This window comes from Nerophis ophidion, linkage group LG12 (genome assembly GCF_033978795.1).
Source record: "Nerophis ophidion isolate RoL-2023_Sa linkage group LG12, RoL_Noph_v1.0, whole genome shotgun sequence".
Lineage (NCBI taxonomy): Eukaryota > Metazoa > Chordata > Actinopteri > Syngnathiformes > Syngnathidae > Nerophis > Nerophis ophidion.
The window spans coordinates 54,164,015-54,230,068 of NC_084622.1; the positions used below are offsets into that span (position 1 = coordinate 54,164,015).

At 38.7% G+C, this 66,054-nt stretch overlaps 1 protein-coding gene and 1 long non-coding RNA gene across 6 annotated transcripts; one reads left to right on the forward strand and one right to left on the reverse strand.

The window, feature by feature from the left end:
• Window positions 1-203: 203 nt before the first annotated feature.
• Window positions 204-32,270, forward strand: nap1l4a (nucleosome assembly protein 1-like 4a). Of its 4 annotated transcripts, XM_061917744.1 has the most exons (15): window positions 204-316; window positions 1,135-1,167; window positions 6,526-6,595; window positions 12,389-12,533; window positions 15,259-15,345; window positions 15,989-16,123; window positions 16,204-16,275; window positions 16,346-16,485; window positions 16,712-16,857; window positions 20,715-20,734; window positions 20,816-20,935; window positions 21,011-21,040; window positions 22,876-22,953; window positions 30,808-30,842; window positions 31,141-32,270. In XM_061917744.1, exons 1-14 carry the CDS (start codon window positions 250-252, stop codon window positions 30,811-30,813), a joined length of 1,149 nt encoding a protein of 382 aa, XP_061773728.1. In that variant the 5' UTR covers window positions 204-249; the 3' UTR covers window positions 30,814-30,842; window positions 31,141-32,270. The 4 variants fall into 4 exon arrangements, with proteins under 4 accessions (XP_061773728.1, XP_061773726.1, XP_061773729.1 ...); XM_061917742.1 differs by lacking the exon at window positions 30,808-30,842; XM_061917745.1 differs by lacking the exon at window positions 21,011-21,040.
• LOC133563568 (uncharacterized) lies at window positions 31,497-52,500 on the reverse strand. 2 transcript variants are annotated; one of them, XR_009809063.1, is made up of 9 exons: window positions 51,690-52,499; window positions 47,988-48,043; window positions 42,376-42,461; window positions 42,235-42,305; window positions 41,364-41,449; window positions 40,812-40,873; window positions 40,608-40,717; window positions 36,013-36,131; window positions 31,497-32,922 (listed from the first exon to the last, which is right to left on the reverse strand). It is a non-coding gene; the product is annotated as an uncharacterized LOC133563568 (long non-coding RNA). The 2 variants fall into 2 exon arrangements; XR_009809064.1 differs by lacking the exon at window positions 40,812-40,873 and having other exon boundaries at window positions 51,690-52,500.
• Between the last annotated feature and the right edge of the window lie 13,554 nt (window positions 52,501-66,054).

Genomic DNA, 66,054 nt, shown 5'->3' on the forward strand with positions numbered 1-66,054 from the left:
AAATATATATTAAAAAATATGTACTGTACTGTACCAATAGACGTTTCAATCAATCAAGAAAATATTTTTTTTGTTTAGATTTTTTTCCTTCTTTTTAGAGAAGAATTATTGTATATTTGTGGGTAACCCCAACCCTCCCCCCCCCGAACTAAAGTACTTTATGTATGGATGTTTTTGTTTATTGACCAAACCCTATATAACATCGACAGAGGGCAGTAGTACACCGGTGTGACATCGGCCCTGAAGTCCATGAAGAAGAACAAGGGACGCTCGAGGGCAGCCACTTCTTCGTGTGTTTACCGCCTAACAAAACGAGGTAGGATTCTCTCGCTAAGTTATCTCAACGAGCATTTTATCTCGAACTCCAAGTCAGCGCATACATTTCGAAAGACCGCAGATGAAATGTCTTAAAGTTACTCTGTCGCCAGTTAAGTGTTTTTTTTCCCCCGAACTGGACAGCTACTAGTAGCTCGCTGCTACTAGCCTAGCTTGTCAATGTTGCTAGCCGCTGTTTTATAATCGGACAATTATCGACATGTCAACACTCGGCACTGTATCGTAAGCATGTCATATTTGGACGATAACCCCCCCGAACCGATATTTTGGAATTGCAGTGTGTTGTTTATATTTACTGGCTGGTATTGTTAGTGATTGGCAGCGCACGTTGCCGCTTACGCGAATGTTCGTCATCCCGCACTTTAGCAGCTGTCAAAGGTGTGGCGCCGCCCATTATCGGCGTCTATTACTTGCTGGGGAAGTCGCTCCTAGTCTGAGGGATGACGTGTGAGGTGTCACTCTGTGACTGTCGCGGTTGACAATCGTGCTGTTACTTTCGAATTAATGCCAACTTTGTTCGTCGTAGCTTAGCCCGGCTGTCAGCAGCGTGTCATGACGTCACCGGCCCCGCGCTTGCACAACACCTTCTATCCGTCACACCTGAGCTCCTTGTTGATGCGTGGACCTCCTTTGTGATTACGTTCGAGTCCTTTTGTCTACAGTCGACACCTAATGAGTCACAGGCGTCGGGGATTGTTAGTGAACGTTGAAGCTTGTCGGAGAGTTGCCTACTTTCTAAAAACAAAAAAAAAAACTGTCTCGACTCATGTTACATTGATCTGTTTTCTTTAATCACAGGAAGGAGCTCTACAGAAATGGACCCCAAATCAGGTAGAAAAAAAACTATGTTGCCATTTGATGTTCTATTATGTTTTAACAAGGGGGGTTTATTAGTAGTGTTTGCAGGGGATGGGAATTTTCCGCCGATTTTGGCGCTGCCAGGGTCATTTATATAATATAATGCCAATGTGTGAAGGCACCAGATTGGTTAGCTCTACTATCAGCTTACAACATCAACCAATGACATTTCCCGTTATAGGCGTCTGCACGCGTCGTTTGCTGACAATATCTAGTCCAGTGGTTCTTAACCTTGTTGGAGGTACCGAACGCCACCTGTTTCATATGTGCATCCACCGAACCCTTCTTTAGTGAATAATAAAATGTCTTGTTTTTTGTTTTTTTTAATTCAAGACAAAGTTATGTTTTTTTTACCGGTGCATGAACATCACCTTGTTCAAAGAACAAAACCAACACTGTGCATGAACTCACAACAAATTACACACCTGCTAATCAGACGGAAAATTAGAGGGAACATTCTTTTGGGGTATCCATAATAACGCTGACAGGGAGAAGTCTTTATTTACACGATGAGTCGGGTGTGTCTTGACCTCCGCGGCGGAGGCTCCGCCGAACCCCTGAGGCCAACTCACCAAACCACTAGGGTTCGATCGAACCCAGGTTAAGAACCTCTGATCCTCAATTAGTGTGAGCATTTCTGAACTCGTATTCTGTTTATATTGGTTGTGTTTACCGGCGACTAATCTGGAAAGAAAACACAGCAGCTCTCAATTAACACGTTTTTTTTTTTTTTAACAAAGCAATTTCAGACATGGTTAAGCTTATTCAAGATAGGAATGCTTCATTAGTGAATTCGCTAATGAAGATAAAGATATCAATAAGGGTGTGAGAAACAAGTGCAACTGGACATGGCTCGATATATCTATCAAACTGAAGGTGAAGATTAACAATATTGTAGAAGTAGACGAACTGACCAGCTATTATTGCAAAGTGCGATGAACCGGGACGTGCTCAGTGCTTATATTGCAAGGACATTGTGAACTATGGATCTCGGGGAAAGGTGGCACTCTTTGACCACTCGAAATCGGCAAGGCATCTAAGTAAAGTGAGTTTACGGAGAAGAATCCTGGTTAATCCATTTGTAGGCCTATTTTTGTCTATAATCCAAAAGTGTGCAATAATTAGATATATGTGTAAACTTACACATAAATTTCATCACATGATACATTTTTATGAAAATATTTGCTAATAAATGTGACATTTTGGTCAGGAGAATATTGTTAGATTTTGACTCAAAATAGCAGGAAATGCATCCTAAGCTAACATATATTTCAAAATGCCCCCAAAATGGGTTCGGTACGTACCTCGGTTTAGAGGTCACTGTTTGGTTCATTTTCGATACAATAAGAAAACAACAAAATACCGAATTTCCTTGAATTGCCGCCAGGGCGCTAATTAATTATAACCTCTTCTCACTCCTTCGCTTACCAAAGGCATGCGGTAAAAGTAAGCATGCGCTAATTATTTTAAAACCTCTTCTCACACCGGCACTTACCAAAGGTATGCAGTAAAACTTTGAGTGCGATGTAAGCTTTTACCCTAAATCCTACTGAATAGCTCTTAATCTTCTTCCCTTTATGCGATTTCAAATTACCGGTATTGAAATCAGCCTCCGGGCTTCACGGTGGAAGAGGGGTTAGTGCGTCTGCCTCACAATACGAAGGTCCTGCAGTCCTGGGTTCAGTCCCAGGCTCGGGATCTTTCTGTGTGGATTTTGCATGTTCTCCCTGTGAATGCGCGGGTCCCCTCCGGGCATTCCGGCTTCCTCCCACCTCCAAAGACATGCACCTGGGGATAGGTTGATTGGCAACACTAAATTGGCCCTAGTGTGTGAATGTGAGTGTGAATGTTTTCTGTCTCTGTGTTGGCCCTGCAATGAGGTGGCAACTTGTCCAGGGTGTACACCGCCTTCCGCCCAACCGCAGCTGAGCTAGTCGCCAGCGCCCCCTGCGACCCTAAAAGGGAATAAGCGGTAGAAAATGGATGGATGGATGGAAATCAGCCTCCTCCATTTTGAAAATGATGACGGGATGTGTCACTCGTGACGTCACTAGCTTGACCAGGCAGTAATGCTAAGCATGCGCGAATTATTTTGGGAAGAGAGTTTGACCTGGCAGTAATTCAAGGAAATATGGTATACATTTTTTGATTATTTGTAAACAATGGCATAACATACATATACACACAAGGTCCATTACCAGGGTTAATAGATATATAACATATATAAAATAAAAACTAAATAAGATAAGGCTCAGAATGGTTTCTTAACAAAACCTTTCTACATATAAAGTGCTTTTTTTGATTGCACAGTACATATTCCGTACAATTGACCACTAAATGCTAACACCCAATAAGTTGTTCATCACCGTCCGCCGTTTTTTGTAGACGTGTTCTATACATATTGATGTTAAAGGGGAACATTATCACAATTTCTGAAGGTTTAAAACCAATAAAAATCAGTTCCCTGTAGCTTATTTTATTTTTCGAACTTTTTCTCCAAATTTTACCCATAACGCAATATCCCGAAATGCGGCAATAATATAATTACAACACTTTATGTACATATTTATATACAGATTTGAACAATAAGTTATTCACTGAAATATATTTATTAATTGTGGTTCTTACAAAAAAGATATAATCGTATGAAATATAAAAGCTAAAATGTCTCTTAAAACCCATTCCAAAAATCTTGAACCTTAACTGCCATCAGTTTTAGTCCCTACACTTAACCATTTGTTTCCTACTGCCTGCAGACTTAGCACCGTTTGTTTTTTCTACTTGCCCGACTTCTCAAATCTACTTGCCCCAATATTTTTAACTGTCCTGTCTAGGTTTTTTTTCTGGCTGTGTAGTGCTCATGGCTTATATCTCACTAAAATCCTTCCCGTTGACTATTTACAACACTACACAGTATTTATTATTATTATTATTATCTATAATTACATTTAAATGGCATTGCATGCATGTGAAATTAAATGCTATTTCACGTTATTTGACCAGTAGCAGTTACACCCATCTGAACAGGTCAGCCACCTGTTTAAAGCCCGATCACAGTTGAAATCTTGAAATGAAGGGCCTTTAATGGCTAAAACATTAACCTGGACAACATTTAATAGCTGGTTGGCTTAGATTTCATTATTTTCATTGCATTCACATGCTGCAGTGGACAGTGCACAATTAAGCTTTTAGCTATTAATGCAGTATCTGAACCACCGTCTCCACGTGTGTTTATTGACAACAGGGTTATAACCTGGACACGTTAGCTCGTCGGTATGTTAACAGGTGACTGTTACTGCATGCGTCTGCCCCGGTCCCGAAAACAAAAATTAAGAAAATCCGAGTCGGTGCTTCACACTGCACCGGTTCGGACCACTTTTGAACTTGTTTGCCAAGACGTCTTACCCTCGTATTTTGATCCGGTCGGTCCGTTATTCCTTTACTTCGTCGTCGTCTTCTTCTGACCCACCAGGTGAATTAAGTGCAATTGGTGGAGTTACAATGCATGGAAGGCTACCGCCACCTACTGCACCGGAGTTGTAACTACAAGCTCCATTCACAGACAGAGTCCCATTGCTTTTATGAGCGGTCGAGCGAGTCAAAAGCCGTCCATCCATTTCCTACCGCTTATTCCTTTTATGTGGTCGCGGGAGGCGCTGGTGCCTATCTCAGCTACAATCGGGCGGAAGGCAGGGTACACCCTGGACAAGTTGCCACCTCATCGCAGGGCCAACACAGATAGACAACATTCACACTCACATTAACACTCTAGGACCAATTTAGTGTTGCCAATCACCCTATCCCCAGGTGCATGTCTTTGGAAGTGGGAGGAAGCCGGAGTACCCGGAGGGAACCCACGCAGTCACTGGGAGGACATGCAAACTCTACACAGAAACATCCCGAACCCGGGATTGAACGTAGGACTAGTCAGGACCTTCGTATTGTGAGGCATACGCACTCACCTCTCTTCTATCGTGCTGCCCCTTGATTACACTTTATAGAGTCAAAATCCGGAATTTCTTTTTTTATTTTTTTTATTTATTTCTTTTTTTATTCCGAGTCAAAAGCCGAAAAATCTATTTGTGGCGGCCGTAATTCTTTCGTGGGGGGCCGCCACAAATAAATAAATGTGTGGAAAAGCCTGGACAGGTGTCAGGTGAGTAGATAGTACTTTATTGATTCCTTCAGGAAAATGAAAATTCTAGCAACAGACTACAAAATTGAGATTGAGTAAGTAAAAAGTAAATAATGGGGGGGGGTATAAATGGAAATAAAATAGATATTACAATAAGAATAAAAATAGATAACAATAAGAATTACAAATATAACAGTAAAAATAAGAATATCACTGGAGAAACTATGCAGTAGTGATGATTTTATAATTGGTTGATTTTATATAGGCTAGTAAGGTAAAGTTTTGTACCTGACAAGGTAGCTGAAAAACTTGTCGGGTACAAAAACTTATGTTACTAGCCTATATAAATCATCCATCCATTTTCTACCGCTTGTCCCGTTCGGGGTCGCGGAGGGTGCTGGAGCTTATCTCAGCGGCATTCGGGCTGAACGCGGTATACACCCTGGACAAGTCGCCACCTCATAAGGCCAACACAGACAAACATTCACACACTAGAGCCAATTTAGTGTTGCCAATCAACCTATCCAGGTGCAAAATCAACCATTTATAAATACACATCGGCTGGCTAAATGAACCTCTTCAACATGACTTCTTCTGCTGGATCTACTCTTTTATGCTGCAGCTGTTACATATGCTCTAATCTTGTACATGGTAATTGTTATAAATTGTGTATATATAACAATAACTGGGGACGGGGTGGTGCGGTTTGGAGAGTGGCCATGCCAGCAACCTGAGGGTTCTTGGTTCAATCACCACCTTCTACTATCCTAGTCACGTCTGTTGTGTCTTTGACCAAGACACTTCACCCTTGCTCCTGATGGGTCCTGGTTAGCGCCTTAAATGGCAGCTCCCGCCGTCAGTGTGTGAATGTGGAAATAGTGTCAAAGCGCTTTGAGTAGCTTAAAGGAAGAAAAGCGCTATACAAGTATAACACATTTACATAAAAATATAATCTATCAGTATATATGATATACTGTATACATAGTATGTAAATATTACATATATTTTATATTGCTACTACGGTACATTTTTAGTCTACTTTATACCTGCATGATCCTTTTCATCCTTTGTAACTCAGCCACTGTGGCTGTAAGTTTGTCTAAGTCTTAACACCATCCATCCATTTTTTTTGCCGCTGTCCCCTAACATATTGTTTTTTTTAATGCAATAGTTTAACTGCTATGCTCATTTTGCAGGTAAAGCGGAGTCGGGGTTGCAAAATCCCGCCGGGCAGATGGACAAACCAAACTTCCAGACTTTGGAAAGGTCAGTCAAGAAAACTATTTTGACAAGGATATTAGACTACCCTGAATATGAGACAATCTCCCTTTTATTGAATGTTTTTTGGAAAATTGCTTTAAAATCAAGTTCAATATTAGTAAGATTAATAAATATAATTTCAATGTGCTTGAGCATTTGACATTTTTTTATTTTTTTTGATGATTGATCTATATATCTAGGCCTGGGCCGATAACAGTTTTTGCTGGAGGATATATTGTCCCACAAATGATTGCCAAAAAACAACGATAGTGTCAGCATTATATTGTGACCAAATCAAGAACTAATATAATAACACTAATGCAAGTACTGTATCTTTCAGTCAATGAGGTGCACTTTAAAATCCTGTAATTTATTTCAAAAATCAGTAGCGTGTACCTTTTTTTTTTTTCTTTTTTTTTTTTTTTTTTATAACAGTGTGCACCAAATGTACGGATTAATTATGGTTGTGCTTACTGACATTGAAGCAATTTTATTTGGTACACGGTGTAATAAATGTGACCAGTACATTGCAGTCACACGAGATACTATAGGCATGTATAGAGAGAGTATGGGCAACTCTGTTTCAAAGTCGGCCTCAATATGGCACCATGTAGTCAAGTGAGGGGATTTTGACCAATCAGAGTATAGCCAGAGGATTTCCTGAATGATTGGTCCAAAGCTCAAGTGACCACACAGGGCAATTTTGAGGCCAACTTTAAAACCGATGACTATACTCCCTCCATACACGGCTCTCAGATGTGTGGACTGCAGGTTTGCGCCCCTTGTTCAATAAATGACGCAAGAAAGTGAAAATATAGAACATAATACACAGCACTCAAAAATCTGTCAGTTTTACTACATCTTCGGTAAGCTAAGAAGCCGCACCGCCTGATGAATCTTTGGCGCGTAACAGCTGCTTTAGTCAGACCTACTGTGATTAACATACGAGTATTATGAGCGTTTAAGGACCCCAAAATGGCAACTATTAGACATTATCTGGCGTTTTGTTTCAGCCTATTATGCAAAACCAACTTTTTTAATCTATTGGTTCCTGCTGTTGTGTATTTGGCTTCCACATAAGTTACAAAAATGTACATGCGTCCGCCATTGTAGCCTGTACCATTTTTTTACTTCTTGTTTTGTGGGGCATTCATCCTCTGCTGTTTTCAATTCTAATACAAAGTACCGTACAGTTCTAACTTGTATCTGTTAGACTCTCTATGGAATCGCTAATAACTACCAATACAACAAAAGATGACAGAAGACCCACCCACAAAATACTGAAGAGACGGTCAGAAAGCAGCTTCAAGATGATCTGTAAAACTTAATCAATGAAACATTTTGACTAAAGAACCACGATTATGTTATGTAGACCACAAGGAAGTGTTATAAATGTAGGAAAAAAATAATAATTTGACCCCTTTATTCTGCCTATAATAATCCGGTGCGCCTTTTGGATGAAAATAACAAGCTCATCGATAGTGCGCCTTATAATTTTTGTTGTTGCCATTATATCATCATTCGTTAGACGCTGAACTATTCACACTACAGCACATTTGGCTTTGTAATGTTATTTTTTTCCTCCCAAATTGTTCCTTTACGTAACTTCTCACGAGCAAGTCGATGTTGGTGAATCTTGTGTGTGCGTGTTAGTGGTCCTGCTCTCTGTCCAAGACAAAGATTGTGGATGACTGAAAAGAGGGCTCACTGTGTTCAGTTAAAGGAACTGCACAATTTCCTCTCCTTTGCTTTTTACTATCATTCACAACCCTAATGAGAAAAAACATATCTTTGCATTTTAATTTCTAAAAATCTGCTTGTTCTTGATGGCTGGCAATGCAGCTAATGGAAACAATCCATTCTGCCGCTAAATCATTTCAATAATGCGTCCAAAGCCAGCCAACAATACCGTTCCATAACTTTTAAACCAAGCTGTAGCGACATTGTTATTGTAAGAGCCAACACAGGAACTCTTTTTTTTTTTTTTTTTTTTTTTTTTTTATTTATTTATTTATTTTTTTTTGTCTAGCACTGTTAGACATCGTCTTGGGATGGCATGCTCTAAAGCATTAGCCATAAGCTAGCTACGAAAAGAAAATCAGTTTTGAGTTTGTAAAACACAACACAACGCGATTAGACACCAATCTGTATAGACCGAAGAACATGAACAATCATTACAGTAGCCACATGTACATCTGCAAGACGTATTTAATTTGATCATAATTTGGATTAGAATGTTTGTGTACATGAAACCTGAAAAATATCTGATTTATGATGTGAATTTTCTTACATCACACCTTAAATTGGAATACTTTGACATGCGCACCATATACTGTAAGAGAAAAGGCTATTTTGTGCTATGAAGCCATCGCTCCCTGCAGGTGCGGAAAAAGCAGTGACTTCTGCTGTAAACAAACAGCTTTGTGCTTGTCACAGTATTTATTATTTTTTTACTTCCGTTCAATACTTTTGTTTTATCTCTTTTTGAAATGGAGCTGTTCTTTGCTATTTATGTTGCGATATGTATTGGTTGCTGCGCGTCTTCACGTTACAACATTCTGTGTACATCCCTGAAGCAAGCAGTTGGGACTTGGAGTAGTTATAAAATCGTGAACCAAAAGCTTGTTGAAGCAACTGGATCACTCCTTTTTATTGATACATCAACACTCAAGAACATACTTTTGTATTTGCTAGTCTCCATTTTAGAGCAAAAATCTTATTAATATAACGCTACTTGTGAACGGGACTAAATGTATTAGTCTCGGAACAAAGCAGTTGTCTTGTTGCAGTCTCCTCCGTTTCAACATGTACAAACCCCGTTTCCATATGAATTGGGAAATTGTGTTAGATGTAAATAAAAACGGCATACAATGATTCGCAAATCATTTTCAACCCATATTCAGTTGAATATGCTACAAAGACAACATATTTGATGTTCAAACTGAAACATTTTTTTTTTTGCAAATAATCATTAACTTCAGAATTTGATGCCAGCAACACGTGACAAAGGAGTTGGGAAAGGTGGCAATAAATACTGATGAAGTTGAGGAATGCGCATCAAACACTTATTTGGAACATCCCACAGGTGTGCAGGCTAACTGGGAACAGATGGGTGCCATGATTGGGTATAAAAAAATGCTCAGTCTTTCACAAAGGATGGGGCGAGGTACACCTCTTTGTCCACAACTGCGTGAGCAAATAGTCAAACGGTTTAAGAACAACGTTTCTCAAAGTGCAATTGCAAGAAATTTAGGGATTTCAACATCTACGGTCCATAATATCATCAAAAGGTTCAGAGAATCTGGAGAAATCACTCCACGTAAGCGGCATGGCCGGAAATTAAAATTGAATGACCGTGACCTTCGATCCCTCAGACGACGGCACTGTATCAAACACCAACATAAATCTCTAAAGGATATAACCACATGGGCTCAGGAACACCTCAGAAAACCACTGTCACTAAATACAATTCATCGCTACATTTGTAGGTGCAAGTTAAAGCTCTACTATGCAAAGCGAAAGCCATTTATCAACAACATCCAGAAACGCCACTGGCTTTTCTGGGCCTGAGATCATCTAAGAAGGACTGATGTAAAGTGGAAAAGTGTTCTGTGGTCTGACGAGTCCACATTTCAAATTTGTTTGGGAAATATTCGACATCCTGTCATCCGGACCAAAGGGGAAGCAAACCATCCAGACTGTTATCAACGCAAAGTTCAAAAGCCAGCATCTGTGATGGTATGGGGGTGCATTAGTGCCCAAGGCATGGGTAACTTACACATCTGTGAAGGCACCATTAATGCTGAAAGGTACATACAGGTTTTGGGAACAACATATGCTGCCATCTAAGCGCCGTCTTTTTCATAGATGCCCCTGCTTATTTCAGCAAGACAATGCCAAGCAACATTCAGCATGTGTTACAACAGCGTGGCTTTGTAAAAAAAGAGTGGGTACTTTCCTGGCCCGCCTGCAGTCCAGACTGTCTCCCATCGAAAATGTGTGGCGCATTATGAAGCGTAAAAAACGACAGTGTAGACCCCGGACTGTTAAACGACTAACTCTACATAAAACAAGAATGGGAAAGAATTCCACTTTCAAAGCTTCAACAATTAGTTTCCTCAGTTCCCAAACGTTTATTGAGTGTTGTTAAAAGAAAAGGTGACATAACACAGTGGTGAACATGTCCTTTCCCAACTACTTTGACACGTGTTGCAACCATGAAATTCTTAGTTAATTGTTATTTGCAAAACAATAGTTTGAGTTTGAACATAAAGTATCTTGTCTTTTGTAGTGCATTCAATTGAGTATGGGTTAAAGGATTTGCAAATCATTGTATTCCGTTTATATTTACATCCAACAAAATTACCCAACTCATATGTAAACGGGGTTTGTACATGTAGAAATGGAGGAGACTGTAACAAGAGAGTTGCTTTGTTCCGAGACTAATAAATGTAGTCCCGGCTCCACCACCAAAAATATAGCTGACGTCAAAGACATGCGTAGTAAGGATGATTTCAATACGAATTTTGGAAGAAGTGTTTTCTTGCGCTCCAATCCAAAATACTATCGGCATAAACGACCCATCTCGGTCGTGATTAAATTTTGATCCAACAATGTGTAATGGCCAAAATATTCCGAATTACATGTTTACATGAAGCATTTTTATTGCGGTAAGGCTTTTATTCCGATTGTGTCCATGTGCCCATAGCTACTATCTGTAAAGTATTAGCCCATATTTCGTTTTTTGTTTGTACACATCTTGCTCAACAGGCATAGTGTGCTGCGTGTATCACGATTGATATTATAGTGACTCACTTGATGGACAGTTGTCCAGCTGGCCGAGGAATTTCTTTCAAGTTGACATTTGGTTAAGCACGCCATATGTCCGCACAGTTCGGCTCCAAGTCCCACATTTGTACCCGGAAGTCAGGCCGACCTCATTTTCTAGGGTTCTGTCAGTTCCAACGTTTCACCCTCTTAGTGTTCACTTATATAACCATTTGTTCATCCTCTGTATATTCAGCTTCAAAAAGAAGGTCGAATCCTTACTTGTTCAAAAATAGTCATCTTCGTTGTCTTTTATCAAGCCATCCATGATTACAACATACTCGTGTATGTTTCCGGAACAAGGAACACACTTTGTCAGAAATGCGCTGCAACGGAAATGGAAAAAAATGCGCAGAGGAAAGAAGTTCCGGCAATGCATAAAATGACCAAAAATACGGTCAATATTGAATGTGATAGTGTTCTAAACAATACTGTTCCCTAACTTGTATACCAAGCTGTAACGACATTGTTATTGTAAGAGCCAACACAGGAATTATATTTTTTTTGTCTAGCATTGTTAGCCATCGTCAGTTTGTATATAGAACGTTGAAGGTTACAAAGGTAACTCCTGTTAGCCACATTTTGCAACCCTTTATCATCTTTAAAATCCCACAAAAAATAAGACGTGTCTTATGTTTGAACAAAAGGTAAAATAAAATAAAAAAAGTGTGTGTTTTTTTTTTTAAACGTGCTGAAGGCGATGCATATAGTGAGACCTCTGTTTGGAGAGATGAAAACACAGACATAGCAAGGTATCGACTTCATTTTCATTTATTTGACATATCGAATATCGGCCCAAGCCTATATAATTTTTTTTTTTTTTTTTAAATAGAGTATTAATAGTCTTAAATTTAGGAATTGATTTGCATTTGACTACTTTCGTAAATAATGACTCAAAATATTTTGGTTTAGTTTACATTAAATAATTCAGTTCTATGCACAAACTACAACACATTTCTTCCTCTGCAATAGCATGCTTCCCAAAGCAGTCAAGAGGCGAGTACATGCCTTGAAAAGGCTTCAGGTGCAGTATGCCAACATTGAAGCCAAATTTTATGAGGAGATCCATGAACTGGAGAGGAAGTATGCTGCCCTTTATCTTCCACTTTATGACAAGGTACTCATCACGTGTTTGTGATGGAATGTTTTTTTTTTCCCCTATTAACATTGTTGTATATGTGATGTTGATACCCATATTTGAACATGTGTGGTATGTGCACTTAGGCTGTGCAAGGCTCTGATGCAGCCTGCTGTCAGTGAGGTCTACTCGTTCTAGTATTCAACGTAGCACCAACTGTTCTTTTGTCGGTCAAGGTTATTTCCAGACTTGGTGACAAGAAGTTGCCATTTTCAGTTGCACTAATGATTGGCAGCTGAGATTTTGCTGCACCTGTGTTAGTACTTTGTGATATGGGCAAAAACGTGTATCCTGATAATGGTTAAAAGAAGGGTCGGGGTTGCTGACATTTTATTTGTAATGAAATAGTATAATAACAAGGATAAAAGTTATACTGAAATGTAAAGACACACCTTTTCTGTCTTCATTATTTGTATCATTTCAAGTTTTCCTCTCTACGTTGCCTTTTTGCTCTTTTTCCATATCTTATGTTTTTCAAGTTTTGTTTATAATTTGCTATGGGTCTATTGTAAAAAGGTGTACCCTTGGCCAACATTTTGAACCTCACCGGTGTACATATTTCACCAAACAGTGTCTCTAAAGTTTGTCTTCAAGTTTTTAGCACTTATGGAAGCGATTGAGGTTGGGTTTCTTCTGTGTTTGATACTTGGAGGAACTACTTTACCCAGAAGTCTTTGTAGTACAGTTTAACCAGAGGTATAGACTAAAGGGCCAGTTGAGATACAAATGAGGACAAGTTTCCTGCAATATTAAAAAAAAAAAAAAAAAGAAGTTAAATACCTACGTTGCCGTAAGCTGTTGTTTTTGCATAATTAAAACAAACGTAAACATTATGCATGCTTTGCATGTGGTTGTTTGAATGCTGTCTAGGCAGTGGAGTAGGTTCTCCGCTCACGCGCCGAATATGTTAACTTTTGTGATCGCTTGTCTTGATTACTGATTTAAAAATGCTCAAGGTCAAAACACTCCTACTTGCTGGATATAACATTAAAAGTCGCAAAATTGGCACCACAGTGCCCTTCTTTGTCTTTGCACTATTTTTTAAATGTTTATTTATTTATTTTTTTGCAGAAATGAGAACCACATGGATTGTAGTGTCATTCTAAATCCGATTACTATTTAAAATCAATTAATTGTGCAGCTGTATGTATGTAGCTAAATTACAAAAACGTGTTTGTGGCAGTGTCTGTGACTGCTTGTCAGTGGTTTGGACAATGACTCTTTCAGGCTTGTTTGGTGTGTTTCTTTTCATCCCTTTGTGGTTTTGAGGTAACGTTAGTACAGAAATACCTTAACTTTTGAGCACAATTCTTTCCATCACTGAGCTCGTTAACACTAATTTCACTCAAAATCGGCCCTGCTCAATGGAAATAAATTTAAAATCAATATAATTTGTGATTGTCCCTCCAAACGCCCCCATTTTAACACGGAGAAGAGGTACACACTTATAAATAAGCAATACTGTTTGAAAACTAATACTATAGAATGTACTTCAAACCGACAGTAGTTTTATGAAACAGTGTTATATTGTACAGAATTTATCTTAGGGAATGGACTATGTGTCGCATTTTGGGTTGCTGCTTTGTCCAGTTTTGCCAAGTATTATTATTATAACGGCTTTGGGCTAGTTTTTAAAGATGGTTGTTTCTTTTGTGAAATCTGACAGCACTTGTCTCCGTCATGTAATAGTATGAACCAGGAAATTGTTGGTTATGTTGTATACGGCCTTCATTGAGTGACAGAATTTGACAGCAACAAATGTCTGGCCAAGACTCAGTGAGCAAAGCTAAGCTCGCTTGTCCAGTTAGTAGAGTCAGGAGAATGAAAACATTTAACTGCATCAGGAAAAAACATTTAGCAGCCTCTCTACATTACCATGTTTTTCTTAATTTGATAGGGATATTGCGCAATAAATTGCACCGAATATAGCTACAGAACAAGCACGTTTTCATGTGTCACCTGTAGACGAATGGTTTTGTTCATTCGGCAGTGAAAATGCTTATAACTTATTATGCTCGCAATTTAAATCCTTGTAAAAAGTAGAGAGACTACTCAAATGACTCGTAAGTTTGAGGTACCGCTGTACTTTGTTGTATTTTAAGTGTCTCTGTATTCTTCATGGCATGTTTAATAGAGAATATTAGATGTGTTTGAGTCAAAAAACGACTTGTTAGTGCCAGGTTTTCCAAATTAACATTTAGTCAGTGTGACTTGTCAAAGCGCAAACTAAAATTTAAGTACTCCTCCCGCTTTTCAGCAGCAATTGCTCTTTAGGTTTTATTTGACATTCCATTGTGTCCTCTGTCTCCCTCCGTCTCTGCTATGTTAACGTCTGTGCTCCTGCTGGCATGGTTGTAACAAAACCGTAGCATCAAGGTGAAGTTCTTTCAGTTGATACTGCAACGCACTAAGGTTGCTGCGGTTACCTTTCAAACAAGCTAACCGCAGCCCACATGATGAAATTACTATACAAACAATATAGGATTACATTTTACGGTTACGATAAGACCTAAATTGCACAGTACTATTCTGTATGTATATGCACCTGTTCGTGTGCACCACACATTCTTGAGGGTTTTTTTTATTCAACTTGACATGCTAACAATGATTTTGTGACTTTTTATTTTTATTTTGCTTGTGCCTGTTCATATTCAGTCCTTTTCAGTTAATCACAAATAATCATTGTCAATTTTGATTGTCACAGCGTCAAGAATTCGTCACTGGCACAGTGGAGCCAACAGAAGAGGAGTGTGAATGGCACAGTGACAAAGATGAGGAAGCCGAGATTTCTGTAAGTAGAGTTGACTTTTTTTCTGAAGAGGGGTAGGAACCTTTTTGGGCATGAATCTTTAATTCAGTTATAAAACAATGTATTTGTAATTAAAAACACAAGTTTAACTGATTACCATTATTATTTATTAAACTACTACAAAGTTACGTTCAGTTAAGAAACAAAGGCGACGGATATAAAAATTTAATGTGTCCATCCTTATACACACAAAAAAATATATAAACAATGCGTGCAGTACAGTACAGTAATAGCAAGACCTGCTAATTGTCGAGAAGAGGATATGTGCTTTCACGTTAGTCCCAAAGTGTCCAATAATGCAAAAAGAGTCAGATTTGTCAGCCTCTTTTTTTTGAAAGAGGCAACAGTTTCCACAAAAAGAATTTGTGACAGTCAGTCGCCTCAAATAACTTATGAAAAATAAATTTCTGCAACATGAAGTTCCTTAAGAACGACACTTCGATGCCTTTTTTGCAAAAACCACACTTGTGTGACATCCATAAAGAATTATACCTACTGCAATGTATGTTTTAATGTTTGTCACATTTTGAGTTATTGTCACCATTAGTTAAGTGTGGCCTCCTGTCCCACTTTTCTTTTTTTCTTAAATGTTTGGGACCTACTGACAATTTGTATCTTTCTGTAGGAGGAAATAAAGGAAAAAATTGCAATTGATGCCACTAAGAAGGAGGATGCTGCACCAGTGGAAGACCCGAAGGGCATCCCAGAATTCTGGCTCACCATATTCAAGAGTGTAGACATGCTTAGCGACATGATCCAAGTAGGTTTCATTGGTACCTAACTGTACATCGCATCTGTAAAGACTGGCGTATAGACCTTACCTAATGTTTTTGTTGTCAGGAACACGATGAGCCCATCCTCAAGCACCTGAGAGATATTAAAGTCAAGTTTTCTGAGCCAGGACAGCCTATGGTAATTTTTAAATTTTTTAAATTAGAATGAAAGTTAACAATCTAATTGTAATATTTTTTTTTTTTTTTAGAGTTTTACATTAGAGTTCCACTTTGAGTCCAATGGCTACTTCAACAATGCAGTCCTCACTAAAGTCTACAAAATGAAGAACGAGCCTGACTCTTCAGATCCTTTCTCTTTTGAAGGCCCAGAGATTATTGACTGTGAGGGGTAAGACAAAGCACTAACCAGCAGACAGGCTTACAATGTGTTTGCATTAAAATATGCACACTCAATTTTGCAACCTGGCAACAACCGGTTGATTGCACCGTTAAAAATTGTTAAGAAAGAAATCAGAGTTTGGTGTCTGACATTTGAACAGTTTGCACCAAATATGCAAGTTTATAAAGGAAGGAATCAGTTTAATAAGTAAATAGTATCTTTCTTATCTTTCTAGGTGTCAGATAGATTGGCACAAGGGGAAGGATGTGACAGTAAAAACTATAAAGAAAAAACAGAAGCACAAAGGCCGCGGTACTGTCCGTACAGTCACTAAACAAGTTCCCAACGATTCTTTTTTCAACTTCTTCAACCCTGTCAAAGGTGAGTGCAGAGCAGATTTATGTGCATGTTCATCACATATATATTTGTATTCATTTCAATGCTCCACTGCTATAGTGGAATGCTTGGTTTAGTTGTGCAATCTGTCCCCGATGGCTGCCCATTGCTTTAAGCTAAACAGAACAGCAGAGGTCGCCAGATTCTTACTTTTTATTATGTTGCAGCCGAAGTTGAACTTTAGTGCAAATGATGATACATGCAAATATATCTACTTTATTTTCCAAGACATAATTCCCATTGTAGTTTGCCAATGTAGATGTGTGCTATACAGTCGTTATCTGGGGTAAAATCTTGAATTCATGTTTTTTTTATACATATAGTTTTCCTGGTCTTTGTCATCACTTAAAAGGGTCATGATTACAAAATTAGGTACACCAGTGCACTCAGATTGATACTGAGCTGATTTTTGTCGAATTAATCTTTTTATGTAGTCGTTCATATTACAAAAAAAATATTTTTAATGTCAATGCAATGTGACCTGAATGCGCACTAGGGTTGTCCCGATACCAATATTTTGGTAACATACTGGTACTAAAATGTGTTTTGATACTTTTCAAATTAAAGGGGACCACAAACAAATGTCATTATTGGCTTAATTCAGCAGAAAATCTTATGATGCAATAAACATGTCTCCTATTGCTCTCAAAACAATATTAGAAGATTAAAAGTGGTTAAACACACCGGGCTTTTCTTATTGCACTCGTATAAAACTGTAAATTGTTCTTACTACATATAGGTAAGAATGGATTGAAAGCTTTATTGACATTGTATTACATTTTTCATGGTGTGTTTGCCACTCTTGCTCTGTGCTTTAAGAGAAAACATAACTAAATACTAAAACCACAAAATATCCAGCTAAGACATGTAACAGATAAAACACATTGTTAAAGATAACTCTCAAATTGTTGGAATTTGTAACTAAATTCAGTCATTTCACTTGCATTGGTGTATGCTACGTGGGCGGTTTTGACTGTTAATTGGCAACAAGCCAAACAGCTGTGTGCGTTCTATGTATCTATGTGCACAGCAGGGGAACTGGTTAACTGCACTACCTTTCAAACTCGTGTACAGGTCTGGATCATTTTTATATAAATGTTTACCTAAGCATGAAGCAACGATTGTAATACTTTATTGCCACCTTTTGACGATACAAGTTTTAAAGCAGCGCTTGCACGGCTTGGGGAGTGGTACTTCTGTCACCCTTATCGGTACCTTTGAAGCCCAAATACCTCCTATTGTGCTTTATGCACCCTTTTAATTAACCAATAGAAATGCCGTTTTTGCCGTTCTTCCTCTTCATGCTATTCCTGCATGTATGCCGACACACATCATGCGCCTCGATCGGTCACAGCTGCATGGCAGCATGTAGATGACATAAAAAGTATCGTATTTTTCAAAGGCAGTATAGTATCATTTTGAATTAATTAGTACCATTGTACTTTGAGTACTGGTGTACCGGACAACCCTAATGCAGACTTGACGTCACATGCACTGCAGTGTTTACGGAAGTAAATGGCTTCAACTCTGGTCGGTCTCATTACTATCGCATTTGTGGCAATTTCAAGTATTTTGTCCAATCAAAGAACAATTTCTGAACCCATTTATTGCACAAAGAGTATTAAGAAGGCCGAGGACAAGTACTTTCAATAATCACCAATACACTGTTCGAGTTGACATGAAAAAATCTGACACAGGTCGCATATGTTAAAAAAAAATCAGAATTGACCTGCAGTGTGAACAATCGCTGTATGTCGCACATGGGGGTTGTGCACGCGCCAAGATTAGATGAAAATATTTAATCCTACCTCTCCTATTGACCAAGTAGAAGTCTATGTTCGCGCTGCAGCGTCAATTCAGATCCATCCATCCATTTTCTACCACTTGTCCTAGATATTTTTGTCAAATTTGATCTTTTTATTTAGATGTTCACATTACAAAAAAAAAGTGATGTCTAATGTAAATGCAAGTTGACCTATATGTAAACATGTCACGAGTGCTACAGTGTTTACAGAAGTAAATTACTTCAATTCTAGTCGTCTCAACCCTGATGCATTTGTGGCAATTTCAAGGATTTTGTGCAATCAAAGTCAATATTTTCTGATCTGAATTATTGTACATTGATGTTTGAGAAGGTAGAGTGCAAGTATTTTTGGCTGTGGCAGTTTGCAGGATACTTTACTTCCATGTAAGCTCCGAATAGCGTGTGGACTAGCAATTTGAGGCAAGAGTGGTGAAACATTGAAGTTGGATCCTAAAATACTGTATTTCCTTGAATTGCTGCAGGGCATATAGTATGTGCCTGCCTTGAATTACTGCCGGGTCAAACTCACCTCGCAAAATATTTAGCGCATGCTTTGTATTACCGCCTGGTCAAACTCGTGACGTCACGTGTGACACTTCCCCTGTCATCATTTTCAAAATGAAGGAGGCTGATTTCAATACCGGTAATTTAGAATTGCATAAAGGGAAGAAGATTAAGAGCTTTTCCGTAGGATTTAAAGTCCAAGCGTACATCACACTCAAATATTTACTGCATGCCTTTGGTAAGCGCCGAAGTGAGAAGAGGTTTTAAAATAATTAGCGCATGCTTACTTTTACCGCATGCCTTTGTTAGGCGCAGGAGTGAGAAGAGGTTTTAATTTAATTAGCGCCCCGGCGGCATTTCATGGAAATACGGTATATTATTTTCACATGTTTTCTGATTGTTTGTCAACAATTTCTTAACAGTCTATTATGGCAGATCATTTTGACACTTATCGCTTTTTAATGACGTTCTGCTCAGATGAATGCAACTCGAAGTGAAGGTGCGTTCACACTGAAGTCTCATCACATACAAATGTGAAATAGGCCTGTGTTGAATATGAAAAATTTGGAGTTGCACTGTTCACATTGACATGAAAAAATCTAATGCATGTCGCATATAGGCAAAAAAATCGTAATTGGCCTGCAGTGTTGTGTACGTGGCTGAAATGTCACAATGGTGTTGTCTTTCCTGGCGGTGTTTAGGGGTAATCCAATTTCCTGTATTAATGAACGGTGAAGCTGTAGATGTTCCCTGGTGTTGCCATTGAGCAACCGTTACCTATCTTGTGGAAATCCAGGTTAATCGTTTTGTGGGCAGCTCTGGTTGTTTTTAAATATAAACTAATATTTGCATCCATTCTTGTCTTCAGTCACACAAGCTGATGTAGCAAGCGCTTGATTCTTTTTGCTGGCATCTCTGTGCCTTTTGTGTTGTTTTAAAGACAGAACAGTCAACTGTTTTCTAGTGTTAAGTGATGTGCAGTCCGCTACCACCCTCGATTAATCTAAAAATTTACAGTTTCAATTCAATTGAGGTGGCTGCTACTGATGCAGCCAAATCGCTAACTCGTCAAACCAAATCTGGTCACATCAGTTTATCTTCCGCAACCCGACAAAATAAATGGTCGCAAAAACAGTTTACAAATTCACAGACAAAAGGCTAAAAGTTTTAGAACTTTCGTCAATGATCCACCACTCCTGGGTCTCCAACTGCTCGCCGGTGCAAATTCCCCTCAAATTGCGATATTCTAAATTCTTTACCTTTTTCTTTCTTAATCTCCTATGCCAAATAATTCAGTTGATAAATGTTGACGCAGTTCGTGGCAATGTCAAGAATTGTTTGAAAGTGCTAGAACTGAGACAAACTAGAATTGGAGCCCTGATTATTAAAAACACAAATCTGATTAGACGTGATACACTACTATCTGTTTGAGCAAAGCATAAGTGACTGTTTGGATTCCAGCTCTTAACTGTACATAAATATTCATACCTTGAGCTGCTTTTGACTTGAATGTTTTTGTTTTTTTCCCCCACAGCATTGCCCGAAGGTGAAATGGTGAGTTAATGAGCTTCATGAAATCTCTGAATAGTTTTCTCGGCATGTGTTACACTGGCGGGGTTTTGATTTGTTTTCTAGGACGAAGACTCTGAGATCACCCTCAACACTGACTTTGAAATTGGCCACTTCTTCCGTGAGAGAATAGTTCCCAGAGCAGTGCTGTATTTTACTGGAGAGGCACTGGAAGACGATGACAGTGTGAGTGTAAGCTTCAGGATGTGATGTCTGACGTGCGCTTGATGTGTCATCATGATGGTTTCTTTTTTCATACAGTTTGATGAAGAGCTTGAAGAAGGCGATGAGGTTTGTTCTTTTACTCCCAATGTTAAGTCACTTAATTCAGTTAAGTTATATTTATACAGCGCCAATTCACAAAATAATCTCAGGGCGCTTATCACATTGAGCAGGTCTATCTAGAACCATACTCATTAAAGAGAACCAACTGAACCCCACATGAGCAAAATACTTTGCCAAAGTCTTCCTTCTCAGCCAGTTGGGTTGCGAGAGTAGGAGGTAGAGAGGATAGGAAGAGGTGGTTTACTTCTGGCCCTTCATCATTCTGAGTGTTTCATACAATCATATTGCGTATAATGTTACTGTTCCCTCATATTGCAACCAAGCCGCCGTATTGTCCCATAAACAATTGGGGATGAGCATTGACTAGACATTGAACATTGCTATATATTTTTTTTTTAAAGCATAGGCACAACAGTCTTAAGAATAGGTGACAACAGTAATGATCTGCTTCCTTATCACCGACATCAGCTTTTCCACCAATGAAAACAAGTAGAAACAGTGAAGGGGCAGTAGTGCTATTGCTGGCATCTAATTGACCAAGGCAGCAAATTAAGAGGTTTCAGGACATTCCCAAATTAGCCGCGGCTCTAAGCAAAATTGTGATTTGAGTTAATTGTTCAATAAGGCGAGGGTGTCCTCGTCAGGAAGAAGGGTTGACAAAAAAATTGCCTAATAGATTAAGGCTCATTTAAAAAAAAAAAAAAAAAATCTTAACCACAATTAAATGTTGTTCTGCTAGGTTAATAAGGCATCAAGTGCTGCTTAAGGTACAATCCAATTCTAAATGTTAGTCTATCCAGTAAAGCTACTACTTCAGCTTGCACTGTTCTGGTTAAAACTTGCAGAGCAGCATTTGGGACTAACTGAACAGACTTTTCCAAACATTAAGAGAAGTATTCATAAACTGTTTGCTGGGTTGAGGCAGATGCACTGTAAACAGTTGCAATAGTTTAATAGATGCCTCACCATTTCAAAGCAACGTAAGACTGATGTAGCTACGCGAAAACAATTGATGTGTTTGGGATTTCATTAGATGTTTTTGTCATTCCAGCTCTGGAAATTTTTTTGAAGTTTCTTTTTGATGTTTTTTTTTTTTCCCCCAGTTTTGGGATTTTTCTTGGTTTAGATGTCACTATTGTACAGGTTCAACTAATACATGTTCATACACACACCATACAAAACAATATTTATGAATAAAATATCAAGAAAATTTCAAAACATGTTTTGGTTAAAAAGTTAACACAAGTAAACTCTAATTCCCTCCTGTCGACAAGGTGCCAGCTGTTCTTTGTTTCAAATATACACTGTAGTTTGAATGAAGACTTCCCATTCAAATGAAAGCTTTCCTTAACCACTTCATCATGCCCTTGTCTATACATGGTACCTTGTGTGTAAATGATCACATCAGTCAGGCTCATTCTTCATCTTTTGTATACCCTCAACAAACAAGCATTTTTTGTGATGGGCTTGGGGTAAATGTTGCAGTGTGCAGTTCTACATTTCACTACACCATTTCACTCACATGTTCAACACCATAGCTAACATATTATTGCTTTTAAATATTTGTTTTGTGGCGAGCACGCATATCAGCGTGTGGCAGCCGTGTTAACAGCAAGGAACACATACATTTTGTACAGCTAACTTTGTGTCAAATATTGACATTTGTTAAATATGTTCTCTTCCACAGTTAAGTCGTTGGTGGTGGTCTTGTTTCTTGCTTTAAAAATGTTTTAATTTGGAAGTGATGACACAGCAAATGTTTACCAGTGATCTTAAATAACTTGATTACAGTTCCACAACCAAACTTTATACTTACTTGTGTAATTTATTTTGTCTGTCAGGAGCAAGATGGTGAAGGTGATGACTACAGTGATGACGACGACGATGATGACGACGACGAGGAAGACTTTGACCCTCGGGTCTGTATGAATATATAATCTGATCATATTAAGCAATAATTACAGAGAGGACTAAATGTCCTGAATGAGTGGAGGATTTTGACTTTGGAACAATTTAAATTGGTTGAGAAATGTGAGTGTTCCTCATTCTTTATTACACCAAAATCATACATTGGAATTGCAATTCTACTTCCCGTATGTCACCTCAATTCAAAATCATGGAATTGTAATTTAGATGTTATCAGTTCAGTTCAGAATTCTGCACTCATTTGTAAATTCATTTCACCCGCCATGACAGATAATGCTAAAGTGGCTACCCGCACGCTACATATATGCAGCACTTTTGGTGTCTTTTTAAGTTGGCAATAGGTTAATACGAGCGTCATACTCTGTGCTTCAATCAGGAAGTAACATTACTTAAGTCGTTACTTGCACAGTATCACTGCAGTATCGTTCAAGCACTTGTTGCAGGTTGCTAAGTCTACGTTAACTTAGCACCGCATTTTTTTCCCGTCTGGCTACCATTGATATTAGCATGGGTGCCATTATGGATGAGTTTCTGTAGTTATCCCTATGTAGGGCTGTGCAATGAATGAAATGTTAGTTTTGACTATGAAAATATAATCAAAATGAAATTAATAATCGGCCATGCAACGTGCATGCAAATTCTAAAGCTTGTGACCTTGAAACAGGTGGAGCCAATGAGTGAAAAAACAGAGCAGGTCTACTAGAAATTTGGGATGTCACTATAGTTGCTACTTTTTTTGACACAATGCTGGTATGCCTAATCAATGAACTCTGTTTAAAAAAAAAAAAAAAAAAAAAGAGGGCATATGATTTCCGTGTTAATGTGACCGACGGAGTCTCATAATTAGCCAATAAAACGGAATCCGCTGTTAATGCAAAATATTAGAATTTGAAATAAATGTGACAGATTCATTGTGAGGAGAAATTTGTTCGGGAAAATATATCCGGTAGCACTCATTTATCAGTGAAACACTCCCTCAGCCTTGTGTTGGACTAAACAAAATCGAGGCAGTCGTTTGCAGGCAGTCACAGCGACTAAACTAATGAAGCTAAAGCTAGCAAGAACAATCCATGCACCCACAAGACATCTCATCTGCCTGGGTTGTTGTGAACGACCCCATCGATGTTACAATAATGTACAAAGAGCACTTGCAACTTGAGAGGCTCTCTTTTTAACAGCCTCATGAGAGTTTTCCTCTTTTCTGACGAGCGCGGTGCACCACAGCACCAACAAAATAAAGGTACTTTGCACAAGCATAATGTACTGAAAGCAATGTTATGTTTGACCTAAAATACTGGTCAAAATTGTCCAGAAATGTATGTTAACTTATTTTACACAAAAGCACACTAAAATGGTGGTAAAATAACTGTAAAAGGTCAACAAAAAAACTTAAAAATCCAATTAAAATGGGAAAAACTTTTGAGTTTTTATATTGCTATTATTTAAATGTATTGTAATTACTATTTTGTTTTTGCTTGTAATTTGTTACTATTTTATATACAGCTTTTTTAAAACAATATTAATTTGGGTTTTGGTGGTATCAAAAATACTTACGGTTGAATAATTGTGCAATTAATCATGATTACAATATCAAAAAGATTTTATTTTTGCCATAATGGTTCAGCCTATCCCTACTTGTTTGCCCTTGTTGATAAACACAATCAAATGGGTCTGTCTGTGAAAGTACCTTCACATAAAAAAATCTTTACAGTAGATGACAGTTAAACTTTGCTTTAAAACACTTCATATGCACCTGGTCTGCCAGAGAATAAGACTTAGCAGGATGGATCAATGTTGTCACTGTTTCCCTCTATTAAGCAAGGGGTTCAGACTCTTCTTTCAAAGAAAGCGTGTAGTGACAAATAAGGGCCAAGAGATTTCAATGTTAACGCCCTATCGCAATAATGCACGTTAATACTTTCTAGGGGTGTCACGCACAATGGAGAGTGACTGGCTACAACAAACATCGTCAAAGCAATCTTCATTCTGACAGAAGTGCTGGCATGACATAGCAAAATTTCAACATCAGAAATAATAAAGTGCTGCTGAGCGATTTTTCCGAAAATTTTTTGTCACACAGAATTGTTTGACAAGTGGTGAGTCCCACTTACCCACTGTCTCAGTGTGGGTTAGGAACCTATAGAATGTTTTGCTTCAAATACTAGCAGAATACCCCATTTTAACTTCTTTCAAAGTAAATGTTATAAAATGGCAAAGGACAAACCAGAAGTTTTGCCACCTGTAACCTTCAAACAAAGTGAAAGGTTATGTATAGAGGAAGTAGAAAACATGCAAGAGATAGCAGAAGACAAGAAACTACTAACCGCTAAACTAGCTGGAACGTAAAGAAGCAGAAGTGCTTTACAGTTCACACAAAAATTCAGTGCAGAGTAACAAGCTATTAACAGAAAATTAGCAAGTAAATTATTAAGAGCTAATCGAGAATAATACAACTCACAAAGCAAGGAGTCTGATTGTAAACATCTGTAAACTGCCATATTTGGAGACCAAATTAACCACTGATGTACTAATGGTAGTACACCCATTCAAATGCAACTAATTTGTATTTCTTGTATAGTTTATCATAACTGACTTGTAACTTTACATATCCAGGGATGAGAATATTCCGCCGATTTTAGCTCCGCCAGGGTCATTTATATAATATAATATATAATATAATGCCAATGTGTGAAGGCACCAGATTGGCTAGCTCTGTCAGCTGACATCGACCAATGACATTGCCCGTTACAGGCGTCTGCACGCGTCGTTTCCCGACTATCTAGTCCCTGATCCTCAATTATTTTGAGCGTTTCTAAACTCGTATTCTGTTTATATTGGTTGTGTTTATCGGTGACTAATCCGGAAAGAATGCAGTAGCTCTCAATTAACACGTTTCTTTATTGACGAAACAGTTTCAGACATGGTTAAGCTTATTCAAGATAGGAATGCTTCATTAGCGAAATATATCGATAAGGGCGTGAGAAACAAGTGGAACTGGGCATGGCTCGATATATCTATCAAACAAGGTGAAGATTAACAACAATATCATAGAAGTAGACGAACTGATCAGCGATTTCATTGCAAAGTGCGATGAACCAGGACGTGCTTATATTGCAAGGACATTGTGAACTATGGATCTCGGGGAAAGGTGGCACTCTTTGACTACGCGAAATCGGCAAGGCATCTAAGTAAAGTGAGTTCACGGAGAAGGATTCTGGTTAATCCATTTGTAGGCCTATTTTTGTCTATAATCCAAAAGTGTGCAATAATTTGATGTATGTGTAAATGTGTATACATAAATTTCATCACGATACATTTTTATGAAAATATTTGCTAATAAATGTGAAATTCTGGTCAGGAGAATATTGTTAGATTTTGACTCAAAATAGCAGGAAATGCATCCTAAGCTAACATACATTTCAAAATTTTTCGGGGAGGGCATGCTCCAGACCACCCTAGCAGGCGAGTGCATTGAGTGCAATCTGGTGCGGCCGTAGTGCGGCCTTCCGCAAAGTGGTGATTTAGGATTAAAACTTTTTCAGCGGATTTTGTAAATCTTCATTCCAATCCCTGCATATCAAAGTTAAATATAACAAATAATAAAAATAAAATATACTTGTCAGAAAAATGTTCTACATTATAAAAATCCCCACTAAAAGCAATATAAGTTCTGTTTCTGTTAGGGAGGGGTATGGTGACCCTCAAAAATGCCGATCAAAAAATTAAAGGGGCAGTTTGCAACCTTTTTTATGCAGATGGCTAAAGGGCGCCAACTTTCCAATGTATTTTACACAGTATATCTCACCCTCTCACTGCTTATTGTACGTATTTACATCATTACAAAACACATGCATTAGCTTTAGGTGTTTGCTAATGATAGCAAAATTTGGATCGCTGTCATTTAATGTATTTTCTATCATAACAAGACTTCACTAAAATTGTTTGCTTCTCTTGGGCTGCTTTTGTACATGGACTCGGTCCCTGCGCATGCGTGGTGACCAGACCGGGTGAGTGACTGCTGTTAACACCATAATATTTTATTACATAAACTTTGTAATTGTTAAAAATATAGACAAATGTGTTCTGCACTAATGGTAACATAATCTCGCCGGTAGTGTTTGCTTTGAAAATGTTGTGTGAAAAAGTTGCAAATAGCACCTTTAAATAAAATGGGCAAGTAGTTATTGTGACAAATTCAGTTATCATTATCGCATGATTGTTGAATCTGGTCAAAAAATACTTTTACACATACACTATACTTAATATACTTAAAATATTTTATTATCTACTTTTTTTGAGTAGATACACTATACTTTCTTGGCTGAAAAAACATTAAATGTTACAGCTTCATCAGCCATACGGGATTTACCTTTGTTGAACGTACCTGTTTCAAAGCGACACTGGCATTTATATAATGGTTGTTGAGACAATAATAAGTAAGTAAATATTATTTATAAAGCGCTTTTCACAGATAAAATCACAACGTGCTGTACAAAACATAGGTGAAGTACATCAATTCAATTTAAAACAGGTTAATATCAAAAGGATACACAGTGGATTAAAAATGATAAATGGTGCATTAACTAAAAGCTTTACTAAAAAGAGAAGTCTTCCAATACAATACAAATGTCATACCCAATCTAACTTGAATAACACACTGTGTTATACAAGTTAGATTGGGTATGACATTTGGTCAGTGAATGATCCATATAGTAGAGATTTACTCAAAAGTGCTTTGCGCGAGTCCACCATTTTAGTCAATAAGCTCTTTTTTTCTCTGTCCTCTTGCTGTGGGGCAGACTTGCTCGTACATGCACATGCGTCCTCCGCTGTTACCATTTCTGATACAAAGTAGCATAAAGTTCTAATGTGTAGACTCTACATGGAAATGTTATAAACTACAACATGGATGTCGGGAAGAAGACGCAGTTGAAGTGGAGGGTCATAAATAAGAGCCTAAAAAAAACGGTGCATCCTGACGAGACGGTTAGAAAGCAGGTTGCAGATGGTCTGTAAAATGTATTGTGCAGAATTCTGACCAAATAACTACCAATACATGTTATGTAGACCACAAGGAAGGATTTTAAATGTAGAAATCATAATATGATCACACTTTAATTATGCAAGCGAGTCACCTGTGATTTAACCAATGTACAAATTATGATTAATTTAATTTAAAGAAATCATTTGTCAACCCAGTATGTATTTTCCCCCGGATTTCGGATGTGTACAATCTGAGTACTTGCTTTGTAAATAAACTAAATTAGAATTCTTAAGTATCAAATGTCATCAAGTATTATAAACGTGTTACCCACTGAGCGAAAGCAGGAGCAGGCATTTTAATAAAAAGTTGGCTGCTATGTTAGTTTGGAACACCAAGAAATAAGTGCTCAGAAGTGTAGGTTGAAGTGTGTTACAACAGAAAGTTATTAACAGGAAATTAACAAATCTATTATCCTCTCTCTTGGCTCGTATTCTAACAACCGGTGGTCAACATTGTTGGTCGGTACACATGTAAAAGGGCAGATTGATCAAAAAATTGGTGGTGCCAATTGGTATCAGTTTATGATCAATACTGGAATGATTAGGTCTATTTTTTTCATATTTTTATTTTCTCAAACATTTTGTTCCTTACATCCATCTTTTTCCGCTCATTTGATGTCGGAGAGCAGTAGAGAACCCCAGACTTCCCTTTCCAAAGCTACTTCGTCCAGCTCCTTCTGGGGGATCTCGAGGTGTTCCCAGGCAAGCCGGCAGACATTTTTTCCCGTCCGGGGGGCATCTTGACCAGATGCCCAAACCACCTCATCTGGCTCCTCTTGATATGGAGGAGCAGTGGCTTTACTTTGAGCTCCTCCCAAATGATGAGCTTCTTACCCTACCTCTAAGGGAGAGCCCTGCCAACCCACGGAGAAAACTGCCTATACTCGTGATCTTGTTCAGTCATTAGGATTGGAATGAAGATCGACCAGTAAATTGAGAGCTTTGCCTTCCCACTAAGCTGCTTTACTGTAACTGATCTGTACAGGGTCTGCATCACTGCAGACACCGCACAGATCTGCTTGTCAATCTCATGATCCACTCTTTCCTAAGCACTCCACCTTTTTCCGGGTGAGAACCTTGGACATGGACTTGGAGGTGCTGATTTTCATCCCAGTCGATAAAAATTTGGCTGCGAACCGATCCCATGAGACCTGAAGATCCTGGCCAGACGAAGCCATCAGGACCACATCATCTGCAAAAAGCAGAAACTTAATCCTGCAGCCACCAATTCTATTCATAAAAGTTGAAAACATAATTGGTGACAAAGGGCAGCCCTGGCGGAGTCCAACACTCTCTGGTTAACTGATCTAACTTACTGCTGTCAATGCGGACCAAGCTCTAACATGGATCATGTAGGGAGCGGACAGTGGGATACCCCATACTCTAAGCATTTTCCACAGGACTACCCGAGGGTCACGGTCGAATGCCTTATCAAAGTCCACAAAGCACATGTAGACTGGTTAGGCAAACTCCCATTTACCTTCAAGTACCTTGCCAAAAGTAACCGTTGGTCCACAGTTCCACAACCAAGACGAAAACCAAACTGCTCCTCCTTTATCCAAGGGTCGACTATCGACCACCACAGATTACCCAGGAACTACTTCTTCTTAGGAAGACGTGTAGGTGGGATTGAGGAGGTCTTTTATGTATTTCCTCCACCGATCCACAACATTCTGAGTTGAGGTCAGCAGCACACCATCCCCACCATACACAGTTTTGACCGTGCACTGCTAAATGTTATTATTTACAAAATCTGATCATTCAGAAGGACGTTGAGGGGGAAAAAAACTAAAATGGATAGTAGATGGTAGTTTTTGCTTTTGTTGTTGTGTATTGACTTTTTTATCAACAAATACATTTTATGTTTAAAATAAATATTAAAATAATGAACTACTTACAATAGTTTGCTGATATAAACACAGCAATAGCACTCACCATAATGGTATTGGTGTATTTCATTCATGTAAGATGGGACTTGTCAGCAAAACCTGATGAAAACATCCTTACAAAATGCGCTTTAAAGCATATTGCTGAGCAATAGGGACAAATGGTCTCAACATTTTTATGGACTGACAGCACAGCTCACAAAAAACATAAAATGCGACAGAACCAAGACATTTTGTTGTGCTTTTCTTTTTTTGCAAATGTTTTGCAAATAGACCATAATAGCAAGTCGCCACCACACTACTGTTAAGTGGGAAACATCCATCCATCCATTTTCTACCGATTATTCCCTTTTGGGGTCGCAGGGGGCGCTGGCGGCTATCTCAGCTACCATCGGGCGGAAGGCGGGGTACATTCTGGACAAGTCGCTATCTCATCGCAGGGCCAACACAGACAACATTCACACACTAAGGCCAATTTAGTGTTGCCAATCAACCCACGCATTCACGGGGAGAACATACAAACTCCACACAGAAAGAGCCCGAGCCTGGGATTGAACCCAGGACTGCAGGACCTTCGTATTGTGAGGTAGACGCACTAACCCCTCTGCCACCGTGAAGCCAGTGGGAAACATAAAATAAATAAAAAGCCATTAACTTGCCAATCAGATTTCTTAGTTTAATGCTCCGGCTATCTTATGCCTGCTCGGTTTATGCTTAATGCCTTTTCTATCTCTTATGCAAATGAGATGAACTGATTCCAATCATCTCGTGGTAGTGGCGGGTTTGTCCTTCCATTGCCAAAGTGTTCTTGTGAATTGCCTCCATAATTATGTATCTTTGTCTTTTTGTAAAAGAAACATGAATGATGGTGTGACTTGTCAAACACGTGCATGACATTGTCTTTCCTCCCACTTACAGGCGTAATCAATCATTCTCACCCCATGCATTTCTAGGTAAGGGAGAACTAAGGGATACCCTCATAATCCATTCTGTACCCCCTGTATTATTCTTCCCCCTCACTCTTGCTCTTTCTTTGCCTTGCACTGGGCTTCTTTTTGGAGTCGGGTGTTTTGGCGGTCCTCAAACTCACATCCTGGGTTTCCCCTCCATGACTCGTGCTAACGTTTCGTCCCTCTCCCCCTGCGCTGCACCAAACCGAGCCGCATTTCCTGTTCGCCGCTTCTCGCTGTTGGTTGGTTTTCCCTCCATGTCTGACTTTTTTTGTCTTTGTGTCTACCTTCTCGCACGCAGAAAGGACAGCCCCACCCTGCCGAATGCAAGCAGCAGTAGCCGCGACGACCAGTGGACATGGAAAACCTGCTGTCCAGTCAGTCCTTTCTTCTACGAACTCATTTGAACGCAATAGGATGCACCCCAAACTGCGTTTTTTTTATTACGTGCATGACTTTAGTTTTTTCTGTGATCCCCCTTGTTGCCCCTCCTTGAACCTCCAAGTAGAGGTGACCAGGCCACACAGTTTGCTGTCTTTGGTAAGGTGGAGTTGGTGCATTACTGCCAGGAACCTCAGCACGTCATAGGAATAACAAAATCCAAACTTTAGTTGCCATGGAAACAAATCTGTTACTCAGGGTTTTTTCTCATCAACACAAGAATTGACTCGACCAGGAAAGTGACTGATGGGAGTTATAGTTTATCACTTTAATTTACACTTGTTGTCATTCTCATGCCATGCTGGTCATGTATTTATGCTGGTGTGATATGCGATGCAGTTTTGGAAGTCTCACGGCCTCTCGGGGGGGAGGGAACTGTTCCGTTCTGGTTTGAACCGTTAAGGGATGCTCTTCAACACTTTTAATGGCGCTTAAACAAGCATTTATATACGAGCACTTGAATGGACAAAAATGTCACACGGAAGCTTTTTCAGCGTCCTCCAACGTCCTGATTTTCCTGGTTATGTTGAATATTTCGCCGCATTGATGAGGATGTTCACGAACTGTCCGAACTATGACCCTTTAGCTGTGATGTCACTTATATGAATGGTGACAGCAGGCAGCTTGTTTGGATCTCGACAAAGCCAAATTGATTGTTTGCCAATACTGCTCACACGTTCAAACATGTTTGTTATTGTGTGTTTAATTGAAAACACATTGCCAATGCATTTTGTACCACCATTTTTAGATTTTGCGTTTGGTCGTACTGCCAACATTAGGTCAGCTAAGTAGTAAACTAACCCGACCCGCTTTACTCATGGTCTTTAGTATCTGGTTGCAAGGATTTGAGCCGGGCGTGGGATCCTGTAACGTACCACATGGCGTCCTGTGCTACAAATGGCCTTACCGGTTTATTCACAATTAACTTGGGTAATTATTTTCAATTTGTACAGATTTCAAATATTCTATTAAAGTTGTGCACCATTAAAATGTGTGTGAATATTCTTATTAAAGTGGAAAGATGGTGTAAGGATGATATTAAATAGTTACTACTATCGTGGACAAAATAATACCTGTTGCTCTGAAAATTTGTATTATCAATCACACAAACTGTAATGGTTTTGTTTTTTGGTTTTTTATGTGACGTGACACCTGCAAATTTATCTGATTATTTTCCCTTCATGCTCAGTGTCTTTTCTTCCAGACCAATCTCCTCCAGGTCCTTCATGCTCAATGTCTGTTCTTCCAGACCAATCTCCTTCAGGCTTTTCTTTTATGCAACTGGAACAGTAACCCTTCCACAGTTAGATGCAGAATTACATTTAAAAATGGGTTGATTCAGTTGGCAACATGTACACAACCACTAGCTTTTCAGTCCTAGACTGAGTGGAATCATACACCCGTTTGGACTGGTCACCAGTCAATCACATTGGCAAATATTCCCTTGTGGACTATTTTAAAAAAATAGGTTCATGTGCTTCCTCACTAACAGCCAAGGCGACTTGAGGTGGGAAGAATTTGCAGCTCTGCCAAGCATCATGCAAGCGCACCAGAATTTCAGGAATGTTGTCCTGCAGATCGAGAGGGAGTTTGTCCAGTCCACTGAGAGACCTTTGTGATGCATGATGGGACAGCTCGAGATCTGTGAAGGAGGATACATCTCTCAAAGGGTTGCACAAGCCACAATGTCCTCATCAGTTTAGATCCCACACCAGGGCAAGAAAGAAAAAAAGTCACCCCAATGGGAACAAGAAAACTTGGAAGGGGCTGCAAATGTGGGGGACGGCTGCAATGGATGAGAGTACAGTTCATAGTGAGGCCAGCAGGGGATCATCTTGTAGACATGTCACCAACTAATGCAAAGAGGAATGGTCCATCCTGGGTACCGACTTTGAACAACGTGCTTCTTCCGTGGAAACTGATCCTGATAACCTCTCCATGCAGGGGCAGAGCAGAAGAGATGGCAGATCAACTGGTCTAAAAGGGGCCTATTTAAAGGCTGCTAGAGAGTTTGAAACTTGTATTAGTAGATTGCACAGTACAGTACATATTCCGTACAATTGACCACTAAATAGTAACACCCCAATAAGTTTTTCAACTTGTTTAAGTCGGGGTCTACGTTAATCAATTCATGGTAATATGAGTAATGATATGAGTTTTAAGGTGAGACTTAAATGCTTCTACTGAGGTAGCATCTCTAACTCATACCAGGAGGGCATTACAGTAATCGAGACGAGGCGTAACAAACGCATGAATAAAGATCTCAGCGTCGTTAGTGGACAAAATGGAACACATTTTAGCGATATTATGGCGATGAAAGGAGGCTGTTTTAGTAACATTCTTAATGTGTGACTCAAGTGAGAGCGTTTGGTCGAAGATAATACCGAGTTTCTTTACCCGGATTTGTTGTCAAATGTTAAGGTGGTTTAATTAAATAGGTGCCTGTGTCTAGGCGGACCGATAATCGGCATTTTCTTAGTGTTAAAATGCAAAAAGTTAGTGGGCATCCATTAATTTAATCCAGTTGACTAGTCTGGCACGTTGGTCAGTTTTCACAGAATAACATGACAAAACATCTCTGACAAAGCGTGACCGTAATGTAAGACATTTTAATTTTGTTAATGTCGGTTTCCCCTAAATTTGCCAAAAATACCTGTGGCGGTGGGGGCGTGGCTAGGGGTGTGGTCAATATGACGTTATCACATGATTTGCAATGACGCATATATTTAAAAAGGCAAAACAATGTAAATATACATTCAAAATAAATCTTAAAGATATACTTTTTTTTGCTTATTTGATTGTTGCTGATTATTGTACAATGTATATTTCTAAGATGTTTTTTCTTTTATTTTTTTAAAAAGATTTCTCCAATCCTTTGTCACTTTTCTATAATAAAAACAATGGGCTATAAATCTAGCATCTGTTTCTGGTGTTATTGCAGACTGTACTCGTGTTTCGAGACTCCGTTGGTGGCATCCTTTCTGTCATTAAAAGCTGCGAATGTCGTCTTTAAATTGTGAAGATCCCTGTCCGCGGGTACATCTCGAGTGGAGCTTACGTTATCACATCGGTTTTGGGAACACTGCTCGGTGATTAAAGTACGTCTTTTTACGGTAAATTTCCGGTGCATCATTCGTCAATAGTGTGCAAATGATTAACTAAAGAGATAGGCTCCAGAACCCCCCGCGACCCTGTAAGGGACAAGCGGTAGAAAGTGGATGGGAATCAGTTTTGGAAGTCTCACGGCCTCTCGTGGGTAAAAAAGTATTTAGTCAGCCTCCGATTGTGCAAGTTCTCCCACTTAAAATGATGACAGAGGTCTGTAATTTTCATCATAGGTACACTTCAACTGTGAGACACAGAATGTGAAAAAAAAAATCCAGGAATTCATATTGTAGGAATTTTAAAGAAATGTATTTTAAAAAGTTATGGTGGAAAATAAGTATTTGATCAAACATTCAAAGCTCTCACTGATGGAAGGAGGTTTTGGCTCAAAATCTCACGATACATGGCCCCATTCACTTAGTAGAAAAACATCCCCAAAAGCATGATGTTTCCACCCCTATGCTTCACAGTAGGTTTGGTGTTCTTGGGATGCAACTCAGTATTCTTCTTCCTCCAAACACGACGCGTTGATTTTATACCAAAATGGATACATGGATGATACAGCGGAGATGAAACCAAAATAGAAATTTTTGGTATAAACTCAACTCTAGGAAGTATGAGCGCTGCACACACACACACAGCTAAAAGTTGTCTGCTTTAACCACATAATTACACAGTATTTTGGACACTTGTGTTGCTGAATCTATTGCAATTTGTTCAATTAATATTGGAGTAGTCAAAGTAGAAAGATGGAGTTGGGAAGCTTTAGCCTTTAGCCACACAAACACACTGTGATTCCTTGTTTAAAATTCCTGGAGGTGAAACTTTACTATGGATCAGAGTGCGGTCAAGCGCACATGAATCACGACGGAATGTCAACCAGCAGGTTTCGGTGAGAAAATTGTGGTTAAAAATTTGCTTCTTACCGGAGAAAAGCCGAGCTTGTGCCGTCGATAGCTGCCGTCGACTCCCCTGAGACATTGGAGTCAAGACACCCATGGAAACACCCTTCCGACTATCAGGTACTATTAAACTCACTAAAACACTAGCAACACAATAGAAAGATAAGGGATTTCTCATAATTATCCTAGTAAATGTGTCTAAAAACATCGGAATCTGTCCCAATGCAATGGCATCTTTTTTTTTAAAACTTTTTTCTAGTCCGTCGCTGTCAATATCCTCAAACACGAATCCTTCATCCTCGCTCAAAATAATGGGGAAATTGTCGTTTTCGTGGTCCGAATAGCACTTTTTGTTGGAGGCTCCCATTAAAAACAATGTGAATATGTGAGGAACCATCAACATATGATGTCATTGTCTGCAACTTTAGGTAGAGGCAGGGCTTTTCTCTTAGCACCGAACGTTGTGAACTTTATCGTGGATATTCTCTACTAAATCCTTTCAGCAAAAATATGGCAATATCGCGAAATGATCAAGTATGACACATAGAATGGACCTGCTATCCCCGTTTAAATAAGAAAATCTCATTTCAGTAGGCCTCTAAGGCGTTAATTTTGACAGCCCTTGTGAAAGCAGTAGTATAAAAACTACTTGAAGAGTGTGTATGTTGGAAGAAAGTTGGTCTCCACAGACGTTTGACAAAGACCAAAAAACGTGTTCAATTAACCTTCCAATCGTCTCCTCCTCCAACAGAAGTCTCTTCATCAAGCAGCTGCAATCACACACTCAGCTCGGAAGGTGATGTCGGTAGCAGAGAGCTCCTGATGTGTGGACTCCTTTGTGGCTCTGCAGTGAGGGAATAAACGCTGCTTTATGTCGCTGACATGGTGTTAGTCCTCACAAGGTCATGATCACCTCAACACACATGCTGGATCACTGCCTTGCTTTTATTTTGAAGTTGCACTCGCACAGGAAGCCACCGCCTGCACGATTTGTGAAGAATGAACTAGACAAGAGGCATGTCGCTTAAATAGTTTTTTTTTCTGATATCGGACATCCCAAAGATAGTCTAACAAGTTGGGAGGCAAAGAACTTATTGGTATGCAGGATGGTTGTTTACCAGCCAACTACACAACAACAACAAGCCAATTGTGTGCACGCCCTGCAGGGACGTTAATAGGGAGAATATTAATTAGAGCAGGAGTGATTCCTCATTGGCTGACATCAACTGTATGATGTGTGGAAATGTTTCAAAAAATGCTCTTTGCAGAAATATTGAAGGGTTTGTGCTCGATGCTGTGACAAAATGTCTACGGACTTCAAAGATTAATAATTTCATTATTGTTAAATAACTTAATAACTTCAAAAATAATTTGCAGAACATTAATGGACATCCAATTTTCAATATTCAATCAATAAATGTGATTTTAGCCTGCGAGAAGTTGTACACACTGACCACAAAAGATACATTAGATACACTATAGACAGCGATTTTAAACTAGACAAACAAGTCAATGGCGTTTTAAAATCGTGTTTTTATCACCTTCGTCTTTTAGTAAAGGTTAAACCGTTTTTATCTTTTAACCTTTTTGAACAAGTCGTGCATGCTTTTATTTCAAGTTTCCTGGACTACTGCAATGCACTTTATGCTGGCATTAGCCAAAAAGCTCTCTCCCGGTTGCAGTTAGTCCAGAACACGGCAGCACGACTTTTTACAGGGACCAGGAAACGCCAGCATATAACCCCAATTCTTCAGAATTTGCACTGGCTCCCTGTTCATTTTAGAATTGATTTTAAAACATTGCTGTTTGTTTTTAAATCTTTACATGGACTGGCACCTCAATATATCTCGGACCTTATCCAAATTTACATTCCTGCGCGCACTCTGAGGTCCGAGAGCCAGTTCCAGCTCGTGGTGCCCAAGACCAGACTTAAGACCAGGGGAGACAGGACCTTCTCTGTGGTCGGCCCTAAGCTCTGGAACACTCTGCCCCTCCATGTTCAAACTGCTTCCACAGTGGAGTGTTTTAAGTCTCGTCTTAAGACCCACTTTTATTCTTTGGCTTTTAACACTACGTGAGTTGTGTTGTCCTCTGTGTTTTTTATACACTTTGATTTCTATTTTACTGTTTTAATTGATTTTACCTTTAAAATAGTTTTTAATCATATTTGTTTTTATATTGTTTTTATTGGTTTTATATTTATTTACTTTTTGTTTTTATTCAGTCATTGGTGGAGCATAATATATATATATACTTTTTTAAATTTTATTTTATTTTATTTATTTATTTTTTTTTTTTTTATTATTTATTTTTTTTACAATTGTTTTTAACATGGCTGTGCAGCACTTTGGAAACGTTATTGTTTAAATGTGCTATATAAATAAAGTGGATTGGATTAGCAATTTGTAATAACTGAATAAAGTTTGCAGTGTTTTGATAGTAAAATAAGTATGTTATTTTAGTCAGATTACAGATTCATCACGGCAGTCATAGTGATGCAATTTAAACAGAATTAATTGTTTTTAATTTTAACTTTATTCTCAAAATATTTCAATCCTTTTGTTAAGAAAAGTTTTCTGTCACAAAATTCAGACTTTTTTCTATTTATAGTTTTACTCAATTTAATTTTAATGTATTATGACAACTTATTAAAATATTGCTATATATCAGGTGATTGTGTATTATATTGATCAACAATCAGATTATTATTCGAGTGATGTTCCTGCTTCTTTTTGGACAAACATGATTATTTTTTTAAATATTCTCTAACCTATGTTTGTTTAAAATGTCATTATACAAATAACAATATTGAATTCAAGGATATATATATATATATATATATATATATATACATATATATATATATATATATATACACACACACATGTATATATATATATATATATATATATATATATATATATATATATATATATATATATATATATATATATATATAATGTACATATATAAATAAATATTTTTTTTCTTTGAATTGTGTAAATGAAGAGTAATTTTGTCTTGTTGTGTCCGAAAATTTAATTAAAAAAAAATATTTAAAAAAACAGAATTTTAAAAAATTGTGGAGGTGTTTATAATAATAATGAAGTTTTGAAATGATAAAATGTTTTTTGTAATACTGTATATTTTTGTTGTGATATTACGTTATTTTTACAAAACTATGTATTGTAATTGGGGCGTTTTATTCTCCCAAAACAATAGCAATAATGGAGCCTTGGGGAGCTGGCCATTACAGTTATTAATCCAAGACGATATCAGCACAAATCCCACAAACGTTTATCATTTTGTAGAGTGGAATGTTAGAAAAGGTTTGATCAAGTGGAATTAGTCAAACTGAGAATAAGTCAACTAACTATTTATCACTAACCATCTGGAAGGACTTAAGCGGTCTTTAAGTTAAAGTAGAGTAGTATTTTTATTTGCAACACCGAGTGGTCACAATCATTTATTAAGTCAGGCCCGTGATGCAGACACGTTTGTTACTGAATGCTTTCTAATACACGTCTGCCTTGGAGACTTTGTATCTAGAAGTAATATGCTACTATAATTATTTGAAACTTGTTTATATTGACAAATGTCGTGTTTTACACTGAATTGTTCCATTAAGAACACTTATATTGTATGTCTAGCTTGTGTGCTATCACGCACTTAGCTGTTGTGTAGCTGCTACCTCCCAGGAGCTTAGAGCCATGTTTGCCGTTTTTTTAATTGACTCCGCTATATAACGCATGGGGGGGGGGGGGGGGGGGGGGGTGTGTACTGTCATGACCTGTCAACCGGGTCAGACTTTGTATATTGGTTTTCCTATGTTCTGTGTTCATTTCCTGTTTTGTGCTCTTCATTTATTTTCTACTTCCTCTGTGTGTTATTCTTCAGTGACTTTATCACTGCTTCAGTTTGGCCTTCCACTCACCTGTCTCGGATTAGTGATCAGAAAACTCACCTGCTTCTGATCACTAATGTATAAGCCAGTCTCATGTCTTTGTCAAGGCTGGATCACTGCTTGTGTATTCTTGCTTTATTTATTATGCGTTGTACCTGCATTGCTTTGTGTGCACTCCCCTGCTGCACTATATTTTAGTATTTACTGTGTCTGCATCTTGGGGTAGCACAGCTTTATCCACGTGAAAATATTGAATTTTCTTGCAGTATTACATCTTTAATAAAAAAAAAAAATAGATAAATAGATAATATCATAATGTTCAGACATTTTTGTCATTACATTTTGACTTCATTGCCTTCCAGAAAATATAGGATTGTTGAACCTCTGCTAAGTTGAACCTCCTCAAAGGCAATATTGATAAAAAAAACTAAAACATTTTTTGCACAAAAAGTGTACACTCCCTTGACAAATACAGTGGGGCAAAAAAGTATTTAGTCAGCCACAGATTGTGCAAGTTCTCCCACTTAAAATGATGACAGAGGTCTGTAATTTTCATCATAGGTACACTTCAACTGTGAGAGACTGAATGTGAAAAGAAAATCCAGGAATTCACATTGTAGGAATTTTAAATAATTTATTCGTAAAATATGGTGGAAAATAAGTATTTGGTCAACCATTCAAAGCTCTCACTGATGGAAGGAGGTTTTGGCTCAAAATCTCGCGATACATGGCCCCAATCATTCTTTCCTTAACACGGATCAATCGTCTTGTCCCCTTAGCAGAAAAACAGCCCCAAAGCATGATGTTTCCACCCCCATGCTTCACAGTAGGTATGGTGTTCTTGGGATGCAACTCAGTATTCTTCTTCCTCCAAACACGACGAGTTGAGTTCATACCAAAAATTTCTATTTTGGTTTCATCTGACCACATGACATTCTCCTAATCCTCTGCTGTATCATCCATGTATCCATTTTGGTATAAACTCAACTCGTCGTGTTTGGAGGAAGAAGAATACTGAGTTGCATCCCAAGAACACCACACCTACTGTGAAGCATGGGGGTGGAAACATCATGCTTTGGGGCTGCTTTTCTGCTAAGGGGACAGGACGATTGATCCGTGTTAAGGAAAAGAATGAATGGGGCCATGTATCGTGAGATTTTGAGCCAAAACCTCCTTCCATCAGTGAGAGCTTTGAATGGTTGACCAAATACTTATTTTCCACCATATTTTGCAAATAAATTATTTAAAATTCCTACAATGTGAATTCCTGGATTTTCTTTTCACATTCTGTCTCTCACAGTTGAAGTGTACCTATGATGAAAATTACAGACCTCTGTCATCATTTTAAGTGGGAGAACTTGCACAATCGGTGGCTGACTAAATACTTTAGCCCCGCTGTATATGAGTTAATAATACCTTTTTATGTGGCCATGATACGTCTTGTCTCGTAGCCGTAGGTTAGGCACGAGGCCTAAAGTTGTCAAGCGTCAAATCCTTCCCATGGCCTCGCTTCCATCGAGGATTACCTTCAATAATATGAAAATAGTCCACGTTGATCACATGAGCTTCTCTGAGGCTTTGCAGACACTTCATTGTATGACAGGCGGACAGACAGCAGACCTGCATTGCTGCCATTCTTGCAGGAAGTGAGTGGAACATGCAGGACGGAGGAAGAAGTCTGCCTGATTGGAAAGGAACTTTATTTGATGTCACCAATACATCCAATATAGTCCACTTGGAAATATATATATTTGACTTGGGACAAGCGGTAGAAAATGGATGGATGGATGGATGGACTTTATGGAATGGGTTTGTTGAGTAATATCAAATGTTGAGAAAGATATTTCGATAACAAAACAGGATGTGTTGATGACACAACTGATGCATGACAAGCATTTCTTACTGATAATTGTGCCTTTGGCAACGCTATGTTTGACACTCGGCAACCATTTGTTCTTTTTCCCACGCTGCTGAATGCCAACACACACACACACACACACACACACACACACACACACACGGCTTATCAGAACAATGCTTCAAATAGCTGCTAGTCTCATCATGAGGGCATGTCACTGAAGTTATTACTTTGCATTTGGTTTCCAAGTGTGTGTGTGTGTGTGTGTGTGTGTGTGTGTGTGTGTAGTAAACGTGTAACAATGCAGCTGTTACCTGCGGCCTCTGCAGCATGCTCCTCCTCACTGCTGCCTGTTGTTCAGTGATGTGCCGTCAGGACCAGCGAGGCCTTCTCTGCTGACCTAACATAACCAGAAGTCATGATCATAATTAAAGATAAAGGTGTTTTTAAAATGTACTTTCCCTAAATATCTAAAATTAATCATATTCTCTTCATGTCATATTAAGCTCCTTCCAGTGCTGTTGTTTTTAGGTTAGAGTTTTTTACGTCTATGCAACTGTAAGTGAAGGGGCACATACAGTTGATGGATAATTGCGATAGCAAATCAGATCAAGAGTTGTGGTCTCACGTTGAAATGGACTATGGACTGTCAGGCTTGTTCCTGACAGTTTGGCCATGTTTTAGTTTTTCCTCTTGTTCCCTGTCAGCGCTCTTATTTTGTCTCCCTGAGTGCTGTGTCTCCCCAGCTGTGGCTGATTGGCACCTGGCCACACCTGGTGTCAATCAGCCAGACACTATTTAAAGCTGCCTTCCCCTCCAGTCAGTGCTGGATTATTATCATTACGACTTGTAGCTCCGACCGTTTGTACCTGAACATGTAGCTGTTTGCAGCCTGCTGTCTTTTTTGTTCCTCGTCTTCTAGTTCCTGTTCCTGGCATCCTGTTTCCTGTCTCCGAATTCCTGTTTTGTTTTTTTGCCTTAATTTTTGAACATTAAAATATGTTTTCCTGCTCAATGCCTGCCGTCATCTCTGCATCTTGGGGTTCGTCACAAACTCAACCTGACATGGACTGGACTTTCACCATATTATGTCAGACCCACTCCACGTCCATTGCATCCGGTCTCCCCAAAGTTTTTCATAGTCATTCTCATCGACGTTCCACTGGGTTGTGAGTTTTTCCTTACCCTTATGTGGGCGCTGATCTTCAGATGTCGTTGTGGCCTGTGCAGCTCTTTGAGACACTTGTGATTTAGGACTATATAAATAAACATTGATCATTGGTTGATTGAAAGTGACATTTACGCGTCCTGTGATTGGATACTCACTGGTTTGAGCCGTGGCGGCACTATGCAGATCAGCAGTGGTCCCCAACCATTGGTCCGGGGACCGGCACCGGTCCGTGACGCATTTGCTACTGGGCCGCACAGAAACATTAATTGATTTACAACAAACGCATTTCTCCAACTTAACTTTCACCTGTCTCAGTAAACACACCAATAAAATTGTTAATAGAGGTATATTACAACTCCTTTGTTATAGGACAATATAAAATATTAATGTGCCAGATTGTAGCCAAAGGCAACATTTTCATGCTCTTTTTTTTGCTGTTTTTATCTGCCATACGTAGAGAGCAGGTCCGTGAAAATAAAGCATACATTAAACCGGTCCCTGCTGGAAAAAAGGTTGGGGAACCCAGCGTTAGGGGACACATACAGTTGATAGACAGTTGCTATAGCCAATCAGATCACAAGTTGTTGGCAGTAGCCTATCTAGGTAGCCTGATGTTAACAAGGCTGTGATTGGATAGTCACTTGTCAAACTGAGTATCTAATCACAAGTTGCAATTTAGCAGGAAGCGGGAAGTGTTAACCCACAAAGAATGAGAACAAAAACGTTGATTAGGTAGCAGATATATATTTGCAAGGCCATTTTCAAGAAGGATATTTAAAGAGAAACTACATGTTGTGAGAAGATGTCGGCCAAACACCGGAAGCTAGCTCAGTTGTTCCGGCGATGAAATGGGGGAAAATGCCCGCCATTTCCACTCGAATCAACCGACTATGAGGGGTACCACTGACTTACACGGCGTCGAATGGGTGCTACAAAATGTGAGTTCAAATATTTTTTTCCTTAATTTTTTCCCTTTTAATATGTTTTTTGCCATTTTAATTATGACAATACTACATAAGATATGTTTTAATTCATAATGCAGGTTTATTGATTTTTTTATGTGCCAGAAAATAACCCGTTTTGTACACTGTTGATGTGCGTCAATGTACCGTAGTGCGTAAATGTGTCCCTGTATAGTATTTCTCCAGCAATGGTCATGTGGTGACATCAATGATGGTATTTTGAGAGGTAATCATTGAAGTCGGACATCACTGAAGGCCTAGGTGGGAAATGCAGGGCCCGCCACCGATATTGTTGAAGCAGATATGTTCCAACAAAAATGAGCAGAAAGTCAGGTGAGCAAACAGGTAGATGCGGTCTCCACATACTGTAACTCCCAACATTCATTGTTCGAATATGTGCACATCCAGAGGTCTTGGTCCAAGTCCGTTTGGAGCGTTTCTTTTTTCGAGTTTTATTCCCCGTCGACTTGCTAGTCTTGTCCCAGCTTGGCCTCTGTCGTTAGCATGACCCAGGAGGCACCACCAGGACTCTGTTAATAGTAATAAATATGTTAATATAATACTACTAAGAGTGATATACTATTTTTTGCACTTGTACAATAAATTAGTTAAGGTAAAAGTTCTTCTAAGGCAGGGATGGGCAATTATTTTGACTCAGGGGGCCAAATATAGAGAAAAAAATGTCTCTGGGGGCCGATATATCTATTTTTAGGAACACTTATACAAAACCTCACAATAATAATGCTAAAAACGTTATGACAGACCGCCTTAAAAAAACGGAATGGAATTTTTAAATTGCTTTACTGAATGAGACACCCAGAATGTAAATGAAAATAAAGAATTTAGGATTTACAATATTAACTATGAACGATAAAACACTGAATATTGACAACATAATATGAACGTCACACCCCCTCTCGATCGAAAATATTTTACAATCAAGCCAAATGCAACAAACACAGCGAAATATGAACGGTAAAAAAAACCACCTACAATCTGTTATATCTGATACATCACTAAGCTTTAGAACTTTAAACTAATACTAAAAATCTCCCACCGCGTCTGTCCCTGACACCCGCATTTCAGGCTGGCTGCTCTGGAGACACTGTGTGGAAACGCTCCCCACCCACACTGCTTGGTGTCTTGTCTGAGCTGCTGTGACTTAGATTAATTACCACAGTAACTCGTAAATGATGCAAAAGCGCAGATTCCAAACATTGAACTAATTTGCATAGTTAAAGACTTACGGTCATTTGAAAACATCACTGCACTTCATGATGCCTACTTGCCAACCCTCCAATATTTTCTGGGAGACTCCCGAAATTCAGCGCCTCTTTCCCGAAAACCTCCCGGGACAAATTTTCTCCCGAAAATCTCCCGAAATTCAGGTGGAGCTGGAGGCCACGCCCCCTCCAGCTCCATGCGGACCTGAGTGACCAGTTGGCACCCTGTTTTCACGTCCGCTTTCCCACAATATAAACAGAGAGCCTGCCCAATGACTTTATATAACTGTAGAATGATCGGGGGCGAGTTCTTGGTTTCTTATGTGGGTTTATTGTTAGGCAGTCTCATTAACGTCCTCCCAGCGCGGTAACAACACACAACAACAGCAGTCACGTTTTCGTCTACCGTAAAGCAGTCCGTCTGCCGTAAACAGCAATGTTGTGACACTCTTAAACAGGACAATACTGCCATGTACTGTACATGCGTATGTGACAGTAACATCTACGGCAGGGGTCACCAACCTTTTTGAAACCAAGAGCTACTTCTTGGGTACTGATTAATGCGAAGGGCTACCAGTTTGATACGCACTTACATAAATTGCCAGATATAGCAGATTTGCTCAATTTACCTTTAACTCTATGTTATTATTGATAATTAATTATATTTATCTTTGTGGAAACACTGATCATCTTGATGATTTCTCACAATAAATATATATTTTTGATGTCAAGTTTTAAATAGGTTAAAATCCGATCTGCAATTTTCTAGCTATAAATATACTCCTCCCCTCTTAACCACCCCCCCCAACCAAGACCCCACCCCCTGAAATCGGAGGTCTCAAGGTTGGCAAGTATGTCATAATGGCAGCAACAGTTTGCATCTTAAAGATCTACAATAATTATTTGGGAATGTCCAGCAGCCCATATTGAAAAGCCCAACCCCAGGGCTTAATTTCCCTAGGTCTGGAATAAGGTCATTAAAGGCTTTACATTTTCAATTGTTTTTTTTTTTTTTAGTCAGAACTTTTCTTCCAGAATCTGAACAAACAGAAATCTGTAACAGAAATGTTCCATTTTATTGTATGTAGTCTGCGATGAGGTGGCGACTTGCCCAGGGTGTACACCATCTTCTTCCCGATTGTAGCTGGGATAGGCTCCAGCGCCCCCGAACAGAATAAGCGGTAGGAAATGGATGGATGGATGGATGGAAGTAGTGTACATGTATATAGTCATACAATCAGACAATGTTCACTTATATTTAGGTCTTAATTTGGATTGTGCTTTTACAGGACAAAAGGGATTAATACGGCCCCATTCCTGGGTGGATCTTGCATAAGAGGAAGGTGGGGGTGACTTATTTTGCAACGCAGGCTGCTGAAAATTATGGAAAGTGCCACTATACATAGCAATTGACACTGTGGCCAAAGTTGGAATTGCCACAAAACACATTTTAATATATTCAACACTAAAGTGGATACTGCACTAATTTGTCACGTTTTATGTGTCAGGTAAACTGGGACGAATGGGGCCCAGATGAATCCCCTTCCTACAGTACATACAGAACAGGCCAAAAGTTTGGACATACCTTCTCATTCAATGCGTTTTCTTTATTATCATGACTATTTTCATTGAAGATTGTCACTGAAGGCATCAAATCTATGAATGGACACGTGGAGTTATGTATGTAACAAAAAAAGGTGAAAGAACTGAAAACATGTTTTATATTCTAGTTTTTTCAAATTAGCCACCCTTTGCTCTGATTAATTTTTTGCACACTCTTGGCATTCTCTCGAATAGCTTCAAGAGGTAGTCCCCAGAAATTTGTTTTCAAGCTCATCAAGAGAATGCAAATGTGCCAAGCAGTAATCAGAGAAAAGGGTGGCTATTTTGAAGAAACTAGAATATAAAACATGCTTTTAGTTATTTCACCTTTGTGAAATACATAACTCCACATGTGTTCATTCATAGTTGTGATGCCTTCAGTGACAATCTACAATGGAAATAGTCATGAAAATAAAACAAAAAACGCATTGAATGAGAAGAAGTGTCCAAACTTTTGGCCTGTACTGTACATTTAGCTTAATTGGAGCCGAATGGAAGCATTTTTATTGCAAATCATGATTAGAAAACGCAGAAGTCAACGTCAGAGTAAGAGAAGGTGTCAAGAATCCATCTTTTTTTGAACATCTCAATTAGTCGTGTTTATTTGAAATCTACTGTGAATACTTTTTGTGACATTTGTGTTTGTTTGCGTGCTGTGAGTTATTATTCTAATGTAAAATGTGTATGTGAATAGTGTGTCCTAGAAAAGTAAGAGTATGTAAATCACTGCTCTGACACGCTGATACTCATAAGAGTCATCTTTAACGCTAATAAAAAGAAACTGCTAAATAAAGCTGTTTGTTTTGCATGTTGTGACTGAAAATAAACCATGAAACAGCGTCATGTCCCAACATGACAACGAAGAACTTGATGTTGTGACACACCTTGTGTGTGTGTGTGTATGTGTGTGTGTGTGTTCTTGTATTTACACTTCTTGAGACATCAACATATGAGGACCGGTGAACAAGTTAGGACATAAATCCTGGTCCCAATACGGAAAACTATTGCAGTTAATAGAGAATGTCTCATTTGCACCCCTGGTGGTGAAATATATCAAAATGGTGGCCCCAAAAAGAAGGGATTTTTCAAATTGACTGTGTGTCGATTTTAAAAGGGGCTCCCCCTCTGGTCAACATATGTAATAACAAGTGTCTGTAAGAAATTGAAATCCGCCCCCTATGGCCAAAATTTATTTAGAAGTTCTTCCTACGTCTGGGTTCTTGGAGGACCAGCAAGGCACATCAACTCTTTGGTGACAGAGTGACAACAATTATTTGTTTTCTCTATTCTAAAGTCTTTTAGCCTTTCAGCAGTCTTGTTCTTCTTCCCATGTGCTTTTCAGCAGTTTTGTTCGTCCGTCACTCTCTTTCTCGCTCACCATCTCCTCTGCTCATGGTCTTTAACCATTTTTCAATGATGTACCCCCTGTGAACATTTTTTTAATTCAAGTACCCCCTAATCAGAGCAAAGCATTTTTGGTTGAAAAAATAGAGATAAAGAAGTAAAATACAGCACTATGTCATCAGTTTCTGATTTATTAAATTGTATAACAGTGCAAAATATTGCTCATTTGTAGTGTTTTTTCTTGAACTATTTGGAAAAAAAAATTTAAAAAAATACTAAAAACTTGTTGAAAAATAAACAATTGATTCAATTATAAATAAAGATTTCTTCACATAGAAGTAATCATCAACTTAAAGTGCCCTCTTTGGGGCTTGTAATAGAGATCCATTTGGATTCATGAATTTAATTCTAACCATTTTTTCCAAAAAAAAAAAAAGAAATCTTTAACATCAATATTTATGGAACATGTCCACAAAAAATCCAGCTGTCAACACTGAATATTGCATTGTTGCATTTCTTTTCACGGTTTATGAACTTACATTCATATTTTGTTGAAGTATTATTTAATAAATATATTTATAAAGTATTTTGGAATTGTTGCTATTTTTACAATATTAAAAAAAAAATCTCACGTACCTCTTGGCATACCTTCAAGTACCCCCAGGGGTACACGTACCCCCATTTGAAAACCACTGTAATAGACGAACAGGTGATTAGATAACTCGTTCCAGCTGAGATATCCACTCACCTGTTGGCTGCTTCATGGCCGGCCCCTGTACACACCCCGCCCCCAGGGAACGCGTGGACCACGCACGCCCCTCTCCACACGTGTATATCATTTACTTAAAGTAAATAATGAAGATTAAAAACCAAAAAAATAAAAATGTACTAAAAGCAGTCTATTTCTCACACTGTGTCAACTTTTTTTCTTATAAAATTGGGACCAATTGCTCATATTATTTCTGTTTCTGTATTATTGCAATGTTTTCTCGTAAAAAAAATACTTTTTTTATGTAAAATTATTAATTTTTAATGCAAAACGGTGACGTGTCGCATAAAATTCTGACTTTTACCACAATATTGTCAATGGTTTTGTTGTTCTTGTACAATAGTGACATTTTTGGAATTAAAATGATGACTTTTGTCATCATTTTGCCAAGTACAATTCCAATTATTCTTATAATATTGCAAAAATCTTAAAGTTTTCTTATAAAATTGTGACTTTTGTTGAGTAAAATCACGACTCTTTTCATACAATTGCCAAAATGTAAAGCTTTTTGTTGTAAAATTGCCACTGATATTGAGTAAAATTCCAACTTTTATCGTAATATTGCACAAATGTTCAGTTTTTCTGTAAAATTTTGACTTGCGTTGAATAAAATCACAACTTTTATTATAATACTGCCAAAATTCAGATTTTTTCAACGCATTTTTCAAAACAAACTTTTTTATATTGGCATAGTATGTATATATTATTAATGTTGTACAAACCCCGCTTCCATATGAGTTGGGAAATTGTGTTAGATGTAAATATAAACGGAATACAATGATTTGCAAATCCTTTTCAACCCATATTCAATTGAATGCACTACAAAGAAAAGATATTTGATGTTCAAACTCATAAACTTAATTTTTTTTTTTGCAAATATTATTAACTTATAATTTCATGGCTGCAACACGTGCCAAAGTAGTTGGGAAAGGGCATGTTCACCACTGTGTTACATCACCTTTTCTTTTAACAACACTCAATAAACATTTAGGAACTGAGGAAACTAATTGTTGAAGTTTTGAAAGTGGAAGTCTTTCCCATTCTTGTTTTATGTGGAGCTTTAGTCGTTCAACATATAGCTGTCGTATTTTACGCTACATAATGCGCCACACATTTTTGATGGGAGACAGGTCTGGACTGCAGGCGGGCAAGGAAATTACCCGCACTCTTTTTTTTTTACAAAGCCACGCTGTTGTAACACTTGTCTTGCTGTAATAAGCAGGGACGTCCATGATAATGTTGCTTGGATGACAACATATGTTGTTCCAAAACCTGTATGGACATTTCAGCATTAATGGTGCCTTCACAGATGTGTAAGTTACTCATGCCTTGGCCACTAATACACCCCCATACCATCACAGATGCTGGCTTTTGAACTTTGCGCCTATAAGTGTTTGATGAGCATTCCTCAACTTTATCAGTATTTATTGCCACTTTTCCCAACTTCTTTGTCACGTATTGCTGGCATCAAATTCTAAAGTTAATGATTATTTGTGAGAGATAGGGTGAGAAGCTCTGCCATCCGGGAGGAACTCAAAGTAAAGCCGCTGCTCCTCCACATCGAGAGGAGCCAGATGAGGTGGTTTGGGCATCTGGTCAGGATGCCACCCGAACGCCTCCCGAGGGAGGTGTTTAGGGCACGTCCAACCGGTAGGAGGCCACGGGGAAGACCCAGGACACGTTGGGAAGACTGTCTCCCGGCTGGCCTGGGAACGCCTCGGGATCCCCCGGGAAGAGCTAGACGAAGTGGCTGGGGAGAGGGAAGTCTGGGCTTCCCTGCTTAGGCTGCTGCCCCCGCGACCCGACCTCGGATAAGCGGAAGAAGATGGATGGATGGATGATTATTTGAAAAAAATTTCATCAGTTTGAACATCAAATATGTTGTCTTTGTAGCATATTCAACTGAATATGGGTTGAAAATGATTTGCAAATCATTGTATTCCGTTTGTATTTACATCTAACACAATTTCCCAACTCATATGGAAACGGGGTTTGTAAATACAAATCTTTATATATCTCGAAAGGGTGGTCCTGAAGAGGTAGGCATTTTTCTCAGGACTCAAGAAGGTAACAACTACAAGAATAGGTGTGTGTGTGTGTGTGTGTGTGTGTGTGTGTGTGTGTGTGTGGCTGCAAAACTAATGAGTAAAATAAGCGATGTGTTTACTCTTTTGTCTTATAATGTCATGACTACAATCCTCAGCATGTCCCGGGGGGCTTTAATTTAGTCCACGCAGAGGCAGACCTGATGTTAAATCAAGGCCAACAAAAGAAGAACACACCTCTTTAATGCACGAGAACGTCGGAAGAAACAGTTGTTCATTCCCGCAGGCCCGATGAACACAAGCAGTGACACATTTTACTTTTATGACTGCTGCTGTTCAGCAGTCCCGCAATGCGGCTTGTGTGCTGCTGTTACTATTTACCTACAACAAATAATGTCACTATATCAGTTTGGTCAAAGACACAACCACCTTATCTTAGTATAAGTCAGGGGTCGGCAACCTAAAATGTTGAAAGAGCCATATTGGACCAAAAATACAAAAGCCGCAAAAAATTAAAAGCCATATTACATACAGATAGTGTGTCATGAGATATAAATTGAATTATGAGGACTTAAAGGACACTAAATGAGCTCAAATATAGCTACAAATGAGGCATAATGATGCAATATGTACATACTGCTAGCCTAAATAGCATGTTAGCATCGATTAGCTTGCAGTCATGCAGTGACCAAATATGTCTGATTAACACACCACACAAGTCAATAACATCAATAAAAGTAAAACTGAGATATAAATTGAATTATGAAACTCAAAGAACACTAAATGAGCTCAAATATAGCTACAAATGAGGCACAATGATGCAATATGTACATACTGCTAGCCTAAATAGCATGTTAGCATCGATTAGCTTGCAGTCATGCAGTGACCAAATATGTCTGATTAACACACCACACAAGTCAATAACATCAATAAAAGTAAAACTGAGATATAAATTGAATTATGAAACTCAAAGAACACTAAATGAGCTCAAATATAGCTACAAATGAGGCACAATGATGCAATATGTACATACTGCTAGCCTAAATAGCATGTTAGCATCGATTAGCTTGCAGTCATGCAGTGACCAATTATGTCTGATAAGCACTCCACACAAGTCAATAACATCAACAAAACTGAGATATAAATTGAATTATGAGGACTTAAAGGACACTAAATGAGCTCAAATATAGCTACAAATGAGGCACAATGATGCAATATGTACATACTGCTAGCCTAAATAGCATGTTAGCATCGATTAGCTTGCAGTCATGCAGTGACCAAATTTGCCTGATAATCACTCCACACAAGTCAATAACATCAACAAAACTGAGATATAAATTGAATTATGAGAACTTAAAGGACACTAAATGAGCTCAAATATAGCTACAAATGAGGCATAATGATGCAATATGTACATACTGCTAGCCTAAATAGCATGTTGGCATCGATTAGCTTGCAGTCATGCAGGGACCAAATATGTCTGATAAGCACTCCACACAAGTCAATAACATCAACAAAACTCACCTTTGTGCATTCATGCACAACGTTAAAAGTTTGGTGGACAAAATGAGACAGAAAAAGAAGTGGCATAAAACACGTCTGAGAAAGTTGTACTTGTAAACAAACTGCGGTGAGTTCAAGGACCGCCAATATTAGTAGGACAAAACGGCGCTCACCAAATACTCGAATCAGCGAAGCATGATTAATATAAACAGTGTGCTTTATAACAATCATCAATCAATCAATCAATGTTTATTTATATAGCCCTAAATCTCAAGTGTCTCAAAGGGCTGCACAAACCACAACGACATCCTCGGTAGAGCCCACATAAGGGCAAGGAAAAATTCACCCCAGTGGAATGTCAACAATGATGACTATGAGAAACCTTTGAGAGGACGGCATATGTGGGCAATTAATAAAGGAGACTATAAAGAAGAATGTTGTTGGTGGAAATGCGGTGGATTGCAGCTGCTTTTAGCACCGAAACACAGCCTGTGTTTCTTTGTTTGTTGTGAAGCTTTAACACAGAGCGGTCAAGCGAAGATGTTTCTCTACATAAAACCAGCAAGTTTTTGGATGGGAAAATTGTGATATAAAGTCAACTCTTACCGGAGACTTCAGCAGATTATGCGACTTCCTCCTGCAGCTCAAAAAGGCAGCTGTGATCTTGGCTCCTCCATTGGCTTCTCTCAGAGACATTGGCGTTCACCGCAGCCATCCGACTTTCAGGTATGACTTTATAATCTCACTAAAACACTATTAACACAACAAGCAGATAAGGGATCTTCCAGAATTATCCTAGAAAAGGAGTCTAATTACATTTGAAACGGTTCCACTGCTGCCACCTGGAGCCGTCATTTTTAATTTTATTTTTTTATAATTTTGTGCTTCACTAACTTTCCTCATCCACGAATCTTTCATCCTCGCTCAAATTAATGGGGAAATTGTCGCTTTCTCGGTCCGAATAGCTCTTGCTGCTGGTGGCTATGATTGTAAACAATGTGAGGATGTGAGGAGCCCTACAACCCGTGACGCCACGCGCACATCGTCTGCTACTTCCGGTACAGGCAAGGCTTTTTTATTAGCGACCAAAAGTTGCCAACTTTATCGTGGATGTTCTCTACTAAATCCTTTCAGCAAAAATATGGCAATTACGCGAAATGATCAATTACGACACATAGAATGGACCTGCTATCCCTGTTTGAATAAGAAAATCTCATTTCAGTAGGCCTTTAAGATTAAGAGGTTGAGGGAATATGATACAACCCTGCAAACTAAAATAATGGTCACTATTGAAACACTGGGTGGTTACAAAGAAAATAAAGTACCAACTAAAATATTATGACACTGAATGTTCAATTTCATAAATCATTAACTCTGAAACCAATCTCATCAGTGTTATGTCTACCCATCAGTGTTTTCAGTCGTTATTTTTGTTTTTTGCGTGTGTATGTGTATGACTGTTAATATGTATCATCTGTGCTGTTAAATGGGTCGCACAAATGACCAAAATAAATGAATTATTTCATTTCATTCATATTAGGTGCATGTGTATTCTAGCAATATGTGTAGTTAGCTTTGAAGATATTCAAATTATTCACTTTTCCTGAGAACGAGAAGTTATTTTTTAAATTCAGTTGTGTTTCTCACCTCTATATCTCTCTCTTGCACTCATCGAGGGTGGACGCTCCCATTTCCTCTCCTGCTTGCTTCTTTGTTTTGTCTTGTCTTAACTTTCTTGTTGCCTCTTTTTGCACTGCTCTCCAAATCTAAACATTGGAACTATTTAACTGGCCTCAACAAAATTGACACGATCTTGGGTTTGGGGGAACCTGCTGTCGTGACAAAACGATTGTTGCTGGACACACGACGGACTCTTGGGAGAAGAAGGAGGGCCGCGTGCCTGGCGACTCTTTTCTGTCGAGGACATGAAGATATCCACCTATTCGGAATTATGACATCAGGACATCTGCTGTTTGGAGTAAGCGTTGCTCTGGTTTGTCGACAAATTGGAAGTTGCTGGCAGTCTTCAAAGTACCCCAAAGCTGCCACAAATGATTGGATGATGCGGGAAGAACTGTGGATTACATCGGACGGTCTACCCCGCAGTTTGAGGACCAGTCATAGACAATTTAGAGTGAAAAGCCAATTTTATTTTCACTCGCATACAAATCATTCTAACTTAGATTGTTTCCCTGGCTTTGAGACTCTCCCGAAGGACAGTGCAGCGAAGACACCACAAACTCCCTTCTTGTCTCTCATGGACACACACCTGTTGTTGTTGACTTTGGACTAGCGACTGCACAATACATCAAGGCCGCGGAACAGAGACACACTGTGGGTTTACACTCACACACATCCACAAAAAAATATACGCCCCCCCCCCAACCCAACGCCCTCAACGCAAATCCCGTAGGGTTGACGAATGGATGGTCAGCGCCTGAGAACTGCGGCCTACCACCATGACCTTGAACTACCTTCCCTCTGTTGCTAGATATCTCGAGATGTATGTTGTAATATGTTTATGTGCTTTGCTAAGGAGGTTTTTTTCCCACTCCAGACTGGGCCCCCTTAGGAGCCCAGTCCAGACTGTATTTTTTTACTCATCCTTCCCCAGCGTTTACCATATTCCCAGATTTTATGGGGCGCCTTATGACGACTCATCAGTGTTCTTGTTCTGTAACCCTGTACACTGTTTGTTGGTCTAATCTTGAACAGGTTTGTGCTGAAAACAAAGTTTTGTTGTACTTGTGCAATGACAATAAAGACCTATCTTATCCTATCCTATCAAAGTGTTAACACTCGGAAATTTCTATGGCCACGTGGTGGATTATGCAGTTGTACTCAATTAAAAAAATCACAGAGACTTTTCATTTGACGAACAGCGGAGTATTAAAACACCAAGGTACCAATGTACTCGCTGAATAGGGATTGTTGTAGAAATGCCTAGAATTATTAAATCGCTGCATGGCCCCATGTTGCAGGGCTCAGTGTATAGGGACTCAATCAAAACACAGGCCAAAAATAATAAGGAATCAGACTTTTTTTTAGAATTGTAATTCAGTGTATAATTATACGTACTTGTATGAGCAGTTGGTCCTTTGACACACTTACTGATGAGTCACAAGGTCCTCCCTTGGCAAGCAAAGTGCGCTCCAGCAGACGTTGAGTCACAGATCGTGGGCAAGCCTTCACCACAACCTTTTCTCAAATGAAAATACACCAGGTGCACACACACACACACACACACACACACACACACACACACACACACACACCTCCAGGCAACCCAAAAAGCCCCTAAAAGAAAGGAAAAGAAGGATGATTTATGATGACAGATGCCACTTCCTGCATGGAAAAACATGACTAGGATCATTAAGCAGGCAGACATGAGACTAGAGCGCCGCAGGCCTTGAATCCATCAGGTTAGGTTTGCAGTCAGTGGATAAAGACTTTATCTCCAGGAGACATGACGACATGGTGGTCTTCAAACACCAGGATCTCACATGCGACCATGTTAAAGATGGTTTGTGCATGATAATAACAGTTTAACCAACTGCACATTAAAAGGACAATAGGGTCATGAGTCAATGACTCATAAACAGCAGTTTTTTTGTGTTGATCATTGTTTTAAGCCATACTTGCCAACCTTGAGACCTCCGATTTCGGGAGGTGGGGGGTGTTCTTGGGGGTGGGGCGGAAGCGTGGTTAAGAGGGGAGGAATATATTTACATCTACATGTCACCAACTCGAGTATTTCATATATATATGGAATACTTGACTTTCAGTGAATTCTAGCTATATATATTTATTTTATTATATATATAAATAAAATAAATAGTTGAATTTCAGACGGCGCCTATCAAATACACAGTAATAAAAACACAGTTGTTCTACTAACTGTACTGTGCTTGCTGGTTACTAAAAAAAACAACACTTAACTTTCACTATTCGAGTAACATTTGTTCTGTCATTTATTTCTTCATTTTGCTCGTCGACGGTGTAATATATTGGGTTGGAGTCAATAACCAGGCGAGGTGATGAAGTTACGGCTCTTTACTGTGGGCAGTATTTCATATATATATATATATATATATATATATATATGAAATACTTGACTTACAGTGAATTCTAGCTATATATATTTATTTTATTATATATATAAATAAAATAAATAGTTGAATTTCCGACGGCACCTATCAAATAAACAGCAATAAAAACACAGTTGTTCTACTAACTGTACTGCGCTTGCTGGTTACTAAAAAAAACAAAAATAACACTTACCTTTCACTATTTGAGTAACATTTATTTCTGCCATTTATTTCTTCATTTTGCTCGCCGACGGTGTAATATATTGGGTTGGGGTCAATAACCAGGCGAGGTGATGAAGTTACGTCTCTTTACTGTGGGCTTCAGAACAGACTCCCTCACTTGCCGTCAGGTGCCCAACACCACGTAAATCGTTGGCCAATCAAAAAGCAACCCCATAACGCTATAGCCAACATTCACCAGGAGATGGCAACAGACAACATAGAATCAATCAATCAATGTTTACTTATACAGCCCTAAATCACTAGTGTCTCAAAGGGCTGCACAAACCACCACGACATCCTCGGTAGGCCCACATAAGGGCAAGGAAAACTCACACCCTCTTTCTTCTGCTTCATCTCCTTGTGTTGCAGTTTTTTATTTAAATCCGTAGATGTTGTAACGTGATTGGGCAGGCAAGCTGTTTATATAACAGGAAAGCGGACGTGAAAACAGGCTGTCCCAACTCAGGTCCGCAAGGAGCTGGAGGGGGCGTGGCCTCCAGCTCCGGCTGAATTTCGGGAGATTTTCAGGAGAAAATTTCTTCCGGGAGGTTTTCAGGAGAGGCGCTGAATGTGGGGAGTCTCCCGGAAAATCCGGGAGGGTTGGCAAGTATGTTTTAAGCGGACTTTCCTTTTGTCTCTCCAACTCTTGAAGCGACACATACGACATTTGGGACCCAGAAATGGAAAGTTTTCTAAACTACTTGGGACGCGTCTTTTAGTGCATTCACAACCACTTACAGAGAAATAGTAACAACTGTGTCAAAACTTCACCAACCGTTGCATCGTGAAGGTGTTTAACATAACTATAAAGTTTAAGTTAAAACAAGTTAAAGTACTACTGATTGTCACACACACCCACTAGATGTGGTGAAATGGACCTCTTCATTTGACCTATCTCCTTGATCACCCCCTGGGAGGTGAGGGGAGCAGTGAGCTGCAGCTGTGGCCGTGTTCGGTAATCATTTTGGTGATTCAACCCCCAATCCCAACACTTGATGGTGAGTGCCAAGCAGGGAGGTAATGGGACCCATTTTTATAGTCTTTGGTATGACTCGGGGTTGAGCTAAACCTACCGATCTCAGGGCAGACTCTCTAACCCCAAGGCCACTGAGCAGGCTTTCAGTTCAGTTTATTTGATTCTGCGTATCAGATTAATTTGGGCACAGACTCAACATATCCGAAAAGGACGATAATCACCGGAACAATATCTATCGACACTTTTTCGTTTACTCCCAATGTAACTTTGAATGCTGTAGAGCAGTGGTTCTCAAATGGGGGTACGCGTACCCTTGGGGGTACTTGAAGGTATGCTAAGGGGTACGTGACATTTTTCAAAAATATTCTAAAAATAGCAACAATTCAAAAATCCTTTATAAATATATTTATTGAATAATACTTCAACAAAATATGAATGTAAGTTCATAAACTGTGAAAAGATATGCAACAATGCAATATTCAGTGTTGACAGCTAGATTTTTTTGAGGACATGTTCCATAAATATTGATGTTAAATATTTCTTTTTTGGGAAGAAATGTTTAGAATGAAGTTCATGAATCCAGATGGATCTCTATTACAATCCCCAAAGAGGGCACTTTAAGTTGATGATTACTTTTATGGGGGAAATCTTTATTTATAATTGAATCACTTGTTTATTTTTCAACAAGTTTTCAGTTATTTTATATCTTTTTTTCCAAATAGTTCCAGAAAGACAACTACAAATGAGTAATATTTTGCACTGTTATACAATTTAATAAATCAGAAACTGATGATATAGTGCTGTATTTTACTTCTATATCTCTTTTTTTAAACCAAAAATGCTTTGGTCTGATTAGGGGGTACTTGAATTAAAAAAATGTTCCCAGGGGGTACATCACTGGAAAAAAGGTTGAGAACCACTGCTGTAGAGTATTGATTTAAATTCATGTTCATTATATTTACCATGTAGAATTGATGCAAATACAAAGTAAATATGGTTGAGTGGCTATATATTCATTTCCATGCTTAAAAGGATGATATTTTTATTTTCAAGACTATTACAGTATATTGATTTTTTTTTTTTAAGAAAATAACAGACTGCATGTCAGCTTTGTGTTTTTGTGTCAACATTTGAATGTTTTGTCATTACATTACAGCTGTTTACTTTTTTAGTTCATTTTTTAGAATGTGATGCTGGACATTAAATAATTAGCTGCGGGCCTCAAATGACCAACCGGCCACACTTTAGACAACCCTGTGTTAGACAAATTTGCTTATAAGTAATATGTACTGAAGCACACTTCTTAAAATACATAAAATAATCTGTCATTCAAGTTGTTGTTTGCAGATTATTCCTCATATTGCAAATATTAACACGGACCACCAGTACAAGAAAGGACAGAGCAGGCTGTACTTCCTCAGGAGACTGCACTCCTTCAACATTTGTAGAAAACTCCTGTGGATGTACTACCAGTCTGTGGTTGCCAGTGTTCTGTTCTACATGGTAGTGTGCAGGGGGGGCAGTACATCTAAGAAGGACAGCTCCAGACTTGAGAAACTGATCAGGCGGGCCGGTTCTACAATGGGAATGAAACTGGACTCACTGCTGACGGTGGCAGAGAAGAGGACTGTTGACAAACTAGTGAGCATCCTGGATGATGCCAGTCACCCTCTGCATAGCGTTATCAGTAGCCAGAGGAGCCTGTTCAGTGCTAGACTGCTTCATCCCAAGTGCAGGACTAATCCTTTGTCCCACACGCCATTAGACTGTACAACTCCTCTCTGGGACGGGGGACGGGGGGCACTAGGATGACAGGGGATGCAAAACATTAACAGTGCAATACGTTTTCATAACATGGTCACTACTGCCTACTTTGTCTTGTTATATTCTTATTTTACTGTTATATTGTTATTCCCATTGTTTTTATTATTTTTGTAATATTTCTCTATTTTGTTTCCTTTTAAACCCCCATTATTTACTTTTTACTTTAAATTGATCTCAACTCTGTACACTGCTGCTGGAATTTTAATTTTCCTGAAGGAACTCTCCTGAAGGAATCAATAAAGTACTATCCATCTATCTATCTATCTATCTATCTATCTATCTATCTATCTATCTATCTATCTATCTAATATAGCTCATGTATTAGTTATAATTACAATAAGGAAAAACTAAAATAATCCACATTATATACACATACTTGTTGGTAAAAAAACATTCATGAAGTTTGGTTCTTTTATGTATTTATTATTGGTCTACTGAAAATGTGACTAAATCTGCTGGGTCAAAAGTATACATACAGCAATGTTAATATTTGGTTACATGTCTGTTCCAACAGGACAATGACCCCAAACACATGTCAGAAGTGGTAAAGGAATGGCTAAATCAGGCTAGCATGAAGTTTTTAGAATGGCCTTCCCAAAGTCCTGATTTGAACATGTGGACAATGCTGAAGAAACAAGTCCACGTTAGAAAACCAACAAATTGCACCAATTTTGTCAAGAGGAGTGGTCAATGGTCAATAATTCAGCCAGAAGCTTGTGCATGGCTACCAAAAGTGCCTTATTGCAGTGAAACTTGCCAAGAGACATGTAACCAAATATTAACATTGCTGTATGTATACTTTTGACCCAGCAGATTTGGTCACATTTTCAGTAGACCCATAGTAAATCCGTAAAAGGACCAAACTTCATGAATTTTTTTTGTGACCAACAAGTATGTGCTCCAATAAAAATAAAAAAAGAGTTGTAGAAATTATTGGAAACTCACGACAGCCATGACATTGTGTCCTTTACTAGAGTATGTAAACTTTTTACCACGACTGCGTGTGTGTGTGTATATATATATATATATATATATATATATATATATATATATATATATATATATATATATATATATACTGTGTATATATATGTATACTGTATGTATACAGTATATATATATATATACATATATATTCATATATATATACATATGCATACATATTATATATCTTTATATATGTGTATATATATATATGTGTATATATATATATATATATATATATATATATATATATATATGTGTATATATATATATATATATATATATATATATATATATATATATATATATATATATATAAACCATTAAAATCTCCTGATGATCGAGGGAACCCCTCATGAAACAGTTCTGTAGAGATAAAGTAGTCTTGTGATTTTTCCCACACACATATATATATATATATATATATATATATATATATTAGGGGTGGGCAAATTAATGCGTTAATTATGAGTTAACTCATCAATCTATTAACGCCGAAAATTATTTTATCGCACATTTGCGTATGTGGTTTACATGCTTTTATTTTGTTAACGCCTTTTCTTAACAAGATGGCGTCGCCCGGCGTCGAGGGGCTCTTGGTAAAGATGGAACATTTGGCAAAAATACCGGACAATTCTGCAAATTTCATGGCTGGCTTACAGCGTGGTCACTCCGGGATCACTTACGACCGCCAGACAATTCGGGCCGTTTTGGACTGAATGACGCGTGCTTGCTAGACCGGCTAGCTAGCATGGGAATACTTTGCCGGCTACATCCAGCAGCCTGTGAAGCAGCGGAGTATATGTGTTGTCTTTCTATTTATGAATAATGCAGACGAGGAGTGTTGGCTGAGTTCTTAATGTTTACTTTCAGAGCGTGCATATCACAACATACAAGATGCCGTCATGGCGACATAACCTATACCGGGCTACCGCGCATGCTCGTCACTCCTGTTGCATGCTGGGTAGGATAGTTCTTTTATTCCCTGGCTCATAACATCACAATATAGTACCATGTATATGCGTTCAGTTTATCAAAGCACCAAGCAAACAATCGGAAAATTCCCATCATATCAATTCCTAGATATGGTCATAATTATTTTAAGTGCACTACGCAGAATAAACACAACATTATTAATATTGCTACTACGGATAATTTGATCAAAAATTCCCTAAAACAGCCCACTACCTATAATATAGGTTTTTTAAACATAAGATCCCTGATAAATCAATCAAAAAAAAAAATGTTTCTGCTGTTACCTCAGAAATTGCCTGTTCAGATGTTATGATTGTGGCTCAGAGATTTGTATGTAGATTATGTTTATTTTCCATAACAAACAGGATAACTTAAATACCCTGGCAGTGGTAGTAATAAGCTTAAATGTTTGTATTTACATTTTTTGAGTTGATTTTCATAAAATATGCTATTTAACTGCTACTGTTTAACAAGGACTGATTTAAATTGTGTTTGCACAACAAATGTTTTGGCGCTTTTGTTCATGTGGGGGAATATTCCAATAAAGGTGCACTACACACTACTTTTGAATTCATTATTGGGCTTTGCGTATACAATGCAGTTAATCGTGATTAATCAGAAAAATGGTGCGATTAATTTCGATTAAAATGTTTAATCGTTGCCCAGCCCTAATATATATATATATATGTATATATATATATATGGGTTGTACTTTTATAGCGCTTTTCTACCTTCAAGGTACTCAAAGCGCTTTGACACTACTTCCACATTTACCCATTCACACACACATTCACACACTGATGGAGGGAGCTGCCATGCAAGGCGCCAACCAGCACCCATCAGGAGCAAGGGTGAAGTGTCTTGCTCAGGACACAACGGACGTGACGAGGTTGGTACTAGGTGGGAATTGAACCAGGGACCCTCGGGTTGTACACGGCCACTCTCGCACTGCGCCACGCCGTCCCTAAATAAGCATAAAATGCACTACTTTTATGTGTAAACACACATAATGAGCTACTACGCTCTCACAAAATGTTAGTATACTTCTCAGATGGCGCCAAGTACAAACCCTGTTTCCATATGATTTGGGCAATTGTGTTAGATGTAAATATAAACAGAATACAATGATTTGCAAATCCTTTTCAACCCATATTCAATTGAATACACTACAAAGACAACATATTTAAATGCCTACTGAAATGAGATTTTCTTATTCAAACGGGGATAGCAGGTCCATTCTATGTGTCATACTTGATCATTTTGCAATATTGCCATATTTTTGCTGAAAGGATTTAGTAGAGGGCTTCACGGTGGCAGAGGGGTTAGTGCGTCTGCCTCACAATACGAAGGTCCTGCAGTCCTGGGTTCAAATCCAGGCTCGGGATCTTTCTGTGTGAAGTTTGCATGTCCTCCCTGTGAATGCGTGGGTTCCCTCCGGGTACTCTGGCTTCCTCCCACTTCCAAAGACATGCACCTGGGGATAAGTTGATTGGCAACACTAAATTGGCCCTAGTGTGTGAATGTGAGTGTGAATGTTGTATGTCTATCTGTGTTGGCCCTGCGATTAGGTGGCGACTTGTCCAGGGTGTACCCCGCCTTCCTCCCGATTGTAGCTGAGATAGGCGCCAGCGCACCCCTTGATCCCAAAAGGGAATAAGCGGTAGAAAATGAATGGATGGATTTAGTAGAGAACATCCACGATAAAGTTCGCAATTTTTGGTGCTGATAAAAAAGTCTTGCCTTTATATATATACAAGACTACTTTATATATATATAAAGTAGTCTTGTGAAACAGAACTGTTTCATATACATATATATATATGACAAAAATTAAATGTAAAACAAGTTAACTAAAAGGAGTTTTTCTTCTTTCTTTTTTTTTACAAGCTACCATAGGTATTTTTAATAGTTCCCTTTCTATGTTAGACAAAATTGTTCATTTCAAGCAATAAGGCCTAAGGTTGTAGTTTTGTTTGTTAAAGAAAAGAAATCCTATAAATTTCTCTTTATTCATAAAAAATGTAAATGAATTCCCAACTAATCCATCCATCCATCCATTTTCTACCGCTGGTCCCACTTGGGCTCATGGGGGTGCTGTACCCTATCCCAGCTGCATTCGCTGGACAAGTCGCCACCTCATCACAGGGCCAACACAGATAGATAGACAACATTCACACTCACATTCACACACTAGGGCCAATTTAGTGTTGTCAATCAACCTATCCCCAGGTGCACACACTAACCTCTTTCCCAGCATGCTGCCCCACACAAATCCAAGCAAGATTAAATGTCTTAAATAACATTTTTAAATTCTCTAACAATATTTTTTTTCTTACCAGGCTTCCGGCAGTATTTAAAGGCCTACTGAAACCCACTACTACCCACCACGCAGTCTGATAGTTTATATATCAATGATGAAATATTAACATTGCAACACATGCCAATACGGCCTTTTTAGTTTACTAAATTACAATTTTAAATTTTGCGCGGAAGAGTCCTGCTTAAACGTGACGTCACGCATTGTAGAGGACATTTTGGTCCAACACCGTTCACAGCTATAAGTCGTCTGTTTTTATCGCATAATTCCACAGTATTATAGACATCTGTGTTGCTGAATCTTTTGCAATTTGTTCAATGAATTATGGAGATGTCAAGGAAGGAAGATGTAGGTGGGAAGCGGTGTATTGGGGCCGCCTTTAGCAACACAAACACAGCCGGTGTTTCATTGGTTACATTCCAGAAAGATGACGGTGAAGCTTTACTATCAAACAGAGCGGTCAAGCGAACATAGTTCCCCTCCACATGTCAACCGGCAGGTTTCGGGGATGAAATGGTGGTAATAAGTCGGCTCTTACCGTAGACATGAGCGGAGAACTTGCGTCGTTCCTCCTGCACCTGTCAAAGAGGCAGCTGCGGACTCTCTTGCCTCCTCCCACTGGCCGCCCCCGACCGTCAGATGCTTCCACTGTGGAGGAGGGTAAAAAAAATAAAAATCTCCGCCCGGCCCCACCGGCAGCCTTCGCCTCATCGAGAAACGTGGCATCCCTCAGAGACACTGGCGGTCACCACACCTGTGGCCACACCCCTCCGGCTTTTTTTCCCCCTGCTGTGCCAAATTCTGTTGACAAAAGTGCCACGTTTACGCCACACTATTGCTATTGGATTGGACCACACACACAAAGTACAGTGTATTATTCAGCGATCATTTGGAAAGATTGTGTTTTGAAGAGGGTCCCTTGCGAAGGGCAGAGATGGGCATCGCCGCCACCCATCGACTGGTGCTGAAGAACGGTACGGGGCCGACCTTCAGGTTGTACAGGTACGACCATTCAATCTCACTAAAACACTAGTAACACAATGAGCAGATAAGGGATTTTCCAGAATTATCCTAGTAAATTTGTCTGATAACATCTGAATCGCTCCCACTGTATAGTCTTTTTTTTTTCTTCTAGTTCTTCACTCCCACTTTCCTCATCCACAAATATTTCATCCTCGCTCAAATTAATGGGGAAATCGTCGCTTTATCGGTCCGAATCACTCTCGCTGCTGGTGGCCATGATTGTAAACAGTGTGAGGATGTGAGGAGCTCTACAACCCGTGACGTCACGCGCACATCGTCTGCTACTTCCGATACCGGCAAGGCTTTTTTATCAGCGACCAAAAGTTGCAAACTTTATCGTCGATGTCCTCTACTAAATCTTTTCAGCAAAAATATGGCAATATCGCGAAATGATCAAGTATGACACATAGAATGGACCTGCTATCCCCGTTGGAATAAGAAAATCTCCTTTCAGTCGGCCTTTAATTCAGTTCGGACATGGACTGGGTTCCAAACATTCAATACAAGCCATCGTGTCTGACAGCTTGCTTCAGGTTCATCTGTTGGAAGGAGACATGATAAAAAAACAGCCTGTTAGGTTCACACAGTAATCTTACAATGGTAACTTTTTTGAATATAATTTATTATAAACATGATTACCTCTAATGAGAGGTCACCTGGTTTAATTAATTGTTGCGCCCCACCTATCCACAAATTCATAAGTACTTCTCTTTAATGAGCGAACAAATGAACAAACGCTGACAACATGAGCAAAGTCCTTTCATAATGAACTACAGTAATTACGTTTAGTCATCGCCAGGGTTTGTCTGTCTGTTGGTAAGTTTGCAACATAACTCAATTAGTTATGGGCGGGTTTTCATGAAACTTTCAGGAAATATGTCAGAAATGGTTAGATATTGCAAGTGAGGCGAATCATTTCTCCTTACAAGGCTCAACCTCACTTTGTGTGTATGCTAGCGACCACGCCTTCACCCACAGAGACAAATAGGGTAGATGACTGACCATTTTTTCCATTCTAAAACCAATATTGATAGTCCTTATATTCATTGGTACTCTTATCAGTAATATACTGTATATATGCGGTATAAACAAACATGTTTATTTCCTTCATTATTTTAATATTTTTTTTGCTCCCTTATTTGTGATTATTCTAAGCTGAATCATCACATGGTAAGGTCTGAGCAATTTGGCAAAAAAAACCCCAAAATATCCGATCTCGATCAATATCACAATATCTAACATTGTTTTTAATTTGCCAATTTTAACCTTCGTCTTGTGTTAGGGTCGGCACCGACCCGGTTTAGTTTTTCAATGCTTAGAAAGAACCACATAAATGTATTTTTTTGCCTCAAGGCTTTTTGACTTTGTCAAGGACCTCTATTTCAACAAAATAAAACTTTCTTTTTTATTATTATTTATTTTTTCACAAAATTATAAAATGCTTTGGTTGAAATTATGACCTTGGCGTTGTTCAAGTCGGTTTCGACCCAGTTATAAAATTAAGATTATCAAGCAATAATTCGAGCCAAAACTGAACACAATAAAAGCCAGCTTCTCTGCCAATCATGTGAACTTTCGGGGATTCTCGTTTTACCTTTTTATCCAGTACAAAAACTAACAGACGGGCATGTCCAGACATGTGAGGTCAATTCAGTATAAAATTATTAAAATGAAAAAAAGAATAAAACAAATTTATGTAAGCGATTTGTTCTAATAACCCTCAGTAATAGTCAGGAAACACAACAACCTTTTATTTATTTATACGATTCTCTTGAGGTTCATTTTTACCATTTTTTAAATTGAAATCGGGGGGTGTACTGATAAAAAAAAGGCCCAATGGCCCACACCAAAAATATCAAAACCAATATTTTCATGGATAAAAAAGCCTAACAAGTTAAACAATAGATGAGAAAGAAATTGTATAATAGATAGTTGTTTTTAGTGTATTTTACAGCTGATTTAAGACATGGGTCAAAA

Coding starts and splice junctions, on each gene's coding strand:
- nap1l4a (XM_061917742.1), top strand. CDS start 250: ATGAAGAAGAACAAGGGACGCTCGAGGGCAGCCACTTCTTCGTGTGTT. Junction 16,124..16,203: donor TGCTTAGCGACATGATCCAA/GTAGGTTTCATT, acceptor TTTTGTTGTCAG/GAACACGATGAGCCCATCCT. Junction 16,858..20,714: donor CTTCTTCAACCCTGTCAAAG/GTGAGTGCAGAG, acceptor TTTCCCCCACAG/CATTGCCCGAAGGTGAAATG.